At 34.0% G+C, this 72,089-nt stretch overlaps 2 pseudogenes; both read right to left on the bottom strand.

The window, feature by feature from the left end:
• Positions 1–44,597: 44,597 nt before the first annotated feature.
• Positions 44,598–53,191, bottom strand: LOC125861418 (AT-rich interactive domain-containing protein 6-like; annotated as a pseudogene).
• A 9,672-nt stretch (positions 53,192–62,863) lies between these two features.
• Positions 62,864–70,754, bottom strand: LOC125861417 (AT-rich interactive domain-containing protein 5-like; annotated as a pseudogene).
• Between the last annotated feature and the right edge of the window lie 1,335 nt (positions 70,755–72,089).

Here is a 72,089-nt window from a genome sequence, read left to right as displayed (position 1 = left end):
TCTGATAGAGTGTATCTCTATAAAAGTCTCTTTCTAACTCGTGCGTGCGCGTGTCTTTCAGATCATGCCTCCACGAAGAGCTATCTGAAGTGGTCGTCTAGAAGGAATGTTGAACCACAGGAACAGGGGGTACCAATTGCTCCTGAAGTTCAACCTCAAGAAGAGGTCACCAATACTGAATTTCGGGAAGCGATCCAAATGTTAAGTCAAGATGTGACCAACCATGTTGGGCAACAAAGAGGGGCTCGACAGGAAAAGGCTGATACTTCGAGGATCCACGATTTCTTGAGGACGAATCCTTCAAGCTTCAATGGTTCAAGCACTACTGAGGATCCGGAAAGCTTTGTTGAGGAACTACAAAAGGTATTCAAGGTTATGCATGTTGTCAATGTTGAGAAAGTGGAACTAGCGGCATATCAACTGAAGAGTGTTTCTAGGACTTGGTTTGACCAGTGGAAGAAAAAGTAGGGCTGAGGATGCACCGGCTGTGAATTGGGCTTGTTTTGAAGAGGCCTTCTTGGGGCATTTCTTTCCCCGAGAACTGACAGAAGCCAAGGTATGAGAATTTCTTACCCTTTAGCAGGATTCATTAAGTGTTCATGAGTATAACTTCAAGTTCACCCAACTTTCCTGATATGCTCCGGAGATGGTTACGGATATGAGCAGTATGATGAGTCTGTTTGTTGCTGGTTCATCTCGTTTATCGAGCAAGGAAGGTAAGGATGCAATACTAATAGGTGATATGGACATAACGAGGCTGATGATTTATGTCTAGCAGGTTAAGGAGGATAAGCTGAGAGATTGGGAGGAGTTCCGGTATTCATTCAAACAAAAGCAAAAGGGACCTACTCCATCATCTACTAGTGCACCTCCACCAAGGAACAAAGGTGAGTACAATAGTCAGAATTCCCAGCATTTTAGAGCTAGACCTGCACAGTCTCAAGGTAGTGTGCCACAAAGGGGTAACTGGGCTCCTGCATGTGCTAAGTGTGGTAGGAACCACGCGGGTAAGTGTCGTGATGCCTCCACGGGTTGTTTTAAGTATGGTCAAGGGGGTCATTTTATGAAAGATCGCCCTAAGAATCAAAAAGGTAATACGAATCAGGGCACTAGAGCCCAATCTTCTTCAGTTGCTCCATCGGACAGGGCTGCACCTAGAGGAGCTACTTCAGGTACTGGGGAGGAGCAAACCACCTATATGCTATCACTAGTCGCCAAGAACAAGAGGATTCGCCAGATGTTTTCACTGGTATAATCCAAGTCTTTAACTTTGTTGTTTATGCTTTGCTAGACCCAGGAGCAAGGTTATCTTTTGTGACTCCTTATGTTGCAATGAAATTTGATGTTCATCTTGAGAAACTTTGTGAACCCTTTTTGTGTTTCTACACCTGTTGGGGGGTCTATTCTAGCTGAGATAGTCTATCATGATTGTACCATTTCTGTTAATCACAAGAGCACCAAGGCTACTTTAGTTGAGTTGAACATGGTTGATTTTGATGTCATCCTGAGTATGGACTGGCTTCATGTCTGTTATGCATCCATTAATTGTAGAACTCGAGTTGTCAAGTTCCAGTTTCCTAATGAGCCAGTTATAGAGTGGAGTAGTAGTTCAACAGTGCTTAAGGGTCATTTTAATTTGTACCTTAAGGCGAGAAAGTTAGTTTCCAAGGGTTATGTCTACTACTTATTCCGAGTTATTGACTCTAATGTGGAGATACCTCCTACTAAGTCAGTTCAAGTTGTGAGTGAGTTTCTAGAAGTCTTTCTTGATGATCAACCTGGAGTCCCTCCTAAGAGAAATAGACTTCGGTATAGGCAATCTTCCTGATACTCATCCTATATCTATTCTGCAATATAGAATAGTGCCAGCATAGTTAAAAGAGTTGAAGGACCAGCTGAAAGATCTCCTAGATAAAGGTTTCATTCGACCAAGTGTCTCACCTTGGGGAACTCCGGTCTTATTTGTGAGGAAGAAGGATGGTTCCCTTAGGATGTGTATAGATTACCATCAGTTGAGCATGGTTACCATCAAGAATAAGTATCCTCTTCCAAGAATTGATAATCTTTTCGATCAGCTTCAGGGTGCTACTTGTTTCTCTAATATAGACCTCAGATTAGGCTATCATCAGCTAAGAGTAAGGGATTGTGATATTCCAAAGACAACATTTAGGACCCGTTATGGTCATTATGAGTTTCTAGTTATGTCCTTTGGTTTAACCAATGCACATGTAGCATTCATGGACCTTATGAATAGAGTATTCAAGCCTTATTTAGATATGTTTGTTAGCGTAGTCATTGATGACATATTAATCTATTCAAGGAATGAGGAAGATCATGCTAGCCATCTCAAAATAGTTTTGCAAACCCTAAAGGATAAGGAGTTATATGCTAAGTTCTCTTAATGTGAATTTTTGCTTAAGTCGGTGGCATTTTTAGGTCATATAGTTTCTGGTGATGAGATTAGAGTTGACACCCAGAAAATAGAGGCAGTGCAGAATTGGCCTAGACCCATATCTCCAATTGATATTAGGAGTTTCTTGGGGTTAGCTGGGTAGTATAGAAGGTTCGTGGATGGGTTCTTATCTATTTCATCCCCTTTGACCAAGTTGACTCAGAAAATAGTGAAGTTTCAATGGTCTGATGCTTGCGATAAAAGCTTTCAAGAATTGAAAAAAGAGGTTGACTACTGCCCCAATGTTGACCTTACCAGAAGGTACGCAAGGCTTTGTGGTCTATTGTGATGCGTCTATAGTTGGTTTGGGTTGTGTGTTAATGCAAAATGGCAAAGCTATAGCTTATGCCTCCAAACAACTTAAGATTCACGAGAGGAACTACCCAACCCATGACATAGAGTTGACTGTCGTAGTATTTTCTTTGAAGATATGACGTCATTATTTGTATGGTGTTCATGTGGATGTGTTCACTGATCATAAGAGTCGTCAGTATGTGTTTAGTCAAAAGGAGCTTAATCTCAAACAGCGAAGATGGTTAGAGTTACTCAAGGATTATGACATGAGTATTATTTATCACCCAGGTAAGGCTAATGTTGTTTCTGATGCCTTGAGTAGAATGTCTATGGGTAGTACCACCCATTTTTGATGAAGATAAGAAAGAGTTAGCAAAAGATGTGCATAGACATGCACGATTAGAAGTTCGACTAATGGATTCCACAAAAGGAGGAGTAGTGGTGATGAATGGGGTTAAATCATCATTAGTGTCAGAATTAAAAGAGAAACAAGACCAAGATTCTATTTTGCTTGAATTGAAGTGAAATGTTCATAAGCAAAAAGTAATGATTTTTGAACAAGGGGGAGATGGTGTATTGAGGTATAAAGGTAGATTGTGTGTACCAAGGGTGGATAAACTCCAAGAGAGGATCATGGAGGAAGCTCATAGCTCCAGATATTCTAGCCATCCGGGTTCCAAAAAGATGTATCATGATTTGAGAGAAGTTTATTAATGGAGTAGTATGAAAAAGGTCATTGCAGAGTTTGTTGCTAAGTGTCAGAATTGCCAACAGTTTAAGTAGAGCACCAAAGGCCCGGTGGTATGGCTCAGACTATAGAACTTCCAGAATGGAAGTGGGAGATGATCAATATGGATTTCATCACAGGTCTACCAAGGTCTCGCAGACAGCATGATTCTCTTTGGGTGATCATTGACAGAATGATGAAATCAGCCCACTTTTTGCCTGTAAAAACTACCCATTCACCAGAGGATTAATTCAAGAGGTATTAAGTCTTCATGGACTTCCAGTTTCCATTATTTCTTATAGAGATGCCCAATTTGTTGCATAGTTTTGAAAATCTTTTCAGAAATGTTTGGGTTCAAAGTTGAACTTGAGTACTCCTTTTCATCCTCAGACAGATGGTTAAGCGGAGCTCACTATTCAGACTTTAGAAGCTATGTTGAGGGCCTGTGTGATTGACTTCAAGGGTAATTGGAATGGTCACCTTTCTCTCATTAAGTTTGCTCCCAACAATAATTACCACTCTAGCATTCAAATGGCTCCTTATAAAGCTCATTATGAGAGAAGGTGCAAATTTCCTATTAGATAGTTTGAAATTAGTGAAGCTGGGTTGATAGGACAAGACTTAGTTCATCACGCTATGGAGAAGATGAAGGTTATTCAAGAGAGATTGAGAACAACCTAGAGTTGTTAGAAATCCTACATTGATGTTAGGAGAAGAGAGTTAGAGTTTGAAGTAGATGATTGGGTATACTTGAAAGTTTCACCCATGAAGGGTGTAATGAGATTTGGTAAGAAGGGGAGGCTAATTCCTCGGTACATTGTCCCCTATCGGATATCCAAAAGGATTGGTAATGTAGCTTATGAGTTGGAGCTACCATAAGAGTTAGCAGCGGTCCATCCGGTGTTTCATATTTCCATGTTGAAGAAGTGTATGGGAGATCCCTCACTTATCATACTAATTGAAGATATTGGTATCAAGGATAGCTTGTCTTATGAGGAAATCCTTGTTCAGATTCTAGACTGTCAGGTTCGCAAGTTGAGGACCAAGGAAGTAGAATCAGTAAAAGTTCTTTGGAGAAATCAATTTTTTGAGGAACCTACTTGGGAAGATGAGGAAGATATAAAGAAGAGACATCTCTTTGAGCCCAGAGAAATTCCAGAGCAATGTACTAATTTTCTTCTTAGTACTCTTTAATTGATATACTTGATGTGTTAGATTTGATTGTTGGGTGTTTGAACTAAATGTTTGATGTTACACCCTTAGCTTACTAAGTATAATCTTATTCGAGGATGAATGTTACCAAGGGAGAAATATTGTCACACCTTGCTATTTGAAAGAACTAGAAAGATCTAGAATTAGAAAGAGTCATTTTTGGAAAAAATGAAAAATCTGGAATATTGGTTAAGTTATGTTAAGTTTGAGTTTTGGGTCAAATTCAAGAAAACATAACTACTAGCTAAAAATGATTTAGGTGTGTTTCCAGATACCGTAGGAAAGATCTTTGAATTATCTTTACAACGCCGCCAAGTTTGCTCAATTCCGAGTTCATATGAGTGAGATATGCCCATTTAAAGTTGGCATGTTTGGAGAAGGAAAGTCGAATCCAAATTTTGGAAGGGTAGTTTGGTATTTTTCTTACCGAACTATTTTATTTCGATTCTAGGATTTTAATTAGGTTCTAATCAGAATTAGATCAGTTTAGAAAATTGGAAATTCAAGCTAGGGCTTGGAGAAAAGAGAAAAGAGGAGAAAGGAGAAGAAAAGTTCAAGATTCGTCAAGATCGTGCGATTTTGGTTGTGGATTTTGCCAAGGATTTAATCCTACAAGCTATGTGAAATCACATAGCGTTGAGTAAGTTCACCCATGCACCAATCCTAATTCAATTCAGCGTAATTGTGTTCTTTTGAAAGAAAAGATTATGAGTTCTTGATGAAATTCGTTTAAGTTCTTGTGGGTTCTTGTTGTTGATATTTCTTGAGTTTAATTCATGAGATTAGGTGTGATTTCGAGTAGAATCTTACATATATTGAGGATATAGTCGATTCTAAGTTTTTGGGGAAAGAATCAAGTGAAATTAGAGAGTTTAGAGTTGAAAAACGAAGAAGAAAAAATGGGATTTTCTGGGGAGGGGGCTGGGGCGCCGCGCCTCTCAGAGCCCCCGAAAAGGGATTCTAAATTTTGAGCTTTGGGGGGCCACGCCAGCCAGAGCACCCCAACCTAGGTTCTGAAAATTACACTCTAGCGCCCCACACCTCTCAGAGCGCCAGAGTTAAGTTCATTTCTTCGAAAGTTGTACGGGAACTAAGTATTCCCAAGAGTTAAATATTTTCACATTTAAACAAGAGAGGAAACATGAATTTCCAAGAGAGCTTTTAAGCTAAGTATTGAGTAATTATCTCAAATCAAAGAAAGAGTTTTGTTTTAAAGCATATGAGCTAAGTATATTTTGGGAGTAGTATTGAGCACAGATATGGGGACGGGTTCATAATAACTCAATGTTTCCATAAACCATGTAGCCATAGTGGGTAGAAAGGATCATCCTTTTTAGATGATTCCTTAGTGCTTTTTAGCATAGATTAGTGGATCTACTTAGCTGAGGCGTTCTATATCATGACAGGTATAGGACAGTTCTAACAGCATGGGCGAGACATTGTATCATCACTTTAGCTCACAGTGATGGTTGTCGGTTAGAGAAACTCCCACAATATTATATTATTATATATTTTAGCTGAGTTGTTATTGTATTTTTCAATACATTGATTTGTCATTTACTGCTTTAAATGCTTTGTATAAATTGCACCTTTATTGTTGTTTGATTTTGCATTTGAGTTGAGTAAAGCCAAGGTAAGTGTTCCTTCCAGATTCATTTCAAGCTTATATCATGTTTAGTTTTCCCCTAACAAGCTCGTACATTCAATGTACTGATGCCAGTTGGCCTGCATCTTATTATGATGTAGATACAGGTAACCAGGGTCAGCATTCAGTGCCTCGTTGATCCAGTTAAGCATCTCTGAGTCAGTTGGTGAGCCCCCTTGCTTTCCAGAGTATTCCCTATTTTTTGCTTCAGTAGTTTTTCAGATGTTAGGATGATCGGGTGTTTTGTCTCGATATCCCTCCTCATTTAAAGGCTTCATAGACAGTTAGTCGTTCAATTTGTCTTTTCATCGTTATTTCATATGTTAAGACTTGAGTTGCCATTTTGGCTAAGTTTAAAGTTTAACCTTAAACGTTCTAAGTTTATCTTGAGACAATTGTTTAAAGTTGCATTGAATCTTTGTATTTTTATGCTTTAATTCTTCCGCTGAGTAGTTATCCAAGCCAAGGGTTCACTTGGGTCAGCAATAGTTCTCGAGTGCCAGCCACGTCCGGGGTGTAGGCTCCGGGCGTGACAAACACCCCAATTCAAAGTAATACAAGAAATACACATTCTCTCAAAAAAATGACAAACCATACACCCGTATTTATTAAGGCTGATGATTTTCACTTAACTTATACTAAATTAGTATCATATATTGTATTGGTATCATTAAGGCAGATAATTTCACTTAACTAATATTAAATCAGTATATATACACTGTATTAGCAGCATTAAAGTTTCTTGTTCAGAAATTACTAAGTAGTTAATGATACTACAAAAGTATATGTATATTATTGTGGTATCATTAAGGTTTCTTATTCAGAAATTACTAATTAGTCAATGATACTATAAGAGTATATGTATATTGTTGTGGTATCATTAAGGTTTCTTGTTCAGAAATTACTTCCTTGTCAATGATATTATACGATTATAAATGTATATGTTGTGATATCATTAAAATAGTTTCTGGTTCAGAAATTATTCACATTTCAAGTAAATACACCTAGACACATATTTTTTGCTACGAGATATACTAACTAGGGAAAGAGACGAGTAAAAACATAAAGGAGGCGAGTGAGATTTGTCTTATATCTCAAATACATGTGATCACACTAGATACATGTATTTGGTGTGATTCGCATATATCTAGGATATCGATACATGAGTGAGTTAGAAAATGACGAGTGAGATGTGAGATAGGCGAGGGAGGTGAATGAGATTTGTCTATAAATACTAGATACATGCAAATCCTAAATACATTATATCTAGAACAAATTACACCTAAATTTGATTTCATATATCATGATATACATGTTTCTAGACGTATCTTGTCACACCAAAATCTAGCAGGATTCATAATATTGCAAACGAATATGCATCAAAGTAATTAGCTTCTAAACTAGTAGAATTTTTGTATGTTTCCCAATGAAAATTTGTTAAATTTAATTGTGGACCCCTCGTGGCTAACAAAATCCACCATTACTATCTTCTTTATTATTTTCAAGGAAATAACTTCATGAAATATAACATCATTGTCTCTACTTTCTCTAACAAAATTTATTATTTTATATTGCCTAAAAAAGAAATGGGTATTATTTATTAGGCCATTAGAAATATTTTAGAAAAGTAAACATAGTAAATTTTGTTGGAGAAAGCAGAGAACATGGTGTTCTTTCTTTTGAGCTAACAAATAAGACAACAATGGGGAACTTTGTTAGCCACGTAAGGTCCACAATTAAATTTAACATTATTAATTTTTTTAATAAATCTATTAGGTTAGTATACATCTGATTTTTGGAAATAATGATCACAATAATTGCATAAATAAATTATGTGAATGAAGAAAAATGTTCTTGAAATTGTCCATCATTCATTCAATAATAGAAGATTAGACCTTTATTTTACATTAGTATTTATCATCCTAGATTTAGTTTGGGATACATTATGATCTAGTTCTAATGTTTTTGTTTTCTTTTTGTGGATAACTAGATGAATTATGTATTGTCAACTTCAAATGTTTAAAAATCAAATTTTGTCCAATTGTGGCACAATTTTGTATTAATTGGACCACCAACATGAACTATTTGACTATTTTTGAGTTTTGCCTCTCTAATTAGCAAGCCCAATAATTAAAAAAATAACTTTATTTTGCAAATGAATATAAATAGTGTGAAATATATTATTTACTTCCTCTCTTTTTGAATTTTTGTTCTTTTTTTACTTATACAAAGTTTAAGAAAGTAAATAATATTTTTTTTATTTAAACATGACATGAACAAAGTTGAAATTAAAGAGTTGTCAAAAATAAAAATAAAAAGATTCTTTTTGAAACGGTCTAAAAATAAAAGTAACACAATAACAATTGTTTGGTTAATTCACTAATTTTGCTTCATTTCTCATACTAATCAGCTGGCATGACTTGTGTAGTCATTTGGTATCATGTATAATTTGTTACTTTGGTGACGATTAAAATCTAGAAATGATCCTTTTCTTGTCAAAAGTTTAGGGATTAGTTGTTTATGGTGTTAATATATAGTGGTTAGGAAAAAGGTTCAAATATGTCATCAAATTTTGAGAAAAATATTTATCTATGTCATCTATTAAAAATTTGGCTCATTGATGTCATTTCTGTTTGAGAAAAGACCCATCTATGCCATTATGTGTTAACTCAAATGACATAGATGAGTCAAATTCTTAACGGATAACATAAAATGAGTCTTTTCTCAAAGTTTGATGGCATATTTGATTCCTTTTCCTTTGAAAAATGTTAATGACGTGTCCGGATGATTATTGACCACGTGTAGAAATGATTTTACAAAATCAGAACCTTTTTTCGTTAACAAATAATGACATGTATGATCCTTTTCTCAAACAGAAATGACACAGATGAGCCAAACTTTTAACAAATGGTATAGACGACCCTTTTATCAAAGTTTGATGAAATATTTGAGTTTTTTCTTTATTTGATACTCCCGTTGTCCCTATTTTCTTGTCGATTTTTAACTTGACACACCTCTTAAGAAAATAATAATTGCCATAGTGAGTTTACCATTTTACCCCTATTAATTTACTCATTAAAAGAGGTTCTACTTTATTCAAAAACAATAACACTCTATATAAATTGAAGATATAATACGCAAATTTTTATTATTATTTTCTCTTGCTTAAAACAAAAATGGGTATTACTTATTTGGCCAGTGGACTAACAAAGTTCACCATTGTTGGAGAAAGTAGAGAAAATGGTGGTAGATTTTATGGTGTTCTTTCTTTTGAGCTAACAAAGAAGACAGTGATGGTGAACTTTGTTAGCTACATAGGGTCCACAATTAAATTTAACATTATTTTATTTGATAAATCTATTAGGTTAGTATACATCTTATTTTTGGAAATAATGATCACATTAGTTGCATAAATTAATTATGTGAATGAAGAACAAAATTCTTGAAATTGTCCATCATTCATTCAATAATAGAAGATTAAACCTTTATTTTACTTTAGTATTTATCATCCTATATTTAGTTTGGTATATATTATGTTATAGTTCTAATGTTTTTTTTTCTTTTTGTGGATAGCTAGATGAAGTATGTGTTGTCAATTGTCAGCTTCAATTGTTGAAAAATCAATTTGTGTCCAATTGTGGCACAATGCTTTTGTATTAATTGGACCACTTACATGAACTATTTGACTAGTTTTGAGTTTTGTCTCTCTCATTAAAAAGACCAATAATGAAATTTTATACTTTTATTGTAACGACCTGTTCCCGTCATTATGGAAAAGCTAATAGGGAAAGAATTTTGGCCAGAAAACTTTTGGGTAAATTTCTAGGCGAGACTTGGACGAAAAATGAGTCAGGGGAGGTCTAGGGAAATCTGGTAATGAACAGGTGATTTAATTATGAATTTGATCACATGAGTGGATAGCTAAGATGTTTAGGAGCCCGTACGATTTTACGGAATTGAATTCGGGTAAGTAGAACTTTCAAAACTAATCTTAGCGTGAAGGGGTAGATTTAAAACGTCAAGGTTTGATGGTGTGTTGCGAAATGGGTGCTTGGAACTCAAATTCCGACTTTCTATCTCCGTACAATAAGTTGGGGCGGGGTTAGTTCCTCCAGGGCGGGGCCGCTATGGCGGGACAGTCGCAACTTAAATCGGGAAGAAATCCCAAAAATATTATTTTCTGCAAAACTTCGTTCTTAAGAGCTAAGGGACAACCCAGGGCAGTTTCTTGACAGTTTTCAACGATTTCTATCGCTAAAGGTAAGATTATTACTCCCCTAATCCATTTTTGGATCCGTAGAACTTAGAATCTTGGGTGATTATTGTTGGGGGAGGGTTTTCGCCTAAATTTAATGGTGGGAAAAGCCCTAATTGAACATTAGGATCTTAGGTTTGGCGATGGATTGATAGTTTGATTATTATCCGGGTAAATTAGCCCTTGTTTATTGATCCTTGTGTTAATGACTTGTTTTTAGACCAAGAACAAGTTGAAAGATTCCGGAGAGGGAAGGCTCAAGTGTCTTAGGAGCAAGCTTGGTTTCGAGGTAGGTGATGGTTTGATTTCCTGTTTGTGTGATATATGTCGGTTAATTGCTTCATTGTATGCATGCATGTACGTGAATAGGGAAATGTGAATTAAATCCAATGAAAATGAGTATGTGTGAACCATTGCATGACATGAACTTAGTACTTGATTGCATGACTATGAGTACTGTTCAATATGGGTGTGATTGTTGTTGGAAACTATATGCACAGCGGAAGCATACCAAAATCTTACTACTTACATGAAATAATAGAAAACCAATACCGTTCATGCTAGAAAACATAATCATGCTAGAACACATAAACATGCTAAAATTTAATTCGATAAATACCTTTTGAAGCATGAGTAGATACCTTCAAGCGAATCCTCAAGTTAGACAAACCTTCAAGCAAATCCACAAGATAGACAACAACTATATATGGTCTTCAACAGTGATCCCAAGTTCACATCCGAACTCTCTCAATACTTTGGTGGGCAAGTATGGTATAGAAAACTGATTCATCTTTTTCTAGGTTAGGAGAATTCCTACTTATAGAGATTTCTTCCCAATCCAAAGAGGAGAAGAAAACATATTCTGTTTTTTTTCAAAGAACACGTCTATTTTCTTTTTAAAAGAAAAAACACGCCTGACTCCCTATTTCCCCTTAGAAATAGGATTCTGAGTTCTAGTTAAATATGGGCATTGTAGGAACCACATAATTAATTGCGGAGGATTCCTATTATCGAAATAATTCTTACCATAAAATATTACAAATCATTCCACTAGAAATTCGTAATTGCACTCCTCTATTTATATTTTGAAATTCCCCATTAAACACATTTGTAATTCCCCATGTTAAGATTACAGATACTAATCATTAAATTAAATTACTGACGAATTTAATTCAATTATTAATTTCCTTTAGAACACTACTTAACTTATTTCATGTGTCGGATTCATAAATCCACTCGCAAGGTTTGACACGATGAAAACTTATAAGTTTCTCAAAAAGGCATATCAATCAATCTCTATAACGATACATGGATTTCATCAACTAACTTATTAGTTCACCAATATATATTATTATCATCCAATCTACCGGGCATATTGACCCATCTCAGAATCTCACCTTTTCTTAAATCAAAACGATAATTAATATATACAGATCATAATAGTTATATCAGGATTAAGTATATAAGTACATTTAATAGTCGGTAAAGGGTCAAATATACCCCTGTACTATAGGAAATAGTTTATAAATGCCCTTCGTTATACTTTTGGGCCAAATATACCCCTCCCGTTATACTTTGGGCCAAATATACCCCTGATTTTAACGGAAGGACACTTATCAACATAGGAATCAAATAACTCACCCCCAATTTTAAATACCAATTCCCTTTAGAAACCCACCCATTTAACCTATTCCCAACCCGTTTTCATAGTCATCTTCTCCACTTGATATTTTCATTAAAATCAACACTTAATCAGTACGGAAAATTCAAGACCACAATGTGGCAGGTCATTTTTTTCACCAAAAATATTTCTTGCAGAACATCCTGCCTTTGAAGTTATTCCATCTCTTAAAAGATTAAAATAGTTGATAATTGTTGCAAGTTAGAATCCAAAATTTTAAGTTTGATTTAGCATGTACTTAATACCATTCAAGCAGTGGGTCAATATTGATTAACATATTGGGCAGCATGAGAAACTGAACTTAAATGTGTTATGATGTTTAATTGGAATTGTTGTTTGTTTTCATCAATGTTCAACGGACCAACAATTTAGTAGCATTAAAAAATTAGGGCAACAAAGATTAAGGCATGCTTGTGGATGGATTTTATCATCACAACGAGCAAGAAATATGTAAGTGGCAAACCTGTGTGCTGGACCTTTCGTAGTTGAGTATTGATTTTAATGGAAGCTTTAGCAAGAGAAGATGATTATGAAATGGGTTTGGTTCAAATTGGGTATTTAAATGGGTGGGTTTCTAAAGGGAATTGGGTATTTAAAATTGGAGGTGGGTTATTTGATTCCTATGTTGACAAGTGTCCTTCCATTAAAATTAGGGGTATATTTGGCCCAAAGTATAACGGGAGGGGTATACTTGGACCAAAAGTATAATGAAGGGCATATATAAACTATCTCCTATAGTACATGGATATATTTGACCCTTTTCCGTTTAATAGTTTAGAGAATATTTTTTTGTCAGCCAGTCTAAAACAACTATCTCTACTCAGTCCCATTCAATACATACAAAACGCACTAGCACAAGAAGTTGGAACTATACCGTTCCCATAATCAAGATAAATTACATATAATCTTGTGCTACAATCGTACCGATGGCATGTCCAATTTCCATCCTAGACTGTGAACAAAAACTTTATACTTATAAGAACCGATGACTTAATCCTCTGTATATAAGCTAAAACTCTACACACAAAATCATCTACTATATAAGTAAACAGACACCATAAATGAATATATGATCTATTAAAAATAAGCAAATATTTATTCTATAATAAATATTAAATCTTAACATATGCTTAATAGTATATATCTCAACAATCTCCCACTTAGACTTTTACCCATCACAATTGTTATAATGTACTATATCTAAATGCATGATTAATAGTATATACCCTTACAATATCCCATTTAGATATTTAATCTTGAAAATTGTTAGATTACTATGTCTAAACACATGATTAATCATATACACCATTACAACCTCCCACTTAGACTCTTAACTATGCATTTACAACTTTCACAAGCATTCCTTTATTTCTTATCAAAAGAAATTTACCAAGTTATTTTCTCATGCAATTTTGTCTAGTAGTGCTTCCTCGTAACAAATCGATTTTGTACTAGATCTTCAGAGAGCTTCTCATGAAACCTTCCAAGAGTGTACTTCTTTTTAGGAAATCTATCATAAAAGTTCTTTCAAACATACAAAACAAATAAATCTTCGCTACTATTCTCCCAATACGACTAAGCACTACTATATTATCACACTTTCATGATCTTGAGTCATAATAATTTCTTCAAAATGTTTTAATATTAAAATATTAACAACTTTTCATGTAGTGTTCTTTAATTTGCTCAACATCACTTTCACTACTTGAGGTAGTAGTTTTCTTATGTCTAGTTGTCACGCCTCGAGCCTACACCCGGGGAGGGACTAGCACTCGAGAACCATTGTTGGCCCAAAGAGAACCCTTGGCCTAGCTTACTTACTTAGCGAAATACTTAATTCAACAAAGACATGTCTATGTAATAAACTGGAATGTTATAATGGAACATTCAACTTGGCCATTAAGGCAAAATCAAGTCTTAACATAAGATAATGACAATGAAAAAACTAAACTAACATCTGACTGTCTATGAAGCCTCTAAAACAACTGAGATGAATGTCGGGACAAACCCCACGACATTCTAATGAACTAATAAAATAACTTAAAGCAATAGAAAGGAGTCCTCCAGAATGCAAGGAGGCTCACCACCTGACACTGGAGTGCTCGTTGGATCAACGATGTGCCGAATGCCTATCCTAATTACCTGTGTCTGCATCATAATAAGATGCAGGCCAACTGGCATCAGTTATTGAATGTACGAGTATATGAGTTGGAATGCTAAACACAACATAGGCTTGAAACGAATCTGAAGAACTTACCTGGCTCAACTCAACATAACTGAACTCATTTCAATATAAAGCAGTTTAAAACAAGTGCAATATAATATAAAGAAAAGTTGTTTAAAACATGATGTCAACTCTGTGTGTATGCAAAGATACATATAACTCTGAGATGTATATAAAAATACAAATAAACTGTGTATTTAAGAATACAATTACTTCTGTGGGAGTTTCTCTAACCAACAACCATCACGTAAGGGCTACTGTGATGATACAACGTTTTGTCTGACGCTGCCAGGGTCGTCCTATACCTTGCCGAGGGTATAGAACCTGAACTACTAAGTGGATCCACTAGTATATGTTAAAAAGCACTAAAGGATTCATCTAAAAAATATGACCCTTTTCTACCCATGATGGGGCTACATGGTTTATGGGAGCTATGAGTTATCTGAACTCTCCCCCATATTGGTGCGCAATACTACTTTCAAAAATATAATATTAGCTCTTATTTTTAAAAACATACTTCTTTCTGTGATTTGAGATTAGTGCTTAAAAAATTAGCTCAAAGGCTATCTTGGAAATCAAAGTTTCCTCTCTTGCTTCATTTAGAAAGTGATTACTCTTTTCTGAAAACTAGCTCGAAGGCTTTTTGGAAATTGAGGTTTCCTTTCTAATTTACATGTGAAAACATTTAAAACCCTTTGGAAAAGACTTTTGGAAAACTCTAAGAACTTCTCTTGAGTTTGATCTTAACTTTCCTTGAATTGGATTATGGATTCAAGGTTCATGATCTCATATTTATGGACGATTTCATGATGTTTATATGTACCTAAGAGTGTTGGAATCAACTAAAAAGCATAGGTACATTGCTAAGGAACTAGTACGTAAAGACAGGGGACGAATGGGAAGAACTAGCGTCCCTGGTGCTCTGAGAGGCGCGGGGAGCAAGCCTTGAAACTTCAGAGAGCTGGGTAGGGCACTCTGGCTGGTGCAGCCCCCCAAGACCCAAACTTCAGAGACTGTTTTGGGGCGCGCTGAGAAGCACGGCTCCCCAACCCCCTTACGTAGATTTTTACGAATTTCGTCCTTCATTTTTCAACTCTAAACTCGATTAGTTCATTCCCCAAACACTTAGAATCATCAATACCCTTAATATACATCAGATTCTACTTGAAAAACACAACAAATAACATGAATCAATCTCAAGAAAACTCCAACAACGCAACCCACATGAATTCAAACAAATTTCATCAAGAACTCAAGGATTTACTTTCAAATCTAATAACTTCGCTGAAATTGAATCATGATTGGCGCGTGGGTGAACTAACCCAATGCAATGTGATCTCACATACCTTGTAGGGACCAACCCGATGAAATCCACAAGCTAAATTCGACGATCTTGACGAATCTTGCTTCTCTTCTCCTTTTCCCTCTTCTTTTCTCTTTTCTCCAAGTCCTAGCGTATTTTGGTAAAAGTTTAAACTGATCTAATTTTGATTAGACCCTAACTTAATTACCAAAAAGGAAATAAAATAATTGGTCAAGGAAAAGACCAAACTACCATTTCAAAATCCGGATTGGACTTTCCTTATTCCAATATCCCAACTTCCAAAGGGCATAACTCCCTCATACCAACTTGGAATCGCGCAAACTCAGCGGCGTTGGAAAGATCATTCCAAGAGTTTCCTATCATATCTGGAAGTACCTCTAACTCATTCTGAGCTAAAAGTTATGGTTGTTTAATGTTCGCCAAAACTCAACTTATTCTGACTAAACAAAATTTCCAGATTTTCATTCTTTCCAAAAATGACTATTTCCAATTCTTAGCTTCTTCCTAGTTATTTCAAATTGCGAGATGTTACACTAGTAACCTTTCTCCCACTACTTAAATGCAATGGAACATCATTTCTGACATATCGATTAGATTTTTTTGAGCGTCTGAATTTACAATTGACTTATTTGTTATTTCTTTGTTCAATTCTTGTAAAACTAGTTTACTTTTAGGAACATGGTTCACTAAATGATCCTTTCTAGAAATCAGACAGTTGTGTTAACAACTGTCTTATTTTCTTTAGGACACTATAATAAACCTTCTTTCATTCTTTAGAATATCCAATTAACACACGCATCCCACTCTTAATTCCAATTTTCTTATTCTCCCACTCAGCACATGTGTTGAACAATCCTATATCTGAACATGTCACAGATTAGACTTACGTCAAATCCAACTAGTTCTATAGTTGTTCAAGGTACTGATTTCAAAGAAATTGAATTCAAAATGTGATTTGTAGTTATTAGAACCTATCCCAAAAGAAACAAAATAATAATAATAAGTCAATAATTAATCTTACCATCTTCATAAGAGTCTACTTCTTTTCTCTTCTACACCAATCTATTATAGAGTGTCTGGTGTAGACAATTGAAATCCAATTATTCTATAAGATAAGTGACTCATGAGCTCTACAGAGAGGTTTATGTCACTATGATCAAATTGTAGTGACTATATATATATATATTATTATTTTTTTCATGATGCTATTTTTCATGTGTCTTAATAAATTTGAGTTTATCAAGACATTTAGACTTACAAAACATCAAAAAATATATTTATATCATGAGTAACCTTCTTGAAAACTAAGAATACTCAAATTCACCTCTTGCCCAAATGCTCATTTATTACACAAATCATAATAGATTAATTATAACTGATCACTACCTCTTTTTCCTTTTTAAGAGGAAAGGTCTTTTAGTCATTTTTCCTTCTAAAAAAGACTCACATGTTGGTAGTGACTTCACTTTCAATGAACTATTATGTCCATCTATTAACCAACCTCGAAATTCTATTAAGAATAAATGACTTATATACTAATGTACAGATAAGTTTCATTCAATTTAAAAGATAATTTTTCCTTATGAGACAAATTAATATAATGCAATTCATGAGAGATAATACTAATAAAAGAATCATGAATCAATATACCACAAGAAATAAAATATTCATCAAATTCAATCATACAAGAGTTACAAACAAATATATTAAATACTCATCTCTTGTCTAGTTAGAAACAGAAAATAATTCCTTCTAACATAAGGGACATGTACAATGCATTCTTTGAATTAATATCTTATATCTACCAAAAGAAAAGCTTAGGTAGTACTAAGTGGGTGCGTAAAGTCTATTGAGAATATGAGATATAATACATTAAATAGATCATAATATTTCGAATAATCCTAAATAACAAAATTCAGGGCTCATTTATACATATATATCCATGCATCTCGAATAGCCAATCGATGGGATTGGAGAACTACTCATGCAATACACATGAACAATGACCGATTATTCACTCCATAAACTTATAGAGAACTAACTCAGATGGAGGGTCTATTGTTAGTTTAAGTCAAGTGAAAATCATCTAGTTACATTGATCCAATCTTATATTACTCAGATAGGGAGAGTCAATACAGATTATCAAAACTAGAGATCAGATTAAATCTCTAGTGACTCATATTAATTTTATCCGATATGGGGAAAGGTCTAAAGCCAACACATGAACTTAATACTTCACTAAAATTTAGTCATGAAGACCATAGGGAACAATGTCTATTACCACTATATCATACTCAAGTAATTTTTCCTTAAAACTAATTTTTAAAATATAAAGAAATATCTAAAATCATTATCTAAACGACCTCAAATTGTCAAATCACTTCATAACAATGAGTATTTTAAATTTTATCATTTCTGATGAAACTACCAAATTTCAGATCAATCAGAGTTCAAAAATGATATTTATCTCCAAAGTTATGATCAAATTCAGATTCAAACGATTTGAGAAAAAAATAATCAGATCTACATCCTTATCATATATCAATTTATGTTAACTCATCACGTGTAATCATGTACCCCATATAACATAAATAAAACTGATATAAAGGATGTCTTTCATACTAAATCACATTTTAATTCCAAAGAACAACATTAAAATCATTTTAATGACCTCAAAAAAATATAACCACATAGCAATGAGTACTTTTCTTACTAGGTTTTTACCAATGAACTTACCGAATTTCAAGTCAATTGGAGTCTAAAAAAAATCTCTATTTCCAAAGCTATAACCAAATTCAAATTCAAGTGATTTAAGCATCTTTTGGAATTAAAACAATATGACCTACATTCTTGTCACATATCAATTCATTTTAAATAATCATGTGCAATCATGTTCCAAACTTAACATAAACATATCTGACATAAAGAGTGATCTTATCATTCTCAAATCAAATTTTAATCCGACAAACTATCTAAAACCCATCGAAATGATCTTCGACGGAATCATCAAATTTCAAGTCAATCAGAAATCAAACTTCATGACCACCTAATATGACCATATTTGAAAAAAATAATCCATTTAGGCATAGCTAAATATTAAAATAACTTGATTCAGATTTTCATTATCTTTTTATAATTATCCCTTGAGCACAAAGGCATACGATGTGTCCTTCCTTTTACTAAGACATACAACACCTTATTATATCAATTTGTCCTATCTATTAATACATCTGAGAATTCAAATATTACGTTTCTCCCTTTTAAATCGGTGAAAACCTTTAATATATCTTCTCATTAATTAATTAAGTGTTACTAGTATCTAAAGGTAAAATCTCCATTCAAGTAAATAAACCTTTATTAGTATACATTTATGCAGGGCAATTTGTACATAATACATTAATTATAACCCAATGACTAAAATAGACCATCTGTATAGATTCTATTTATTAATCATAACTAGGTAATTTGCCCAGGCTTCTCGCGGTCATAAATAATAATTGCATTGAACTTCAAAATAATTATTTAATAAAATCCATACATTAAAAATGATGGAAAAGTAGGTTCTTAATAAAATATTAGCAATATTCCAACATGAATTTCATTATTTGTCATTATTACATAACTCATGAACCTCTAATGAATGAATTATTCAGGAAATAATAAATCATTGGTTCTTTAATCAACATTAAAAGGAAAATAAAGAAGAAAAATAAGAATATATATACAAAGGAATTTCGTAAGAAAAGAACACAGATTAAAAAAAGAAATTACACTTGAACATGAAAGCAATTATAACTTTTGAACTTGCTTACTAAATTTCTTCAATTGATAAGTGAGAGACTTCATATCTATGTTAAAATAGATAATATGTAAGCTTATATATAGTAGTTTTAAGTCATAGAATTTTATATAGAATATCAAAACATGTATTCTTGGAACTTAGTACAATAATTATTTTCTGCATAATCAATATACCTACTATATCTGTATATGTTCAATATAACTGGAGACAATAACTTTGCAGAAACATAAACAACATAATTTAAAACATCTACTCAACAAGAACAATTAACATCATAAGCATAAATTAATGACTGTAAAAAAATACCAGGATAGGTAAATTAGAATGAAATAGAAAGGAAAAAATTGAGTCCACTGAATGCATAGTGTCCCCTTAAAAGAATTATTCTCCTCTAATACCTGAGATTTAAATAATTAAATCCTCTTAGGATGGAATGATTTTATTCACCAAGGTATTGAACAAAAACAATGGTGTCAATAAGTCACTCAACAGGAGCAAAGTGCTTGAATATTTCATTGTGTAGAAGAAGAAAAAGAAGAAGTTCAGAATTTTAATTGTTTTAAAATGAGAGGAAATCCCACTATTTTTATAGGCAACATAGGGTAGTGTGAACAAATATGCTTATTGTGCCTTATCGGAAAGGTCACAACTCTTTGGAAATGTCACAATCCTTCGGAAAGGTCACAACCTTTCATAAATGTCACAACCTTTCATAAAAGTCCCAACTCTTCATAAAAGTCTCAACTTTTCTTAAAAGTCACAATTCTTCGTAAAAGTCGTAACTTTTCATAAAAGTCACAACTTTTCATAAAAGCCACAACTTTTCAGTGAAGGCTAGTTTTGGAAATAAATAAATTAAAAGGAAATTCAGGTCTGTAGTGGCACCACGTAGGCGGACTTAAGGTTCTCTTATATATATATATATGATTCTCAATCCATGTATTATAATCTCATATGTATAAATTGTTAAGAACTTAAAATAATTTCAAATAAATAAACCACTTCAATAGTAATTATTTATTAATTATATAATTCTTCAATTTCAAACTGTGAGCGTGAAAAAAGAAGACCAATGCCCATATAATTATAATCATCTTATTCAAATATTTGATAAAGAGAATCTTGAACCATTGCAGTTTTACCGTGATGACCACGACCTCAACTCCAAAATTTACATGTATTTTCTGCCAAAGTAAACCAAGAAGGAATATTTAACTTTGATAATACAGAAGCCAACCTCCAAAAAAAGAAAAAAAAAACAAGAAGATTTTCTAATTGAAAGGTTAGTGGTTGTTGTCAGCTTGTCACACCTTTGATCACGTGACTCCAACTCTCAAGCAAAATTATTTTGACAAAGCATATCAAGATAAGAAATCTACAAGAAAACAAAATTTATGCAAAAGAGACCTAGCCGCCACTATTAATAAGTTTTCAATCTTTCAATTTTATAAAAAATTGTCTAGTAGCCAAATTTCAACATAGCCAAGTTAATTTATTTTGGAATACAATACGTCTTTAACGACACCGTACATTCCAAACCAACGAATACCACGGCCAATTACACATTGTTCCTTGCTGCCAAGTTTTTTTTTACAAGCTATCAAAGACACTTTCGTCTACACAATTATTTTGTATAAAATTTGAACAATTTCCAGATTCAAGCGGACACACTTTAAAGGTAAAACAAATTAATAAACACAATCGAATAACCCATAATTATACGACCATTATATTTATCATCTGTGACAGTATATTCATGTGTATAATCGCACATATACATACATATACTCTCCAGGCAATCTATTTAGATATAAGCATGGCTCTTGATGCCAATTTTTAGAAAACTATATGCGCAACGGAAGCATACCAGAATCTTACTGCTTATATGAAATAATAGATAACCAATACCATTTATGCTAGAACACATAACTTGCTGGAATTTAATTCGATAAATACCTCTTGAAGCGTGAGCCAATACCTTCAAGCGAATCCCCTAGTTAGACAGACCTTCAAGAAAATCCACAAGATAGGCAGCAGCTGTGATCTTCTACAGTGATCCCAAGTTTACATCTGAACTCTCTCAATACTTGGGTGGGCAAGTATGGTATAGAAAACCAATTCATCTTTTTCTAGGTTAGGAAAATTCCTACTGATAGAGATTTTTTCCCAATACAAAGAGGAGGAGAAAATGTATTATGTTTTTCTTTTTCAAAAGAACACGTCTGTTTTCTTTTTAAAAATAAAAACACACACCTGACTCCCCTTTTCCCCTTAGAAATAAGATTCTGAGTTCTAGTTAAATATGGGCATTGCAGGGACCATAAAATTAATTACTGAGCCTTCCTATTATGGAAATCATTCCAAATAATTAATTTGAATTATTCTTACTATAATAAATTACAAATCATTCCACTAGAAATTCATAATTGCACTCCTCTATTTATATTTCGAAAATTTTCCATTAAACACTTATGTAATTCTCCATGTTAAAATTACAGATACTAATCAATAAATTAAATTACTAACGAATTTAATTCAATGATTATTTTCCTTTAGAGCACTACTTAACTTATTTCATGTGTCGGATTCATAAATCCACTTGCAAGGCTTGACATGATGAAAACTTATAAGTTTTTCAAAAAAGCATATCAATCAATCTCTATAACGAGGCATGGATTCCATCAACTAACTTATTATTTCACCAATATATATATTATTATCATCTAATCAACCAAGCATATTGAACCATCTCAGAATCTCACCTTTTAATAAATCAAAATGATAATTAATACATATAGATCATACAGTTATATCAGGATTAAGAATATAAATACATTTAATAGTTTAAAGAATATGTTTTTGTCAGCCAGTCTAAAACAACTATCTCTACTCGGTCTCGTTCAATACATACAAAATGCACTAGCACAAGAAGATGGAACTATACCGTTCCCATAATCAAGATAGATTACATATAATCTTGTGCTACAATTGTACCGATGGCATGTCCAATTTTCATCCTAGATTGTGAACAAAAAACTTTATACTTATAAGAACCGATGATTTAATTCACTATGTATAAGATAAAACTCTACACACTAAATAATCTACTATATAAGTAAACAGACACAATAAACGAATATGTGATCTATTAAAATTGAGAAAATATTTATTCTATAATAAATATTATATCTTAACATATGGTTAATAGTATATATCCCAACAATCTCCCACTTAGACTTTTACCCATCACAATTGTTATAATGTACTATATCTAAATGCATGGTTAATAGTATATACCCTAACAATCTCCCACTTAGATATTTAATCTTGAAATTTGTTACAATACTATGTCTAAACACATGATTAATAGTATATATTGATACGCTCAAATTACACCTCCTTTCAGAAGCATAAGCGATCGTTATCAAGTAAAGAACCCAACTTGTAGATTGAGATCGATCCCACGAGGAAAATAGTTTAGACTTTACTTTTAACCAACAATTATATTCGATTAGTCAAATTATTTCCAGAAACAGGTAATAAAAAGGGGGGTTGTGCTTGTGTAAAACAAATAGTAATACGTAATATTGTAATCAATAATTAAACTCAACTTTGGTTGTTATCAAGATAAGAGAAATAACTAGGGTATACGTGTTCCCCATAATCTCATAACGCAGTAATCCTAGTAATAGCAATCCTTTTCTAGTGTATTACATGCAAAGTGATAAGTTAGGTATCTCTAAATCCTTGGTCCGGCATCTAGAGAATTTCACCCCGCACCTTGGTCCGGCTACGTGTGTATAATTTACTAACCCTTACCTTTACCTCATATTAGACATCATAATCGATGTTTGGCTTAGTTATTACTTCGCACCAATCGACACTAGCCTATTAGATAGTATCACACTAAATCTATGTTGATAATTCTTTTCTTGTTAATTACCTCCTTGGTCCGGCAAGTAGTAACAAGGCGAGTTCTAACGTTGGCCACCGTTAAAAAGACTTCTAAACGAAAGAATTATCAATGCATGCAAAATACTAGTCAAGAATTGCTTATTTACTATTCATACTTTGTTAATTGATCATGGTTCCCACAACCCTAGTTGTGGATTTAGTTACTCATATTAGCAAGAACACAATTCATAATTGTAGATGGAGAAATCATGAACTTACGTAAAGAGAATAATAAACCCAGAAAATTAACTTGAATTGCAAAGCCAAAATCTTCAAAACGAACTTGGGAAATCAATAATTGCTAGGGTTGCAAATTAATCTCCAAAGTTACAAAGCAAAAATAGAATAATAGTGTCTAACCCCCAAAAACGAGGTTTACATGTCCTATTTATAGAAAACAAATCCTAAATAAAAAAGGAAACAAATTAAGGAAAGTTTTGTTCAGGTACGCGTCTTCGATCCACGAGACTGACTTACGGACCGTCGATTGATCTACGGTCCGTAAGTCCCTTCCGTCACTCGGGACTTAGAAAATATTTCAGCATCCAACAATCAGCTTCTCTGAAGCAAACGACGGACCAGCAGCACGGACCGTAGATCGACCTACGGTCCGTTAATCCCTTCCGTAGCTCCATACTTAGAATCTTCAAAAATCAGGTACTGGAACCCTCGTAGTCTCACTCTACGAATCAACAGTACGGTCCGTAGATCAATCTATGGACCGTCAATGGGCACCGTGGTTCCACACTTGGTCAGATTTCCCTGATTTGTCCTCAACACCATGCCTGCTGATCTACGGTCATCACCTACGGACCGTGAATGGATCTACGGTCCGTAGATGACCTCCGTGGATGCCTTTTTCTGCATTTCCTTCAGCTGTCTCTAAACTTCCGCGCCTGAACACCTTTCCTGCAAAACATGATAAAACACATAAAAACCAATATAAAAAGGCCCTAGACACACACAACTTGTAAGTGAAATGTATTAGAAATACCGTAAACTCACGGTATATCATATACCCTAACAATTGTGATTGTGCTGATTGGATCGGGTGTCACGTTTCGACACGTACATTGGATCGGGTGTCACGTTCTGACACCTATATTAGACTGAGTGTCAACGTCCGACACATACATTGAATTGGGTGTCACGTTCCGACACACTAATAGTTTGGTTGTGGGTTACATGAGAGAACCACTTGTGATGATTATGTTCCTGTCTCGTGTCATTGATATTGAGAAATTATTTGTTACTACTGAAATAATAATTGAACTATGCATTCGATATATGTGTGTTTACTAGGTTGTAATTGTTTGCGTGTATTTCGCTTACTGGAATAGCCGTGTGATCCTACCTGTACATTGTGGTTGTGTATTGATACTGCACTTGCTCGTTCTTTATTGAGTACAGGGCATCTTCAAGCGGCTATTGATAGACCTCAGCTATGGGATCTTTGATCTAGACCAGATTCAAGGGTGAACCAGTTCTTTTAGGCTGCCATGGATTCACTATTTGTTTAGTCCACTATTTTCGCACGCAGACTCTATAGTTAGATTTATTCGTATGTTTGATTTCGGGGTTACACCCCTTTTCTCTTAGACTTGTTGATTAGTAGAGTTTTGGTACAATGACTTGCAGGTTATATGGGTTGAATTTCAGCAATAATTATGTTAGTTGTTTTGTTAAACTTTTGGAGTTAAAGGGAACTCCATATTTCATTAGTCATTGAAACCTGCTTTTGTATCTTTAAATGCTTAGTATTTGTTTAGTTGCTTAGTTGGGTTATAGTAATGGTTCTCCCACCGGAGGGTTAGTATGGGTGCCAATCACGGCGGTCTGAGTCGTGAAAAAGTTGGTATTAGAAGCCTAGGTTCGTTGATCTCATTGTACTAAAATGAGTCTAGTAGAGTCTTGTGGAACGGTACGGAGACGTCTGTACTTTTCTACGAGAGGCTATAGAACTTTAGGAAATCTCTATGTCTTTTTCTCCTTTCGTGCTATGACTGGATTCCAATTGGTATCTAGCAATCCAAATTGGTATCTGATCTCTTTCACTCTTCTTTCCGTGTATGGTTAACACGCGATACAATGGCGTTAGGCCCGTAGTCCCCATCAATGAGCCAGCGGAGGAGTCCGCAGCAAGAGGCCAGGGTCAAGGCAGGGGTAGGGGAAGAAGAAGGGGTAAAGGCCGAGGAAGGGTAGCCCCCGCTAGGGGTGGAGCTCCAGTTGATAATGCTCCTAGAGAAGAGGCCCCCGCTGCACCCCACAAAGAGGTGGAATAGAATGTGGAGATCAAAGACGATGTGGATGTTGGACCAGATGATGATGAACAGGATGAGACTACATGTATTCCTCCCTTAGACCCAATGTTAGCACAGCAGATCATGAATTTTCTGAAGGGATTGGTCGGCCCTAGAGTCCTTCCCACAGTGCAAGCGGCTCAACCTCCCATCAATCCCCCGATTGATGTTAGCGTTCCCAAGGTGTGTGGAGCATTAGACACTGATGACTTTTTATGTCCCCTATTGGGTCATGTGATGATTGGAGTTGTTAGAGAGGGTATTCTTAATTTATTTTTAAGAAATCAGCAATGAAGCTTCGTACTCCATAGTATAATTTAAAAAATCCAAGCATTGGTTGTGCAGTTTCTTCTGTTACTAGGTTGATTAATTAATGATGCAATATGATATGAGTCTTTGAGATGAATTTTATGTTATTCCCAGATAGTTTTGACTATTAAGCTACTTTATCTCTGTAGGTAACTGGATACAAGTTGTGGCGGCAAGTGGGAGACTCCTTTAATCACCCCAAGTGAAAATTTAGTTGGGCTTGGTTATTTCTAATTTTCTGGCAACTTGATATGAATATTTCTCCTTTACTCGCCAAACATCAACTTCCCCAATATATACTATGTAAGGGAGATGTTGTCTGTCATTGTTTTACTGATGATGAGCCAAGATTTTAAAGTTTATTTATGTTGTTTTGGATGTGAAATGTTATGATATATTTTGGGTACATGAGGAATAAGTTGCTTGGTTGCTAGAACAGTATATCAGAAGGTGGTAGAAGAACAACTGTTCATGAACTGTTTAAAACCTTAATAACTACTCCCGTTGTTTCAAATGTTTGTCTGGTTTTGACTTGACATAGACTTTAAGAAAGTAAATAATTTTTTTGAATCTTGTATCCTTGGATCAAAATAGCACTTGGTCCATTATTTTACTTATTATAACATTTTTTTCGAAATACAAAATTATATGAAGTAGGGAGTAACTCCATGAAAGGAAAATTAATGCATTAGCATCGCTTCCTAAGAGCAGCGTGTCTACCAATTTCACCATAGCGGCTTGTCTTAAACTCATAATAGCATATGAATAAGAAATTATCAAGATTGAGTAAGCTATTTTTGTTAAGTAATGACTGAAATAGATGAATAACAATAAAATGTTGTTCAAAAATAATTTTAGGTTGAAGGTTCATTTTAGATTTGAGTTTAGATAAACCAAAGATGCGTAGAATGTACCAAAATGTCCTTTAATCTTGTGTTCTGGAACATGTCATGTGAGTTGTGACACGTTGAAATTAAGAATTGCTAAACAAGGGAAGAGGCATTCTTTTCTCTAAACTTGGTAACTTTGGAAGGAGGCATTTTTTTTTTATAGTGGAGAGAGTATTAAAACTACTAAAATTGAAAATACGAAGAAAACATGAAGGGCTTTCGAAAAAAGAACGACATAGATTCCAACATCAAGCTATAAGCTTAGTTGCTCGGACTCTACTTGTGACACGTTGAAATTAAGAATTGCCAAAAAGGGAAAGAGGCATTCTTTTATTTGAACTTGGTAACTTTGGAAAGAGGCATTCTTTTTATAGCGGAGAGAGTATTAAAACTACTAAAATTGAAAATACAAAGAAAAAATGAAGTGCTTTTGCAAAAATAACAACATAGATTCCAACATCAAGCTATAAGCTAAGTTGCTCGGACTCTTCACTTTTGGTGCCACATCCGTGTCCACACGACATGGGTGTGGCATCTGTGTCCAATTTGTTCAACTGATTTTGGGTGCTTTGACCAAAATTGATGGGGTAAGTGTGGACAGTTTTAGTGATTGTCTGTAATCAATATAAAAGCTAAGGTGAAATTGAAGAAAACGAAATACCTTTTATTTATAAATTTCTATGTCACTCATTTTCCGTAAATCTCCTTCCATATTCTCCTCAAGTTCTCCCGTAATATCTCATAATTTAGGTTTTTTAACTCTTCTTTTAGATACTTTAATTATTTTGGGCGAATCCTAACACCCATATCCCTTCATGGATCCACATCCTCGAATATTAAAATTAGATCATGAAGGATCCAACATCTAGATCTGCACCTGTATCGAACACCTGCACCGAGTCCGGGCAACTTATGCTATAATTGCTAAGAAACATACACCGCATTAACAACAAACAACAACATACCCAAGGAATGTTACATCTTTTTTTCTGTTAGGTCTTGGTCAAATATAGAGGACAGGGGATCTTATACACGTATCGGAGTGGTGGCAATTTGTTCTGGAGTTAAGAACGCAGGGACTTGAAGCCTAAAATATTTACATATGCTTCTGAATAGGGAGCCTAAACTTTATGAGATACTGACGGGATGCTTCCTTATACTAGTTTTGCTCAATGTGAAATGAGTGTCGATGTCTAATATCTCCAATTAGATGAGTAACTTAGAATATAGACTGGGGTTGTAATGTGCAACATATCTTTTGTTGCTCAAATAAGATAAGAATTTTCTGGAATGATAATCAACTGAATATATAAGACAATACCAATGCTTTCTATCTACTATTATACGACTTTCTCTAAATGCATTTTTTGGGGCTTTGATAATCTTCTTTTTCATGACTTGTACTACTCTTTCTTGGACATTGCGCAGCTTCTATGAGAAGGTAATAACATGAAGTTCTCTTCCCTTGATAGTTATTAGCATATTTTGACTATTGTCCACCATGCTGCTAATATTTGGTATAAGGTGAGTTTCTGGGACCTGAATTATGTTGCCTTGTTAGTGGATAGGTGGTTTGCAATGTTATCTTTCATGTGGGTTGTATGGAAGGAGAGGGAGAGAGTGTTTGGTGCACCTATGAGGTCCCTGCTTGTATAGATGATTGAATGTGTTTTGTAGAGGATTATATTTTTGTATAGGTTCTCTATTTCTTGGTATACGGCTTATATACGGGATTTTCCTCAATCATTAACAAATTATTTAACCTTATAAAAAAAATTGGTGGGTGCTTTGTGAAGTATCAACTTAGAAAACTTTTACTAACATCCCATCTTTTGTGGCCTGTCAATAGACTCATGGCATCCATGCACTGAGTCATCAAATGAAGCACGTAGAGAAGACCCAAGCCTACTTGCACTGGCCCATCCCACAAAGTCCTACAAATGAAGACTTGGGTTGGACATTCTGGTTCAATTTAGCTTATTGGAGAGAGTATATTCTCCACTTCTCCTCAGCTTTCCACATTTTGAAATGCCAAACTTAGATGTTTAAGTCGAATAAAGAACATCATCTCCATGCATCTACGCTTATATGGTGATTTTGAATAGAATTTGCTCTAAAAAGTTATATGTCTCTTACTTTTTGTTTATGTACATTCTATTATCTCATGATTTCTCAGTATGTTAGATAATTCTCCAATACGAACGGCATAGGACACAAAACAGAGAGCTTCAACTTCCTATTGCTCCTCCTCCTGGTTTTTCGGGTGTTGACAATCAGGTAACGCTATGTTTACATTGTTGTTATGTGATATATGGGGAAGCCTATTACCCTAAGTAGTTAGAATCATCGACGTATTTTGACTTTGGTCAAGTTCTCAAAGTTGATCATGGAGATCCTTCTTTAGTTGACTTCGACGAAAATCAGTATAGCTTTACTTTGGCATAAGGGCTACTAGGTAAAGACTTTGTTTAAGTAAGGAGTAACTTGATTTAAGATTAGCCATATATGGTAGTGCCCATGTGTAGCTTAAGTTTCTATTTGTTATTGTACGCAATGTATAACTATTTTTTTTTAAAGAAAAAAAAAACTAACTCCAACATGCATATGCATATGATCGACTATTTTGAAGGAAAGGAACAACAGTTGCTTTGAAAACATAGCTAACTCAATTCAGATTGCATACTTTTGCTTTCTTTTGGTTTAAACTATAAAGAGGCATTTGTAAATGAAGCATAATCAATACTTAGTTTCATACAATACGTATAAGAATTGGATAGGTATTTTTTTTCTCACTTGTAATTACTACAACACTTACTTAGTACTAGCTTTGTAAGACATTACCTTTCTCTAAAAAGGACGTGTAGCTAATAACAAAAAGTGAATTCATTGTTCAACCGGAGTCCATAGGCAGATCTAGGTTTTGTAATTTATGGGTTCCTACAATGATCAAGTTGATGTAAAAATAGTTGGGTTCAGAATCAACTTTTTAAAAATACTTGGTGCATTTCTTAACCAACACAGGCTATGAAAAAAACACGGGTCCCGTGAACCCATATCTCAAGGGCTAGAATCCCCCTTCCAGAGTCATCCATCAAGATAGTCCACCTATCTATCTAAAACATTATCAACTACATGAATGATAAAAATCCAACCTAGCTTGGTAGCACCAGCTTGCCATATGGTGATGGGACAGTGATATATTAAAGTCCTTAACAGAAGTGGGGTTGGATTAGAAATGATACTGGTATGTTGTATCAGTATAATACTGGTATGTCCCTCGTGACTATCACTTTGGAGTTCAATGCTCCCATTGGCCACATTGTTGTCAAAGACCTCAATCTCCCAGTTTTAGCCTCTAGAGAAGTGTCTGAAGGGTTGTCAGATTGGACCATCATATTTAAATCTACAATAAAAAATTGAATGAAACAAAACCAAATTTTATCTAAAAGAAAGCTTTTCATGAACTTTATTGTTCTGATTTGATTGTTTGTTGTAGTCGGGCATTTATTTATTTTTGGTAAACTTACCATTTATTGATACCAAAAGGTGAACATTACAGTACCAAACAAATGCTGACCAATTACTTCTCAAAATTGAACCAACCAAAAAAAGACAACTTACAAAAGGATCTACAAAGTAGCAACTATATTTAATCTAGGGATGCATACACAAAATAAAAGTATCGTTCCATCTTCAAAGCAGTCTATCCAGTGCTTGTAGTGTATTCTTGCACTTGGCCAGGTCCCTTTCTCTCACATGTATATACAACACAATTTCTTTATAGAATTTGTCACTTTGATAGAGGTTGGAATGAAATCGAATAGCATTTCGTTCACTCCATACCATATACAAAAGCATGGCAAATACACAACTAATATTGCACCCTTCCCTATTTTCTTCCTTGCCAAGATAGTAACCTAGTCTAGTTCATCTTGCCAGCTTCGAATGGTTCTGTTGATGCCTAGCCACACCAATAACTTGTGCCATAAAGCTCTAATGACTCTAACATTCGAAGTAAAGATGTTCAAAGGATTCAAAGTTGTACAACAAAAAGCACAATCTGGAGGCACATGAATACCAAATTTCTGAAGTCTCTCTACAGTTGCTAATCTTCTCTAGGTAGGTAGCCACAATATGAACTTATGTCTAGGATGGATGTTTTGTTGTAGTGCAATACTCTTCCAGGAAACTTTTGGGTGGGTAGGCATGAGCTTAAGATACATCTTTCTGATACAAAATGTGCATTCTTCAACCACTTCATTCAGCTTAACATCAAGATATCCTTGGGAAGAACAGGTTCCTAAGTACTTTCTTGACTCCAAAATTTTCCTTACAACCCAATTAAGTAGCACAAGCTAGAATAGTGCAGTTCTCTACAGATTCATCTTTAATATAGTGTGAAGACCCGATCCTACACCCCGGATGCAACACGACGTACAAGACTCCAAAGAGCCTCATACAAGCCTCATAGCATTCATAACATCAGACATAAGAAATGATGCGGAATTTAAAAACTCTTATCCATACAATCGAAGTCTTTATAAAAGCAAGCGAAGCCTAACTTGGTCTCATTTAGCCATCTAATACAAATTTGAATCAATAATAGGGTCACAGTCCTTCAACATTGTCTGAAACTTAAAAGGACATGAAAGAAACTACTAAAGACTCATATGTCCTCGAATCTTGAGGACTCACCACAAGCTAGGAGAATAGTCGATCCAAGCTTGAATCCAAGAAGAACACCTCAAACACCGGGACCTACATTTTGGAGAAAAATGTAGAAGAAATATGGGTTAGCACAAATATGTACGAAGTATGATAGCCATGCAAAAATCACGCTAAAAAGGTCATTTTGGTTGAAAACCATGCATTTAACCAGTTTGAGGATCATCATGCACTTTTAGTATAAACACATAAGACATAAGCATATTCATCATATAAGTCATTATATCACATAATAGAACCATTTCTAGGTAACCCTAAGTTATACTTGTGGAATGTATGAATAGCATCCCATAATACCACACATTTTAAGTACCACTTTGAGGCCACGATAATCATACTTACCATTCTTCATTCTCATCTTTAGTTAATACACATAGACAAGGAACATTCATATTTAATAAGTCATAACAAGGAAAGCATCTCATAATAACAATCCAAGTTAAGCATTCATTATTACATTAAGCCTTTATGTCAACATTCTCATTAGCATCATTATGAGCACATTCATTTCATTAGACATTATGACATTTGACAAACACACCATAGCCACTCTCAAAGCCTACTAGTGCAATGCATGGATGGCATACCATACTACCACCCACATTTCATAGTACCTCATGAGCAACCACAGCACATAACTCACATGATGGGAATAAGCCCTAACCAACATAGACCATGTGAGCAAATCTTGGAATCCAGTGTCATGTCCCACACCGAAAAGAGTTAGTGTACTTGCCTAAGGTTGAACCGGTAATTTAGCTTAGGTGGATCCACTAGCTATAACCTATTTGGGCACATTGTTATGGGATAAGGAAGTTGTTACTAGAAACCCAGCCTAACATGGGGAGAGCTTCCACCTCACAATATCCAATTGGTGCTAAGTATTAAATTCCCATAGAGTAGTTCTTTCTCTTTTTAACATTATTACACATGAGAGGGATGCCATTGGCTTACCGACCCAAGGTACATTTTTACACACATGAAAGGGTGCCATTAGCCTACCGATTCAAGGTACATTATTAGGAAAGCTGATTGAATCCTCTTGAAATGGCTACCCTTAGGTCTACAGATTCAAGGTTCATAATGGTAGTAGTTCATAGACTCATCATGAAAGGGCTACCATTGTTCTACCGATTCAAGACAAAGCCTAGGGTACTCCATTAGTCATTTATGAATGGGATGCCACTTGGCCTACTGATTCAAAGTTCATTAAGTCAAGATAGTTTTAGTTACACAAGAAGAGGATGCCCTAAGCCTACCAATTCAAGGTTTATCATTACAGTGAAGAAACCTTTCATGACATGTCATCATCATTCACAAGTGTATAATTGAGAATAACCTTTCAACAATATCACAATTGTATTATAGTCATGATCACATTACTTTCATTGAATTGATAAAGCATGTACACAAGAAACATGATTATACAACAATCTTCATAATTTACCCTTCAAGGATCATAAATCACATTTAACCCAACATCTAGAATTTCTACATTTTATATGGGTAATAATATAATTCATTCAATTCAATTAATCTAAACAAGACCCATTTACATGCTTCTAAAATCAATCACCCACATTAAGATCACAATTTTGCAATATAGGAAATCCATACATTCTTGGGGGATTTTCACCATAATTCAATCAAAAATCATCAATTTAATGATAACCCAACATAATTGAACCATTAAAAACAATTTTGCAAGAGAACCCATGCTATTCGAATAAAACCCTACTTTTGGGGGATAATTGTAAGATTTGAAATCAAACTTTGAAGGGGCTCCATGGGTGGAATATACCCATGGATGAAAACTACCATACCTTGATGATGAATCTTGAAAGAATTTGATGAAAATCCTTGATTTCTTCCAGCCCAAGCTTCAATTTTACTCTTCTTCTCCTTGAGATTTTAGAGAGAGAAATATTGTGAGGAAGATGAACTTTTGATTTTTATTTTGTTCTTTGTGAAATTGATTTAGTTTGGGTTTTAATGACTTAAAATACCTTATATACTTATTTTAAAATAATATAAAATATACACATTTTAATTGGACTAAAAATTCAAATTTACAAAATTACCCCTTTTTGCCCCCCACGTGGACTGCCTAAAAACTAAGGCAAGTACCACGAGAGGCTTCAATGAGCCGTGAACAAGTCCAGACCCGTGGTCCCCTCTGTGGAGTTGAGGCGTAAAATTTTATTTTCTAAGTAACATTGCCTTAGAAATTTTTTCACAAGGTTTGGGTTCAAGGATGAGTTCACCGGCCGTAGACTCTTCTACCATCCTTGAACCCTTCCTTAGAACCTTGCCTTAGAATATTTTTCACAAGGCTTGGATTCAAGGATGGGTTCACCAGCCGTGGACTCTTCCACAGTCCTTGAACCCTTCCTTGAACTTATACTTAGCCAAATTTTTGGGGGCTTATTTAAGGTCCTCCTCAAGGACCCTTGGTTGGTCCTTAGGGGGGGGGGAGGTTCGTACCTTCACGTTTAACCCCTAAAAACATTTACTCTATGTATGAGGAGTTATTTTACAACTCTAAATCACACATAAAATTCTAAAACTCTTACTAAGGCTCTAGTTTCACCTATTAATTTTTCGGATGTTACATTATCTCCCCCTTGGGAACATTCGTCCTCGAATGGCGATCTAGACAGCTACGGAATTAAAGACTCAAGACTAGCAGCCCATCATTCATGAATTATCAAAATCATGAATCACTTAAAGGAGGAAACTTTAACTCCATCTCAACATGATCAATGCAACAAAAGGAAGTAGGAACTACATATATCAACCCAATATGCATGAAATTCAAAATTTCACATGTTTATAAGAGGAACTACCGTCTCCAACAAAAGCATTCTCAGCACAACATTATGGAGCCAATATGCCATCTCATAAAACATATAAAGCATGTTCATCAACTCACCTCATGAAGTCAAATATGCAAATTCATACTCAAATGCACAACAACATGAAGAACACATAAATCATGTAAACTCATTTTGTTACTAAACATAAATTTTCTCAAGAACATGCATAATCATAAGGAATCATGGAAACTAATAAATCACACATTACTCCAACATATAAAACAAGCCACAAGGAACTCTTTGTCTCAAGATTGAATAGAAATAGAAGAAAGGGATAAGGATATCGGAACTCTCAACAATCTTGCTTTCTAAGTATACCATATCCCCCTTGGGAGTAAACCCATACTAAGGCTAACATGAAAGTCTAACAAATAGCATAGGACCTTAAATAAACATTTTCATCTATAAGAAATTAACAACATACCGGTGCGTTCATCCGGAAAGGTTCATTTGTCCTGTCTAGCCCGGAGTGGATAGAAGCAACTATACTTTGGAGCATTGGGATCCGGACCACTAAGAGAAGTTTGTTTGGCATCTCTTCCTTTTGCCTAGAGTGTAGGGCAATATTTCACTTGTTATCACTCTTTCCATAACCATAACACCCATTTGTACCGGCTAGGCACTTCCCATGGTGCTTCTTTCCACAATTGGTGCAAGTAGGTTTAGGAAATGGAGATGCACTACCTTTCTCTTGGTTAACCCTAGGAGTGTTGAATAATCTTGGTTGGAAGATCTCTTTTTAAACCATGGTTGACCTTGTTCATCAGACCTAGCTATTTGTATCTCTCTATTATTTCTCTTAAGTTTGGACTCCTCCATTTGTTGGGCAAACACCACAATCCTAGAGATATTCATGTTATCATTAAGCATTGCCATACAACATTCTTCCTCAACTAAGTTGGACACACCCGTCACAAATCTACTCATCTCTCGGCTTTGCCACCATAGATGGAGCATACTTGGATAATTGGGTAAATTTCAAGGCATACTCTTGAACACGTATGCTACCTTGCCTAAGGTTAATGAATTCCTCTGTTGTAGCCTCCCTCATCTCATAGGGAAAGAATCTATCAATGAATGCTTTCTTAAACACCTCTCAATATATGGGACCCTCTCCTACTGGCCTATTCCTCTTCCATTGAGTAAACCAAACTTGGGCAACATCCTTCAATTGATAAGCGTCTAGTTCCACCTTTTCTACCGAAGTCACCCCCATAACATCAACTACCTTATAAACCTCATCCATAAACTCTTGAAAATCCTCTCCCACCATGGAACCGAGAAACACCGGAGGATTTATCCTAACAAAATCCCTCAATATAGAAGCGGTGGAGTTCACATTAGGGTTCACATGAGCTCCAACATCCTTATTGGCTTGAGCCAATGTTAGAAAAGCCGACCTAATCTCCACATTTGTCATATCCAGAGGATCAACCGGAGCTTAGTCATCTTGAGGAGAATGACTAGCTCGAGGAACTCCTTGATTCACAATCTACTCTTCCACCCTTCTTGCGTTAGCCCTTCGTGTATACATTTCCTGAAGACACAAGAGGATGATTAGAAGGAAGAACTTATAGAGTTAAACTCTATGGCAAGACTTAAGAATAATGAAAGAAGTGAGATTTCCTAAACATCTTATAGCCTTTCATTCATAAATGTGGCGCGCTTCATACTCATGAACAAGACTCTACTAGACGTGGCTTATGAGACATCATCCTAAAACCATCCCAACATCTTGTGAACTGATACCATATTTGTCACGACCTGAGCCTACACCCTGGACGTAACACGACGTTCAAGACTCCGAAGCACCTCATACAAGCCTCATAGCATTTATAACATAAGACATAAGAAATGATGCGGAATTTAAAAAATTTTATCCATATAATCGAAGTCTTTATAAAAGCAGGAGAAAGTCTAACTTTGTCTTAGTTAGCCATCTAGTACAACTTTGAATCAATAATAGGGTCACAGTCCTTCAACATAGTCTGAAACTTAAAATGACATGAAAGAAACTACTAAAGACTCATATGTCCTCGAATCTTGAGGACTCACCACAAGCTAGGAGAATAGTCGATCCAAGCTTATATCCAAGAAGAACACCTAAAACACCGAGATGTACACTTTGTAGAAAAATGTAGAAGACATAGGGTTAGCACAAATATGTACTAAGTATGATAGCCATGCAAAACTCATGCTAAAAAGGAAATTTTGGTTGAAAACCATGCATTTAACAAGTGTGAGGATCATCATGCACTTTTAGTATAAACACATAAAACATAAGCATATTAATCATATAAGTCATTATAACACATAATAGAACCATTTCTAGGTAACCCTAAGTTAATTATGCTTGGGCAATGTATGAATAGCATCCCATAATACCACACATACTAAGTACCACTTTCAGGCCACCATAATCATACTTACCATTCTTCATTCTCATCTTTAGTTAATACATATAGACAAGGAACCTTCATATTTAATAAGTCATGACAAGGAAAGCATCTCATAATTACAATCCAAGTTAAACATTCATTATTACATTAAGCCTTTAAGTCAACATTCTCATTAGTATCATTATGAGTACATTCATTTCATTAGACATTATGACATTTGAGAAACACACAGCATAGTCACTCTCAAAGCCTACTCGTGCAATGCATGGATGACATACCATACTACCACCCACACTTTATAGAACCTCAGGAGTAACAATAGCACATAACTCACATGATGGGGATAATCCCTAACTGGCATAGACCATGTGAAAAAATCAAGGAATCCGGTGTCATGTCCTACACCGAAAAGAGTTGGTCTACTTGCCTAAGGTAGAACTGATAATTTATCTTAGGTGGATCCACTAGCTATAACCTATGTGTTATGGGATAAGGAAGTTGTTACTAGAAACCCAGCCTAACATGGGGAGAGCTTCAACCTCACAATATCCACTTGGTGCTAAGAATTAAATTCCCATAGAGTAGTTCATTCTCTTTTTAACATTATTACACATGAGAGGGATGTCATTGGCCTGCCGACCCAAGGTACATTTTTACACACATGAAAGGGTGTCATTAGCCTACCGATTCAAGGTACATTATTAGGAAAGCTCATTGAATCCTCATGAAAGGGCTACCCTTAGGTCTACCGATTCAAGGTTCATCATTTTAGTAGTTCATAGACTCATTATGAAAGGGCTACCATTGGTCTACCGATTCAAGACAAAGCCTAGGATACTCTATTAGCCATTTATGAAAGGGATGCCACTTGGCCTACCGATTCAAAGTTCATTAAGTCAAGATAGTTTTAGTTACACAAGAAGCGGATGCCCTATGCCTACCAATTCAAGGTGCTTCAATACATTGAAGAAACTTTTCATGACATGTCATCATCATTCACAAGTGTATAATTAAGAATAAATTTTAAGCAATATCAAAATTGCATTATAGTCATGATTACATTACTTTCATTTAATTCATAAAGCATGTACACAAGCATCATGATTATACAACAATCTTCATAATTTACCCTTCAAGGATCATAAATCACACTCAACCCAACATCTAGACTTTCTACATTAGATATGGGTAATAATATAATTCAATCAATTCAATTAATCTAAACAAGACCTATTTACATACTTCTAAAATCAATCACCCACATTAAGATCATAATTTTGCAATATAGGGAATCCCTGGGTTCTTGGGGGATTTTCACCATAATTCAATGACAAATCATCAATTCAATCAGAACCCAACATAATTGAATCATTAAAAATATTTTTTAAGAGAACCCATGCTATTCAAATAAAACCTTTCTTTCTGAGGAAAATTGTAAGATTTGAAACCAAGTTTTGAAGAGGATCCATGGGTGGAATATACCCATGGATGAAAACTACTATACCTTGATGATGAATTTTGAAAGAATTTGATGAAAACCCATTGATTTCTTCCAGTCGAAGCTTCAATTTTACTCTTCTTCTTCTTCTTGGGTTTTTAGAGAGAGAAATATTGTGAGTAATTTGAAATTTTTATTTTGATTTGGGTCTTTGTGAAATTGATTTAGTTTGGGTGTTTAATGACTTAAAATAACTTATATACTTATTTAAAAATAATATAAAATATACTCATTTTAATTGGACTAAATATTAGAATTTACAAAATTGCCCTCCCCCCCTCCCCCCACGTTAACTGCCTAAAAAACTAAGGCAAGTACCACGAGAGGCTTCCACGAGCCGTGGTACCCTCCGTGGACTTGAGGCATAAAATTTTATTTTCTATGTTACATTGCCTTAGAAATTTTTTCACAAGGCTTGGGTTCATCGGCCGTTGACTCTTCCACCGTCTGTGAACCCTTCCTTAGAACCTTGCCTTAGAATATTTTTCACAAGGCTTGGGTTCAAGGATGGGTTCACCGGCTGTGGACTTTTCCACTATCCTTGAACTCTTCCTTAAAACCTTGCCTTAGAATATTTTTCACAAGGCTTGGGTTCAACGATGGGTTCACCGACCGTGGACTCTTCCACCGTTCTTAAACCCTTCCTTGAACTTATACTTAGCCAATTTTTTGGGGCTAATTTAGGGTCCTCCTCAAGGACCCTTGGTTGGTCCTTGGGGGAGGGGGGGGTTGTACCTTGACGTTTAGCCCTTAAAAACATTTATTCTAAGTACGGGGAGTTATTTTACAACTCTAAACCACACATAAAATTCTAAAACTCTTACGTAAGGCTCTAGTTTCACCTATTAATTTTCTGGATGTTACATATAGTAGATATGTACCCATCTTATCCACAAACAGTCCTTTTTTCATAAATAGCCCATAATAGTTTCAATATGGCAGCAGTGTTCCAGAAACTCAAACTTATAATATTCAGACCTCAGGTAGACTTTGGAAGGCAGAGTTTTTCCCACGAAACAAGAGCCTTCCTTGACCTTACTACTGAGCCTGTCCACAAATAAGTTCTGCACACTCCCTCTATCATCTTCAAGATTCTTTTGGGTAATACAAATATTTGTGCCGAGTAAGTCTGCATACCAAAGATGACTGGTTTAATTAGTTGAATTTGCCCAGCATATGAAAGCAATTAGGCAGGCCAACACCTAATTCTTTTTGTAATCTTCTCTACTAAGGGCAAACACTGACCAATGGTCAGTTTCTTGGATGACACAGGCACCCCCGAATATTTAAAAGGTACCTCCCCTTCTACATATGCCAAAGTTTCAAGGATAGTCTGCTTCAATTCTAGCTTCACTCCACTCAAGAATATAGAATTTTTTTCATTGTTGTCTTGTAAACCAGAAGCTTTAGAAAATCTCTGAAAAGCTCTTTGGAGCAAGACTTAAGGTCAGCTTTGCAGAACAACAACAAATCATCTACAAATCATATATGAACTACCCCAAGTTTCTTGCATCTTGGATGATATTTGAAGTCCTTGTTAAGTTTAATCTCTTCCAACTCTCTCTGAAGGTACTCCATGGCCAAAACAAAAAGGTAAGGGGACATTGGATATCCTTGTCTAATTCCATTTCTCCCTCGAAACAATTTTGTTAATCCCTATTGATAATCAAAGAGTAAGATACACTGGACACACATTCCATTATCCAAGTTATGAATTTAAAAGGGAAACCCAACTCAACAAGCACTTTCCTCAGGAATTCCCATTCAATGGAATCATAAGCTTTCCATAAATCAACTTTCATAGTGCATCTAGGGGACATGCCTTTGCTTGAGTACCACTTCAACACCTCATGGCTAAACAAAATATTATCTATAATGCTTCTCCCTTCAATGGAAGCAGATTGTGATGGAATAACAATCTTTCCTATGACAAGTTTAATTATATTGGTCAAGACCTTGGTGATAATATTATAGACAGTGGAACAACAAACTATAGGTCAATAGTCTTTCACTTAGGTGGGGTAGCAATCTTAGGCACACGTGTTATAGATGTACTATTGACAGCTTTCAATAACTTCCTAGTACTAAATAACTTTTTAACAACATTTATAACATCATCTTTAAGAGTAGACCAATGCTACAGGAAGAACTCCACTGGGAAACCATCAATGCCTGGGGTTTTATCCTTAGCCATCCCTTCTATTGTCTCAATTATCTCTTTGTCTGTGACTGGAACTATTAGAGCACATCTTTGTTGATAGGATAGACAATGACCCTTTCTTATGACCTCTACATTTGGACTTGGAAGGTCTTCAGTTGCTGTACCCGCAAGGCTAGAGAAGAAGGAGATGAATTCCTCCTCCACAAGAGTAGGTTCCTGCAATTTAACCCAATTAGCATTGTAAGTAGAATTAATAGCATTTCTACTAATCCTTCTCTTTATTTGGGCATGGAAATAATTGGTGTTTGCCTCTCTACCAACTATCCGATTTACTCTAGATTTCTGTTTGAGAACATGTTCCTCCACTTCACTCCATTTCCTAATTTCATTTAGTACCATTTGTTCCTGCTCAAGCAAGTCAGTGTTGAGAGGTTGTGCTGCAAGTTGACTCTGGATCACCTCTAGACTCTATCTAACATGTTGTATTTTTACGGTATAGGATGCCATATAGGCATTGAGATCTTTCAAACCTATTTTTAGAGCTTTAAGCGTGCTCCACAACTGAAACATTCTTGTACCAGCAACCTTCCCACTCAAAACGACTGATAATATTCTGGAGAAATCAGGATAATCCAAAATAGTTTTAAACAATCTAAAAGGTTTTGGTCTTGATGGAGGTCTTGTATTCACCTGAATGACAATTAGGGAGTGATCAGATACTCCTGGATTCAAGAACTTTGCTTCTATGTGTCCATAATCCATTATCCACTGAAATTTCCCAGAACCCAATCAATTTTGGAATAAACTCGATTAACATGATGTTGTTTATTACAGAAAGTGAAGTTCCATCCTATTTGCTTTAGTGTTGTAAGTTGCAGAGTATCAATACAATCTTTGAAAGGTTGTGTCTCTTCTGGCATAACAGGGGAGCCTAACCTGTCATCAGTAGTTAAAACATTGTCGAAATCTCCACTTAGCAACGAAGCCTATTAAATAGTGCCCCCAATCTCTCCATAGGTCCTCTCTTTGCTGACTTTCGTTCTTGGCATAAACAACAGTAAAGTAGGCTGAGAAGGGACTAGTTGTGTCTGAAATTTTACAGTGGGTGAATTGCTCAAGAAAAATCAATGTTTGTACTTGTATAAGATCTTTCCATAGTAACCGGACTCTACCATTATAATCCATAGGATAGTTTAGACAATGCTTCCAATTAGGCACCATCTCTACAAAATATTCCCAGCTCTGTGAACTTTTACTCTAGTTTCAACAACTCCCATAACATCTACCTCATTCTTCTTCAGAAAAAGTCTAAGCTCTGTCTTATTTAAGGTCTGGTTATGCCCTCTTATGTTCCATGTCGAGATGATCATTAAGGGTTGTAAGTGCCCTCAGGATCTCCAGCTTCCTCGAGAACGTTATAACTATTTGTGATTTGTACTCTTGCCAGCACTTGTATCGAATTAGGAGTAATACGTTGTCCTGAGCTTGCAGGATCAGAATTACCCCCTTTCCCTTCCTCCCTGTCTGGTTTGCTAGTAACTGCCCTCCTCTGTACAATTTCCCCCTTAGCCTTCCAGTCGTATCTTGGTTGTGGAGCTTTTTGTCTTTTGTTTCTGCGTTTCTTCTTCTTAACTTCTTGAAATTGAGGTTCTTCTTTCTTTTCCTCAGCTTGCTTTCCATCAACCTTAGTCCAACATGCTTCAGCACAATGCCCAAATTTCATACATTCAGCGCAAAACTTCAGACGCCAATCATATCCCACAGCCTACTGGGAAGGATCCTATTGGCGTCACGATTTCTATGGAATCCAACAGAGGTTGTGATACATATGTTACAACAAGAACTCTGGCGTACGAAATTCTAGCCATTGTAGCAGTAAAGCTATCAGTGTAGAGAGGTTTCCCTATTGCACTCCCAACCTCGCTCAAAACTTCACTAGACCAATACCCTACCAGTAGCCCTGGAAAAGTAATCCACAAGGGTATAATAGTGATACAATCAGGATTGAATTCAAAATCTATATCCTAGTTCTGCAGCACAAAGGGTTTGTTGAAATACGTATAAGGACGATCTTGCATTACGATGTCTCATTCTTCAACAGTGTCGAATCTGAAAAGAAAGTATCCCTCATCATGTAACAAGATCTGTTGTTTTTTCACGTACTTCTAATTGTGCACCACAAAATTTTCCATTGTTTTCATATATGGGGTATCATCGATAACATAGCCAATTAGGGTTGACTTCCAGTAATCTACTTGTTCTATTAAGTCTTCTTGTTCAATACTCACATAAATTTTTCCTTCCTTAGAGCTAGGTGGTACATAAGATAACACTTTACCTTGCTTCACCTCCATGTTGCCCTCATAAGCCAGCTTCTCCAGCAATGTTGGCTGACTTGAGGAGTCCTCTTCCGAACATTGTAGCCTTCGAGCTACTTGGAATGAACAAGTTTCATATGGCTCCAGTTGAACTGACCTAGAATCGGATTTATCTTCTTTTTCCTCTACATTAGTTTGAAATCGAGCTGGGAGGAAACTTCCAAATCTACTCTCTGGAATGACTAATTTTGTTTCCAACCTAAATTTCATACCAGAACTTGCCTGACTTTTCATCGTGAAATTGTTGATGGGCATTTTGTTTTGATAAGAATTAGGTTATGGAGTTGGTCTTTACTTCATCTAAATGTCGAATAAACTAATGTAGCCTTGTAGTATATGCATATATAAATATACAGAAATGAAGTTTTTAAAGTAATTATGCAGGGAAGTGGTTACCAAATTTTTGAATCAGGAAGGGCAGTAAGAGATTCAGCTGCTCGTTGTAGGCTAGGCTGGCAGGAGCAACACCTTCTTGGTTATGGTGAGTTTGTTGAGCCAATTGTAAAGGTCTACTGTTGAATCCTTGTAGAGGTCTTTGGACATTGATTTTCTTAAGTTTGATCCTGTCTATTCCCATGTACAAGTAATTGTCATGTTTTTCATCTTTTATAGAACAGGAATGCCAACAGTACGCCAAAGCGTGCAAAGAGCATAAAAAATACTGGTCAGATTATTTGTTAATTCTTTGCCAACTTGACTTCCTCATATATCCTTATCATTGAGTTGTTATCTCCTCATCATTTCCCAATATGAAGTCTAGCACTCTTCAAAACTTTGGCGCTGCTAGTTAACACTGTAACTATATCAGGATCATCATCCGAGAACTTTTGTTTTTGCTTCTACTCATACTCTTATCAAAAAGGAATAGTGACCGCAACAGTACTTCTTGTTGTATTCAAGTTCTCTTAAATCATCATATACTCTTATATATAATTATAATTAACAAAGAAATATACATTTAATATACATTTAATATATATATATATATATACACATATTGGAGGGCCAAAGACTTTCATCTTTTCAATTATAGAGAAGATTAATTAGTTTTATACAAGACATATTAAAAGGAAAAAAAGTTACAATATTTTTAGTGATATCATCAATTTTGAGTGAATAAAAGTTGAGAGCTTAACCCATTTGGATAATCCATATTTTACCCATATTTTATCCATATTTTTATGGGTTAAATATGGGCATCAACCCATATTTTAGCCATAAAAAAAATCACACACCCAACCCATTAAAATATGGACGGGTTGGGTGGGTCACCAAAATCTGGGCTCATTTTGTTGGCACTATTCATCAGATATCCATCTATCTTTGAAAAACAATCTAAGTTTCTACTGGGGGATGAAGCCGAAATACCTCATTTTCTATCTAGGCCAATTCAAAGTTTTTGACCCACAGTATCATCATCAACAACAACTAAATAGCTATGGCCAAGCATTCACAATGTTGGCCAACTTCCAATACTCCTGCATTGTCAACTCAGAGATTTTGCTGCGCAAAGGGCACATGAACATGAAGACACCCATGAAGGCTGACAACAACTTTGGTGTGAAGTTGCTCAATTCTAGCATGTAAGGTGACCACGTGAAAAAAAATTTATGTCAGGCCAACTTAAAAATGGAGAATCTTTTGATTGTTGTAGACTTCTTAGAGTGTTGTGATCAACAAATAGTAACGTAACAACGATATAGTTTTCAGATTCATTGAAGAAATATCAAGTTTTCTGCATGACAGTTTCTCTTTACAATTCCAAATATATGCAAGTAAGGCAAAGATTGAATTACTCTACCAAAGTCAAAATCAGTAAAATAAATAGCAAGGTTGTACCTTCTTGAAGCCAATAACACCCCAAAGATTTTCAAGTTGGTTTGGCTGACCGGTAATGACCAGGTGACCAGCTGGATCAGATTATACCCGTACCTATGTATACCAAGAAATAAGGGCATTAGAGCTTTGAGATGGTGTAAAAAGACAAAAACAAAAGGCAAAAGTAACACAAGTTGAAACAATTATGTTGTGGTATTATGATGCTAAATCATTATCTTTGCGGAAAAGTTTTATAGGAAAACTGAAATGACTCACTGAAATAGTAAAATACAAGTTTGTAAAAGCTAGCATATTATTTAAGTCGCTGTCATAAGTTACAACAGTGCAAACATAAAAAATAAAATATAAACACCAGATTTTTTGGAGATGCATATCTCTTTATAAAGGTTGAATAATGAACTTATACAAAAAAATATTAACACTATCTATTAGAAGGTTGTTTTGCCCTTTCAGTAAGATGAAGCTAACACTGAAACCTTAACCTTAACACAAACACCAATTGCAAAAAAGAGAAACTCAATTATTCCAAGCAATAATACAAACACATGATCATGTCCATGTTGATTATACTTTTGATAAAATAAATCATGAGAGTACACACAAGAAAACAAATTGAATGCACTTGATGGAAACAAGTAGCACGATTGGTATTATACCTCATCTAGTAAAAGCCCAGGCACCAGTGCATAGACCTCAAAGGAATCACTATGTTTGCATAAAATCATTACAAATCACATGAGAGAAATTGAATGCATAATCTAGAGGTTCTTAATTCTTTTACTTCTGAGAGGAACTTACTGTTTCACGAAATTTGATTTTCACCCAATCAGCAGAAGGTCCAACATCAACAACTTGGACATCCAACCTAGCGGATGGAAAGCAATTTATCTTTACATCCGAAATGGAGGAACCAAAAATAGAGAGAGATAGAGAAATACTACTCAAGTTCCTAGAACTTCTTTTTCTTTTTGGTGATAAAAATTGCTGGTGTACAATTTGAAGGTCCTGGTATTCAAATTTCTTACAATAGTAAGTGTTTTCTATCCTGTAGTAAGCCTATTCACTACGAAGTTGATCTTGAGAAGAATAATAAGCTAGAGAGATCAAAAGTTAGAGAATGCATGTGAGCGATGTCCTTAACCTGATGGTTCCTAATCGCATTGATTGTCGAATTCTATTTTAAGGAAGTTGATTTTGCCTGTAGAATGCAACCCAAAAGAGTAGATACACCGCTTGCTCCAAGATAACAAACTATAAATGGCATTGTATAAAAAAGTGGATAACCTACACAATAATTACTCTACAACACCCACAAGGGTGACTGAGTTAGTTGAGCAGGGGATCTCCTAAATGGGGGTCTCAGGTTCGAAACTTCCTGCGTACTTTCTCAGTTGAACTCGTCATGGGGCTTGCTAGTGCAGTTTACCTCTCATGATTGGTTTGCTGGCTATTACACTGGAGCGAGATTTACCCCGGCCCTTTGCAACGTCCAGAATCCAATATGATAAAGTTTTTAGTTTCTCTAGCACTAGAAATTCTCTATATTTTCTATTAACATGTAAGTCTAACAAGACAAACAGACTACTAGAGAGCGTCAGAGTGAAAGTAAACATACTAACATGAGTTGAAATTGAATGCAATTCAAAGACCAATCTGACAGGCGACAAAAAAACTTATTAAGATTAAACAAACAAATGCAATTTCAAATGCAGTTTCATTACCACTAGCATTTGTAATGAAACATTTTAGATTTCATCAAAATAACTTAAGATTGACTTGAGAGATAAAAATATTAGAAGAAAGGATCAAGATAAAGTACAACTTACTGCTTAGATGTTTCAGTTTATGTAGCTTTCATTGGGTGCTCCACTTCATTTTGTCCCTGGTGCTTAAGAGAACCTAAATACAACAAGAAGTTATGTTGCGGTCACTATTCATTTTTGATAGAGTATGAGTTAAAACAAAAACTAAAGTTCTCGGATGATGATCCTGATATAGTTATAGTATTAACTAACAACTACTAAAGGCCAAAGTTTTGGAGAGTGCCAGACATCATATTGGGAAATGGTGAGGAGAAAACAACTCAATGATACAGATATATGAACAAGTCCAGTTGGCAAAGAATTGACAAACAATCTTACCACTAGTATTTTAGATCTTAGCACGCTTTGGCGTATTGTAGGAACTCTTGTCCTATAAAAGATGAAAAACACCAAAATTACTTGTACATGCAATTGTCATGATCAAACTTATGAAAATCAATGCCCAAAGTTTTCTACAAGGATTCAATAACAAACCTTTACAATTGGCTCCCCAACCTCACCATAACCAAGAAGATGTTGCTCCTGCCAGCCTAGCCTACAACGAGCAGAATCTCTTACTGCCCTTCCTGATGCAGAAATTCGGTAACCACTTCCCTGCAGAATTACTTTAAATAGTTCATATTTGTATATATATATATATATATATATATATATATATATATACATGCATATACATATACATATACATATACTACAAGGCTACATTAGTTGATTCGACATTTAGATGAAGTAAAGACCAACTCCATAACTTAATTCTTATCAAAACAAAATGCCCAACTTCAGTAAATAATCAAATCATAATAGTAAAGTTCATCAAAATCTTTCTTCTAAATAAAATTTGGTTTTGTTTCATTCAACTTTTTTATTGTACATTTAAATATGATGGTCCAATCTGACAATCCTTCAAACACTTTACTAGAGGCTCAGACTGGGAGATTGAGGTCTTTGACAATAATGCGACCAGCGAGAGCATTGAACTGCAAAGAGACAGCCATGAGGTGTTCACCCACCAACTCCCTCTACAAGTAACCTCCTTTAGGAGGGACATACCAGCATATATTGATACAACATACCAGTATCATTTCTAGTCCAACCCCACTTCCATCAAGGACTTTAATATATGACTGTCCCATCACCATATGGCAAACTAGTGCTACCAAGCTAGGCTGTATTTTTATCATTCATGTAGTTGATAAAGTCTTTCCCTAGTAGCCCTTACCCCAAAGTAAGGCCATACTAATTCCTGTCGAAGTCAACTAAAGAAGGATCCATGATCAACTTTCAAAATCTGAGCGAAGTCGAAATACGTCGATGATTCTAACTACTTAGGGTATAGCCTTCCCCATATATCAATTAAAAGGTGTACAATATACAACATATGTGTATATACATCATATAACAACAATGTAAACACAACGTTACCTCATTGTCAACACTCGAAAAACCAGGAGGAGGAACAATAGGATGTTGAAGCTCTCTGTTTTGTGTCCTATGCCTTTCGTATTGGAGAAGTATCTAATAGACAGAGAAATCATGAGAAAATAGAATGTACAGATACAAAAAGTAAGAGACAGATAACTTTTTAGAACAAATTCTATTCAAAATCACCATATAAGTATAGATGCATGGAGATGAAGTTCTTTATTAGACTTAAACATCTAAGTTTGGCATTTCAAAATGTGGAAAGCTAAGGCATTAAACATCCAAGTTTGGCATTTCAGAATGACCTGCTGCCATCTCACAGTCATATAACCTACTTTAAAAAAAAAGAAAAGCAGAACCACGAAAATGAAAAGAAGCAACCACAAACCATTCAAGTGACTTTATAGGCGACAAAAGACGGGCTATTAGTAAAAGTTTTCTAAGTTAATACTTCACAAAGAACCCACCAATTTTTTTGATAAGGTTAAATAATTTGTTAATGATCGAGAAAAATCCTCTATACAAGGCGTATACCAAGAAATAGAGAATCTATACAAAAATATGGTCCTCTACAAAAGTCATTCAATCCTCCATACAAGCGAGGACCTCATAGGTGAACCAAATAAAAAACTAGAGATAAAACGTTAATCCTTACATTTACAAAATCAATTTCTATCCCTTCAAACACTCTCTCCCTCTCCTTCCATAAAACCCATATAAAAGATAACATCGCAAACCACCTACCCACTAACAAGGCGACATAATTTAGGTCCCATAAACTTACCTTATACCAAATATTAGCAGCATGGTAAACAATAGTCAAAATATGCTAATAACTATCAAGGGAAGAGGACTTCAGGTTATTACCTTCTCATAGAAGCTGCGGAATGTCCAAGAAACAGTAGTGCAAGTCCTGAGAAGAAGATTATCAAAGCCCCAAAAAAAGCATTCAAAGAAAGTCGTATAATAGTAGATAAAAGGCATTGGTTTTGTCTTATATATTCAGTCGATTATCATTCTAGTAAGTTCTTATCTTATTTGAGCATTAAAAGATATCTTGCTCAATACAACCCCATTCTTTATCTTGGAGACAGTAGACATCGACACTCATTTCACATTGAGCAAATCTAGCATAAGAAAGCATCTCATCAGTATCTCATAAAGTTTAGACTCCCTATTCAGAAACATCCGTAAAAATTTTAGGCTTCAGGTCCCTGCGTGCTTAACTCCAGAACCAATTTCCACCACTCAGATATGTGTATAAGATCCCTGGTCCTCTATATTTGATCAAGACCTAATAGAAAGAAAGATGCAACATTCCTTGGGTATTTTGTTGTTTGTTAATGTGGTGTATGTTTCTTAACACTTATAGCCTATGTTGCTCGAACTCGGTGCGGGTGTCTAATACGGGTGCAAATCTTGATGTTGGATCCTTCATGATCTAATTTTTAAGATTTGGGAATATGGATCCATGTAAGGATTTGGGTGCGGGGATTCGCCTAAAACTAATTAAAATATCTAAAAGAAGAGTTAGAAAACCTAAATTATGAGATATTATGGGAGAACTTGAGGAGAATCTGGAAGGAGATTAATGGAAAATGAGTGACATAGAAATTTCTAGATAAAATGTATTTCATTTTCTTCAATTTCACCTTAGCTTTTGTATTGATTACTGACAATCATTAAAACTGTCCACACTTACCCCATTGATTTTGGTCAAAGCACCCAAATTTTGATGACCAAATTGGACATGGATCCCACACCCATGTCGTGTCAACACGGGCGTCGAATCCAAAGTGAAGAGTCTGAGCAACTTAGCTTATAGCTTGATGTTCGAATCTATGTTGTTATTTTTGCAAAAAGAACTTCATGTTTTCTTCGTATTTTCAATTTTAGTAGTTTTAATACTCTCTCCACTATAAAAAGAATGCCTCTTTCAAAAGTTACCAAGTTCAAAGAAAAGAATGCCTCTTCCCTTTTTTGGTAATTCATAATTTCAACGTGTCACAAGTAGAGTCCGAGCAACTAAGCTTATAGCTTGATGTTGGAATCTATGTTGTTATTTTTTCAAAAGTACTTCATGATTTCTTCGTATTTTAATTCCCACATCGGAAGAGGAATGGGAAATTAGACTCCTTATATGGACTTGGACAAACCTCCCCTCATGAGCTAGCTTTTGAGGTTGAGGTAGACTCAAGTGTCCTATCTTTATATTGTATTAGAGTTAGACTCATCCAGTTTGTTGTTCACCGATTTTGGGTCCCCATTTATAACGGTTCACGCTCTAGTTGAGGTCTGGGCGTACGGGGGAATGTTAAGAAATCTCACATCGGAACAGAGATGAGAAATTGGACTCTTTATATGGAAATGGACAAACCACCGCTCATGAGATGGGGTTCAGTTGCATCCAGGTGCCATATCTTTACAGTAATTACCATTCATTTGATAACCTTTTTAGTAGATGAAATCATAAAACTATACGATTCATTAGAAAAAGGCAATTGTTGCTCTTTTCTATATAACAAGATTATGTTTCTCGTTAGATTTCTTCGGGACATTTCCCAGTAAGCGATTTATATGAATCATTATTTTTCCTTTCATGGAGTTTATCCCTAGTTTATATAAATCTATATTTCAAAAAAAATTGTTATAATTTAAAGTAAAATAACTGGACCAAGTGCTATTTTAATCCAAGGCAACAAGATTCAAAAAAATTATTTACTTTCTTAAAGTCTATGTCAAGTCAAAACCAGACAAACATTTGAAACAACGGGAGTAGTTATTAAAGTTGTATACAGTTCATGAACAATTGTTCTTCTACCACCTTCTAATATACTGTTATAGCAACCAAGCATCTTATTCCTCTCACATGCACCCAAAATATATCGTAACATTTCACATCCAAAACAATGACAGACAACATCTCCCTTACATAGTAAATATTAGGGAAGTTGATGCTTGACAAGTAAAGGAGAAATATTCATATAAAGTTGCCAGAAAAACATAAATAACCAGGCCCAACTAAATGCTCACTTGGAGGGATTAATGGAGTCTCCCACTTGCCACCACAACTTGTATCTAGTTACCTATAGAGATAAAGTAGCTTAATAGTAAACCATCAAAAGTATGTGGGAATAACATAAAATTCATCTCAAAGACTCATAGCATAGTGCATCATTAATTAATCAACCTAGTAACAGAAGAAAATACACAACCACCGCTTGTATTTTTTAATTATACTATAAACTACAAAGCTACATTGCTTATTTCTTAAAAATAAATTAAGAATACCCTCTCTAACAACTCGAGGTTCACACTGTGATATTTGGAAAGAGAAACATAACCCTCCAGGGATTCTTTACACACGGTTGTGTGAACAAGCAGCAAAAAGCCTTTAACAAAAATGACCACATAAAATCATGGTTAATCCAGACACAATTCCTCGACTTAGTGCAGTTGATTGTTGACCCACTGATTCTGATTAGCTGAGGACATTTTGGGTAAGTGGCTAATATCCTCTGTAGTTCTTGATTCAATTAATATAGTCAAACATCTCCGCAATTCATTTTAGAAGGATTCCTTCAAACTATAATTGGAATTGGATTAAATTAACTCAATCGAAAATCAGGCCTTGCCACCATACGTCAATCAGATTGTACTTTCAGCTAAATTAAATAAATTATATGGTATATTCAACTAGACTAAAGTAAATCTATTAATTGAGGAATATGCTTGCGAAAACTACTAAGAGACCATGAGAATTAAGCACTGAAATGATCAAAGGAACATGAGCGCAACAAAAAAGGAAGAGAAGATAGAATAAAGAATAGAAGAAAAGGATTGCACAACATGAACCAACATTAAGCGAAAAAGTCCTCAGGAAAAATTAAAAAGTAAATTCAGATCCAATTTTTTTTTTAAAAAAAAAAGTTAATTTGCAAAGCAGATGTGAAAAGGAAAATATAATAACCTATACCGAGTCCAAATAGTATAAATTCTCACTTTACAGTATAATCAAGACTTAGTCACATTGACTGTACAACAACCTGGTAAGATCTATAATGTTGTAGTATAAATTAGAACTGATTAAATACATGTGAAGAATAAAAGGCTTACCCGATCATAGCCATCTAATCTGATCACAGATCTCCATAACCTAGCACAAAGAACATGACAAGATTTAATATGTATCAGGAACAAGATGAAAATAAAAATGCTTAATGATAAAACCATGATACACTTACTTTAAGCAGTTAAGCTGATGACCATAAAACCTAGGTGGTTTAAATTTCATTGCCTTCTCCCGGTAAAACGTTCCTTATTTTCCTAAAAAGGTAGGTTGATCCTCAGGGGAGCCTTCATCATTCTAATAATCAGCCATCTAAAATTTGAAACGAATGATCATTCTGAAAAAGTAAATGATCATTTTTAATAGGGAAATTTGAAACGAATGATCATTTTGCAATGGTATATTAGAGTATGTACCATTGCAAAAATAATCTCACATGCCTCCCCACTATGATCTCCAGCATTTGCAGTTGAAGGATTGATCAGAAACATTGGACTAGCTGGTTCTGGCATTTTTCCAATTGAAGAATCAGTAACTTCGAGTTTCACTTTTGGAAACTTGCACGACCTAGCATCACCATCAGTGGTAACAGTTGTAGGGTTTGCTTCCATTTGAGGGTCCTCATAGATCATTTTCTTACTCTGGTGAACTTCATTCACTTCTCCTTCATCAATATTATGTACTTCATCATCAGTCAACTACAAATAGCCACTTACCATATCATCCGTTCCAGCATCAATAGTAGGTGTTTTGTTCTCTAGCACCACAATGTCGTGTGCCTCTGGCTGACTCTTAGAGTTGAGCTGGTTCTCAGCATTGCCTTTGCCAGTCTTACCGTTTTCGTACTTGATCGGTAACTCATTAGACACAAGGACATCACTAGCAAGGACATTCTTTTTAGCATCCAGTATCTCTACATCACCCTTATCCATTCTGACAACTAGTCACAGGGAACATATCATATGTACCAAATTTCGGCATTCTAATACTCAACTCCTTAAGAAAAAGCACTCAAAAGTAAAAGGAAAGGGAAGAAATAACTTCCAAAAAAACTTATATGCATCACTCATTCCACTAGTTATATGATTATCTACAAATTTCATACCTTTATTTCAAAATTCACGAATAAATTAACTTGAAAAACATAAAAAAGTGGTTTTCACCTTTTTCACTCCAAATCACTCGCAAAGACTCAAAAGTACCTTTTTTTGTCAAATCACTCCATTTTCATGGCCAAACTCCCTTATACATAAAATCTATTAGCAAAAGCATGCATTCCTCCACACAAAAAAACCCTAACCCTAGTTCATCAAAACAAAATTGAGGATACAAAAACAAACAAAAAAAATTGTTTTTCATTCCTGTTTGTTAACTTCAAAAAGAATTAAAACAAAAAAGGTCCTCCCACCGACCAATTCACCGGAAAAAAACATCAAAACTTCATCCACATCTCAAATGTGTTTATTTTTATCATTTTTTTCAAAATGAGAGCAACGTTCAACAAATAAACAAGTAATGCCGGTGAGTAAAAAAAACTTAGAGGAATCCATCAAATTTAGCAACAGGTAGGAATCTGCAAACGAAATCGGAGGTTGATGAAGCAAAGTAGCTTAACAAAGAAGGAAACGATTGTGAGCTTAACCCTCTAATGGCGGCTTTTGCTTCTTCAAATATTTTTGGCACTAAGTAACTGAAGAGTGTGAGTAGGATATGAGTTAATTCTTTTGTCTTTATGTGAGACTTTTTGAGAAAATGACTAAAATGGTACTTAATTTACTAGTAATGTTTTCTTTTGGTCTTTTTAATATATTTTAGGAATAGTTTCAATTATATATAATAAATTAGTAATTATTTTAATACAATATAGTCAAATAATTAAAAATCATTGAAAGTATACATTGACTATATGTATAATATGGTTTGTTAAAAGTCATATAAAGTATATAATGAGTACTGGCTATTTTATATAGAGTATCTATACATGACGATATACTCAAAAAGCTAAATATGGCTTAATTATATATGAAGTATGCATTGGCTATACAGGAAGTATACATTGATTATTCAATCTCGATTAGCTCGAAATCACCTTTAAATAGTATCAAAATTTAGATGTGAATTTTTCTCGATATTTTGAGTCTTTTGATATATAATTCACTTGAAGTGATTCACGTTTGTGGTACATCAAATTTTAAAGAAAAAAAAATAGAGAAGAAGAAGTAATGGATGGGGTGGGTTGAGCTTAACCCGCAATTTTTTTAATCCACCCCGCATAATAACTTTTTTCATTTTCAACCCGTTCCGCATAATTTTTCAAATATTTTCTTTTTTTCTAGTTAAGTTCGATACTAAAAATTAAATTCATAAAAATAAATTCATTTATCATTAAGTAGTATTAATTTAATAGGATAGTGACTTAAAATTCTATTTTTTAGAGGTCAACTAGGAAACATGTAAGAAATTGTATTATTTTTTATTGAACCATTTTCTTTTACTATCTTGAATATTTTAGTAGCTTTAATGAGATTATTTTAATAAATAATGCTCGATCACTCTTATAACATGTAAAAAGATAAAATTAAATTTAAACCCACATAAAATCACATTTACTCGCAACCCGCTCCACACCGTATTAATTCTTAAAAAATCCAAAACAACCTTCCCCACATCCCACCCGCCCCCGCTCACATAGGCTTAAACCCACCCCACTTGCATTTGCCCTGCCTCATTGTGATCCCTAAGGAGGAGGAAGAAATAAGGAAAAGAAGTAATTAATGGCAAAATAGGAAGAAAGAAAAAGAAGATTAGAATCCTTTATTGGTGAACTAGGAAGGCAGAAGAAGAAGTTTTGGATAATTTTAGTAATTTTTAAAACTTGACTAAAATTTTGGTAATGGAAATAGTTAAATTGTCATTTCTTATAATTTTTCATATATTTTACTTGATCGAAATCATTCTTAATAACAAAAGGTGTTCATTTCGGTTGTTTATCCTCAACCTTAAAAAATTATCAAATAAAAAGGGAGAGACTATCTAATTACACAACACTCCTACAATATTTATTAATGGAAAACCTACATAAATGGTCATAAAACTCAAAACAATTACATGTTCATACCCTCAATTCAAAGTAATTCAAGAAATAAACATTCTCTCAAAAAAAAAAATTACAACCCATACCCCCAATTCATTAAGGCTAATAATTTTCGCTTAACTGATACTAAATTAGTATCATATATTGTATTGATATGATTAAGGCGGATAATTTTGCTTAACTGATACTAAAATATATATATATATGTGTATATATATATTGTATTGGTACTAAATCATATATATGTATATTGTTGTGGTATCATTAAGGTTTCTTATTCAGAAATTACTCATTAGTCAATGGTACTATAAGAGTATATGTATATTGATGTGGTATCATCAAGGCTTCTTGTTTAGAAATTACTCATTAATCAATAATATTATAAGAGTAGATGTATATTGTTGTGATATCATTAAAGTTTCATGTTCAAAAACTATTCATTAGTTAATGATATTATAAGAATATAGATATATTGTTGTGGTATCATTAAGGTTTCTTGTTTAGTAATTACTCATGAGTCAATGATACTATAATAGTATCATTAACTAATGAGTAATTTTTGAACAAGAAACCTTAATGATACCAAGAAAGTATATATATATTGATTTAGTATCAATTAAGCGAAATTATCAGCGTTAATGATACCAATACAATATATGATACTGATTTAGGGTGTGTTTTGGTATGAAGGAAAATATTTTCCATGGAAAATGTTTTCTTGCAAATAAGTGGATTTTAACTTATTTTCTCATGTTTAGTTGGTGAATAGAAAATATTTTCTGGAAAATACTTTTTAATGTTTGGTTGGTGAATGAAAAGTATTTTTCAGAAAATATCTTTTATTTTTTGCTTGAGACTAAAAGATACTATTTAGGAAACTAATTTTTGATTCGAAAATCAACCCCGATAATTGATCTAGGACCCGATCCCGACACCCAAACTAGGACAAGACACTGATAACCATTCAAAAATCCGACCCTGAGATTTGACCTAGGACCTGACCAAACTTTTGACCCAGGAATTTTTTTTTCAAAATTCATTTTAAAAAATAATTGACGGGGTCGCGGAGGGGGGGGGGGGGGGCTGCTGGAGGGTAGCATAAAAATGAAATTTATTAAAATTTGAAATATTTTGCAAAAGCAATTTTAAAAAATAATAATAATTTGAGGGGGCTGCCTGGTGGGGGTTGCGCGGGGAGGGGGAAGGGGTGGGGGTTGAAATACTTCCCAAAAACATTTTTTTCTTTAAATTTGTTTTTGACAGAATGGCCTGGGTGGGGTGGGGGTAGGGGGTGGCGTTAAAATGGAAAAAAAATTAAATTTGAAATATTTTCCAAAAATAATAATTTGTTTTAAAAAAATTTGACGGGGATGTCCTAAGGGTTGTGGCGGCAAAGGGGTTAGGGGTGGCATTTATTTTAAATATTCTTCAAAAATAACTTTTTTTAAAAAAATAAAAATTGATGGGGGTGGGGGGTCGTAAAAAATAAAAAAAATTAAATTTGAAATATTTCCCAATTTTTTTTAAAAAAAAAAACAATTGACGGGGGTGGTGTAAAAAACAAATTGAAATATTTTTCAAAGATAATTTTAATTTTTTTTATATATTTGTTTTGAAGGGGGGGGGGGGGGTAGGCTGGTGGTAGGGATAAAAATATATTTGAAATTTTAAAAAATTAAAAAATTTAATTTTTTTAAATTTATTTTTGAATGGGTAGGTTTGGGTACGGGGTATGGATAAGGTAAGAAAAAAAAATTAAAGGATGAAGTAGAGTTTTGGAAAATGTTATCCTCAATTTTGGAAGGGAAGTCATTTTCCTTAATTTTAAGGAAAATGAGTTGATTTGGAAAAATATTTTCCAAACATTTAAGCCAACCAAGCATGGGAAAATTAAAACACATTTTCCAGAAAATGTTTTCCTCCATACCAAACACACTCTTAGTATCAGCTAAGAGAAATTAGTTTGGGGGGGGGGGGGGGGTATATAGTGTAATTATTTAGTGGGGTATATGTTTGTAATTATTTTATTTTTATGGGTATTTTCTTAGTTTCCCCTTTATCAATTGTCTCTATATTTTGTAATAATTATATTTTATCTCCCTAATTAATAATTTCATATCACATTTCAAGTAGATACACCTAGATACATATTTTTTGCTACAAGATATACTGAAATAGGGAGAGAGGCAAGCACGAACATGAAGGAGGCGATTCTATATATCTCAAATACATGTGAATCACACTAGATACATGTATTTGGTGTGATTCCCATATAATTAGGATACCGATACGTGAGCGAGATAGAGAATGACGAGTGAGCTGTGTGGGAGGCGAGAGAGTGAGCCAGATTTGTCTATGTATACTAGATACATGTGAATCCACTTTGATACATTATATCTAGACTAAATTACACCTAAATTTGAGTTCATATATCATGACATACATATTTCTAGACGTATCTTGTCGCACCAAAATCTAGTAGGATTCATAATATTGCAAACTAACAGGCATCTAAGTACTTAGTTTCTAAACTAATAGAATTTTTGTAAATTACCCAATAAAATGTGTTAATTTTAACTGTGGACCCCATGTGGCTAACCAAATCAACTATTATTATCTTTTTTTTTTTATTTTCAAAGAAAGAACTTCATGTAATATAACATCTTTGTCTCTACTTTCTCTAACAAAATTTATTATTTTCTAGTACTTAAAACAAAAATGGGCTTTACTTATAAGGCTAGTGGAATAATATTTTAGAAAAGTGAACATAGTAAATTTTGTTGGAGAAAGCAGAGAAAATAGTGTTAGATTTTATGGTGTTCTTTCTTTTGAGCTAACAAAGAACACAACAATGATGAACTTTGTTAGTCACATAGGGTCCCTAATTAAATTTAACATTATTTTATTTGATAAATCTATGAGGTTTGTATACATCTGATTTTTGGAAACAATGACCACATTAATTGCATAAATTAATTATCTGAATGAATAAAAAATTCTTGAAATCGTCCATCATTCATTCAATAATAGATGAGTCAAACTCTTAACGATAATATAGAATGAGTCTTTTCTCAAAGTTTGATGGCATATTTGATTCCTTTTCCTTTAAAATGATTTAATTTGATGGCGCGACTAAATGATAATTGACCACGTATAGAAATGGTTTTGCAAAATTGAAATTGTTTTTCCTTAACAAATAATGACATGTATGATCTTTCTCTCAAACAGAAATGACATAGATGAGCCAAACTTTTAACAGATGATATAGATAATCCTATTATCAAATTTGATAATAAATTTGAGTTTTTTTTCCTTATTTGATTCACCTGCTACCCATATTTACTTGTTCAATTTTGATTTGACACACCAATTAAGAAAAATAATAACCCACATAGTGAGTTTACCATTTTACCCCTATTAATTGATAGAATTTCAAATCAATTTACTCATTAAAAGATTTTCTACTTTTTCCAAAAACATTAACTATCTAAATAAATTGAGGGTAAATAGATTTAAAAATATGGTCTTTTTTTTTATTTGTAAAAAATAATAAATTAAAAGGAATAAATAAAAAGCCAATATTGGACAAATTAAAAAAGACAAAAGGAGAGTAATAAAAATAATTATCACATTAACTGCATAAATTAATTAAGTGAATGGAGGAATGAAACAAACTTTGAATTTTGCTATATTCTGATTTTAATATTAGCTTTTCTCATCTTTTAGTTTATACCCAAATAAAGTACGTACTGCAAACTTCAATAGTTAAAAAATAATTTTTATCCTATTATAGCACAATTTATTGTATTAATAAAATAATTGGACAATTGACATGAACATCAACATAAATGGTTTGATAGATTTTGTCTCTCTTATTAGCAAGCCCAAGAATGTGATTTTGCAAATGAATGTACATAGTGTGAAGTATATTATGTATGTATGGATGTGAATCGGACAATTCGATTTGATTTTGAAGTTTATTTGTTATTGATTTTGTAAATATGCTAAATAGTTATAGAATTATTAAGATATTAACTTATCGATTATTGACTGTTATCGGTTCGATTATCAATTTAATCATTAAGATTTGACACAAAAAAATAATAATTGAAAATCACTTAGAAACAAGTTGACAAAAATGAACCATGCTTATGACTTGACCGTTTTATCTTTGCTCAAAAGCAAACATTGACACATTTTAGAATAATCGAGAGTTTGAGACAGCCAGAAATAAAAGTATGAAACTAATCCCTAAGTCAAGAACTTTATATACCGAATGACATAAATATAGTGGGGGTGTGAATGTAAAAGAGTATATGTTTGTAATCGTTTTGCTTTTATGGGGTATTTTCTTAGTTCCCCCTTATCATCCTTAGCATTAGTTATTTCAATTTTTTTCCACGACTTAATATTAAACATCAATTAATCACTAGAGAGAATACATACAAAAAAACAACCTATATTTAGCAGCACAACTTATTTTAGCATTTAAAAAGGTATTTAAATGCCCGTATAAAAGTGTTAAAAGTAAGTCATGCTGCTAAATTTAGGATTTTTTATTATTATTATTTTCTCTAATAACTATTACTATGAACTTTCTACATGTGTGGCCATAGTTGAGCCATATTAATTCAAATTCCAACATGTGAATAAAAGTGCACGAAGGGAGTAATATAAACCATACAATAGTGTACTTTAGAATTAAATGCATACAATATGAAATTGGGCCAATGCAAAATTTCAGGGTAGGTGAAGAATACGAATATGGAAAATTTCAGGGTAGGTGAAGAATACTAATATGGAAAATTTCAGGGTAGGTAAATAATTATTATTTCGATCCGTCTAAATTTAATCTAATTAGTATCGCACAACGCTCACTAAAGTAAAATTTGGTGGAACCAATAACTTTTGCTAGATAATAACAATAATAAATATATCAAGTAGTGCAAATGTTGTCTGAAATATTTCTTTCATTTATTTTTACTTTTCTACTTTAGATTTTGTATGTTTCTTAAAAAATAATGATTATATATGTGTATTTTATCGTAATACTTATATTAATTAATTGATATATGTATCTTTAGATTTTAAGAAATAATTTGGAGAAAAATAATTAATATTAAGGATAAATATGAAAACAATAGTTTTTTCTTGACATGTAAAAAAAATATATATATATATATTTAATATAATAAATAAATAAAAATGAACGAATAATAAAAAATAAAATAAGAATTCACTAAATTTACAATAAATAATAAGTCTGGACTAATAATTTACAATAAGTTCAAGGTGATTGTTTTTTAAGATTAAACTCACCAACAATAACAAATAACAATAACATATCCCATGTAAGCAGACTACCCCTACCTCATATAAACAAAAAAAAAAGGTTATTATCAAAAAACCTTTGATTCTAATAATTTATCTTAACCCGTTCAATGATGCGATGACAAAGAGAGAAAGGGGGGATTTTCTTAGAATATATATATATATATATATATATATATATATATATATACTAGTAAAATTATCCGCGCGTCGCGTGGAAAGTTTATATAAAAAAATTCATAAAATAATACTTAAAACCTATCGGTCATTAATACTAAAACATTATATTATCTTACATACAAGATTACGTAGTAACAAACATTAATAATGTAAAGGGAAATGATAATTATATAAAATCTTATCATTTATCCTTCGATTAATCATCATTAATTTGATTTTATAACTTATTCTTTTGTTTCCAGGAAGTGTTACTAGTTGGGGTTTTTGGGGAATCAAATGAACATCAACTTGAGATATTCAGTTTTCTAATAGATAAATAATCGTTGGTGAAGGGATAAATAAATTTTAAGAGGTTGAAAAAAGTTCACAAATAATCTAATTCTAATGTGTAGAAAGTCCAGCCCTACCTTTTGCTTTACATACACAATTTTAAAGTTCCCCATTTAAATGTATCACAAGTAATTATTAAAATGGAACATTAAAGGGAGAATGTATCATATTTGACAACAATTCAACTTATTATATGTACTTGAATGGGAAAGATAATACACAAAATTATTCAGTTTTTTGGATTTTAAAAAAAATCAACATAACAGAGTGATGAAGTTCAATTTGAAACTACACTTATATTCCAATCTCAATGTTGAGAAACACATTTATTACTTCAAGAAAGTATTTCCAACTTGCAGTAAACTAGAGAATCTATCCATACTTCATATTGAATATGAGCAATTGATTTATTGTGTAATTATCTATGTTTTGGGATTAAAAGAGGCTCCAATCTAGTCATATTTCTCTATAGGTCATCCGGCACATCCTTGAACCATGTCAAAAGTTTATTAATTTTGTCTTCTTTTCCTGGTTCACTTCACAAATCAAGGTGCGATAAAGTTTTTAAGGTCTTTATGGCCTTACACATACCAAATTTGAATTTTTCTTCCAGAGATGGTAGTATAGATCTTTAAGGAATTTTTTATTGTACCTTCAACAATTTCAGTAGAGAAAACTTGTGAGAATACTCAATTAATGTGTGTTATTTAATTTTACTAACAAATACTTATAACAATTAACTTTGTAGAAACATAAACAACAAAGTTTAAAACATGTACTCAAAAACAACAATTAATATCATAAGCATAAATTAATGATTGTAAAAAACATACCAAGATCTATAACAATAGAATGAAACAAAAATGAATAAATCGAGCCCACTGAATGCACAATACTCCCTTAAGGAAATTATTCTCCTTTAGTATCTGAGGTTCAATGAAATAGATCCTCTCAGGAGGGAACAATTTATTCACCAGTGTATTGATACAAAAACAATGGTGTCAATGATCCACTCAACAGGAGCAAAGTATATAAATATTTAATTGTGTAGAAGAAGAAGAAGAAGTAGTTCAGAATTTTCATTATTTTAAAATGAGAGGAAACCCCTCTATGTATAGACAACACAGGGTAGTGGGAACAAATTTTTATTGTGTCCTTATTGAAAAGGTCATAACTCTTTGGAAAAGTCAGAACTATTTGAAAAGGTCACAACCTTTCATAAATGTTACAACCTTTCATAGAAGTCATAACTCTTCATAAAAGTTGCAATTTTTCATAAAAGTCACAACTTTTAATGAAGGGGAAGGCTAGTTTTGGAAATAAATAAATTAAAAGGGAATCCTAGTTTGTGTTGGCGCCACGTAGGAGAGCCTAGGGTTCTAAATGTTGAATTTAAGATAAAGTTACTGAATTCTATCTAACATAGAGATATATACCTATGCATATATGTTGTGCATTTATCATTCTTGGTTACCCAATCATCACATATCCATCTATCATTGAAAAGCAATCTATGTTTCTACTGGGCCGGCTGAAGCCGAAATACCTCCTTTGCTATCTGGGTCAATTCAAAGTTTTTGACCCACAATATCATCAACAACAACAACTAAACAACTATGGCCAAGCATTCACAATGTTGGCCAACTACCAATACTCCTGCATTGTCAACTCAGAGATTTTGCTGCGCAAAGGGCACATGAACATGAAGACACCCATGAAGACTGACAACAATGTTGGTCCGAAGTTGATCAATTCTAGCAGGTAAGGAGACCACCTGTAAAAGAAAATTAAGTCAGCCAACTTATAAATGGAGAACCTTTATCCATTGAAGAAATATCAAGTTTTCTGCATGACAGTTTCTCCTTACCAGTCCAAAAATATGCAAGTAAGGCAACTATTAAATTACTCTATCAAAGTCAAAATCAGTAAAATAAATAGCAAGGTGTGTACCTTCTTGAAGCCAGTAACACCCCAAAGATTGTCAAGTTGGTTTGGCTGACCGGTAATGACTAGACGACCAGCTGGATCAGATTGAACCCGTACCTATGTTTACCAAGAAATAAGGGCATTAGAGCTTTGAGATGGTGTAAAAAGACGAAAACAAAGGCAAACGAAACACAAGTTGAAACAATTGTTCCAATCTCGTGTGGTCTTATGATGCTAAATCATTACCTTTGTGGAAATTTTTTACAGTAAAACTGAAATGACTCACTAAAATAGTAAAATACAAGTTTATAAAAGCTAGTAGATTATTAAGTCGCCATCAAAAGTTATAACAGTGCAAAAATAAAAAATAAAATAAAAATACCAGATTTTTTGGAGATACATATCTTTTTTATAAAGGTTACATAATGAACTTATAAAAAATAAAATATTAACACCATCTATTAGAAGGTTGTTTTGTCCTTTCAATGAGATGAAGCTAACATTGAAAACTTAACCTTAACCCAAACACCAATTGCAAAAAAAAAAAAGAAACGCAATGATTACAAGCAATAATACAAACATAACAACAAGTCATGAGAGTACACACAAGAAAACAAATTGAACGCACTTCATGGAAACAAGTAGCACGATTGGTATTATACCTCATCTCGTAAAAGCCCAGGCACCAATGCATAGACCTCAAAGGAATCATTTTGTTTGCATAAAATCAATACAAATCACATGACAGAAATGGAATGCATAATCTAGAGGTTCTTAATTCTTTTATTTCTGAGAGGAACTTATTGTTTCACGAACATTGATTTTCACCCAATCAGCGAGGGGTCCAACATCAACAACTTGAGCATCCAACCTGGCAGATGGAAAGCAATTTATCTTTACATCAGAAATAGAGGAACCAAAAATAGAGAGATAGAGAAATACTATTGAAGTTCCTAGTACTCTTTTTCTTTTGGGTGATAAAAACTACTGGTGTACAAGATATCTATTCAAATTTCTCACAATAGTAACCTTTTTCTATCCTGTAGTAAGCCTATTCACTGTGAAGTTGGACTTGAGAAGATAATAATAAGCTAGAGAGATCAAAAGTTAGAGAATGCACGTGAGCGATGTCCTCAGCCCGACGGTTCCTAATCCCAATGATTGTCGGATTCCATTTTAAGGAAGTTGATTTTCATTACCTGTAGCATGAAACCTAAAAGAATTGATACACCACTTGCTCCAAGAATACAAACTATAAGTGGCATTGTCTACAAAAGTGAATAATCTACACAATAATTTCTCTACAACACCCACAAGGGTGACCGAGCTAGTTGAGCAGGTGATCTCCCAAATGGGGGTCCCAGGTTCGAAACTCCCTGCATACTTTCTTAGTCGAGCTCATCATGGGGTTTGCGAGTGTGGTTTACCTTTCATGAGTGGTTTGCTGGCTATTACACTGGAGAGAGATTTACCCCGACACTTTGCAACGTCCAGAATCCAATATTATAAAGTTTCTAGTTTCTCTAGCACTAGAAATTCTCTACATTCTCTATTAACATGTATGTCTAACAAGACTAATAGACTACTAGAGAGCATCAGAGCTAAAGTAAGCATACTAACATGAGTAAAACTTAATCCCAACTAATTAGTATAGCCTTCCATTGTTCCCTATGGTGAGTTGGAATTTAATGCAATTTAAAATGATGGAGTTCATAATATATGAAGTAACACTAGCATTTGTAATGAAACATTCTAGATTTCATCAAAATAACTTAAGAGATAAAAACATTAGAAGAAAGGATCAAGATAAAGTACGACTTACTGCTTGGATGTTTCAGTTTCTGCAGTTTTCATTGGGTGCTCCACTTCATTTTGTCCCTGGTGCTTAAGAGAACCTGAATACAACAAGAAGTTTTGCTATGGTCACTATTCCTTTTTGATAGAGTATGAGTCAAAACAAACACTAAAGTTCTCGGATGATGATCCTGATATAGTTACAGTGTTAACTAACAGCCATTAAAGGCCAAAGTTTTGTCGAGTGCCAAACTTCATATTGGGAAATGGTGAGGAGAAAACAGCTCAATGATAGAGATATATGAACAAGTCAAGTTGGCAAAGAATTAACGAACAATCTTATCGGTATTTTTGAGGCTCTTTACATGTTTTGGCGTATTGTTGGCATTCTTGTCCTATAAAAGATGAAAACACCAAAATTACTTGTACACGGCAATAGACAGGATCAAACTTATGAAAATCAATGCCCAAAGACCTCTACAAGGATTCAACAACAGTCTTTTACAATTGGCTCAGCAACCTCACCATAACCAAGAAGATGTTGCTCCTGCCAGCCTAGCCTACAACGAGCATCTAAATCTCTTATTGCCCTTCCTGATTCAAAAATTTGGTAACCACTTCCCTAGATAATTACTTTAAATAGTTCATAATTGTATATATATATATACATATACTACAAGGCTACATTAGTTGATTCGACATTTAGATGAAGTAAAGACCAACTCCATCACTTAATTCTTATCAACACAAAATGCCCAACCTCAGAAAATAATCAAATAAGAACAATAAAGTTCATCAAAAGCTTTCTTCTAAATCAAATTTGGTTTTGTTTCATTCAATTTTTTATTGTACATTTAAATATGATGGTCCAATCTGACAACCCTTCAGACACTTCACTAGAGGCTCAAACTGGGAAATTGAGGTCTTTGACAACAATGCGACCAACAGGAGCATTGAACTGCAATGAGACAGCCATGAGGTTTGCACCCACCAACTCCCTCTACATGTAACCTCCTTTAGGAAGGATATACCAGTATCATTTCTAGTATGTCTTACAAAGCTAGTATTAAGTAAGTGTTGTATTAATTACAAGTGAGAAAAGAAAATCCCCTATCCAATTCTTATAGGTATTGGAAGAGACTGAGTATTGATTAGTCTTCATTTACAAATTCCTCCTTACAGTTTACACCAAAAGAAAGCAAAAGTATGCAATCTGAACTTAAGCAAAGTCAAAATACGTCGATGATTCTAATTACTTAGGGTAATATGCTTCCCCATATATCAATTAAAAGGTGTACAACATCCGGCAGATGTGAAGATACATCACATAACAATGATGTAAACACAACGTTACCTCACTGTCAACACCCGAAGAACTAGGAGGAGGAGCAATAGGAAGTTGAAGCTCTCCATTTTGTGTCCTATGCCTTTCATATTGTAGAAGCAACTAACATAGAGAGATAATAGAATATACATAAACAAAAAGTAAGAGATAAATAAATTTTTAGAACAAATTCTATTCAAAATCACCATATAAGCATAGATGCATGGAGATGATGATCTGTATTTGACTTAAATATCGAAGTTTGGCATTTCAAATTATGGAAAGTTAAGGAGAAGTAGAGAATGGAGAGTTGTTGAGATAACCAAATGCAAAATCAAAGATGTAATAAAACATACTTTAAAAAGAAGAAAAGCAGAACCACACAAATAAAAAAAACCAAACATAAACTATTCAAGTGACTTTATACGCCACAAAAGACAGGCTGTTAGTAAAAGTTTTCTAAGTTAATACTTCACAAAGCACCCACCAATTTTTTTGATAAGGTCAAATAATTTGTTAACGATTGAGGAAAATCCCGTATACAAGCCGTATACCAAGAAATAGAGAACCTATATAAAAATATGGTCCTCTACAAAAGATATTCAATCATCTATAGAAGCAGGGACCTCTATCCATTCAAACCCTCTCTCCTCTCCTTCCATACAACCCACATAAAAGATAACATCTCAAACCACCTACCCACTAACAAGGTGACATAATTCAGGTTCCATAAACTCACATTATACCAAATATTAGCAGCATGGTGGACAATAGTCAAAATATGTTAATAACTATCAAGGGAAGAGAACTTCAGGTTATTACCTTCTCATAGAAGCTGCGAAATGTCCAAGAAAAAGTAGTTCAAGTGCTGAGAAAAGAAGATTATCCGAGCCCCAAAAAAAGCACTTAGAGAAAGTCGTATAATAGTAGATAGAAGGCATTGGTATTGTCTTTTATATTCAGTTGATTGTTATTCCAATAAATTCTTATCTTATTTGAGCATCAAAATATATCTTGCTCATTATAGCCCCATTCTTTATTATAAGTTACTCATATAATTGGAGACATCAGACATCGACACTCATTTCATATTGAGCAAATCTAGCATAAGGAAGCATCCTGTCAGTATCTCATAAAGTCTAGACTCCCTATTCAGAAGCATCTATAAATATTTTAGGCTACAAGTCCCTGCGTGCTTAGCTACAGAACCAATTGCCACCACTCAGATACGTGTATAAGATCCATGTTCTTCTATATTTGACCAAGACCTAGCAGAAAGAAAGATGCAACATTCCTTGGGTATGTTGTTGTTTGTTGTTAATGCGGTGTATGTTTCTTAACACTTATAGCTTAAGTTAATCGGACTTGGTGTGCGTGTCCGATACGGGTGCAAATCTAGATGTTGGATCCTTCATCATCTAATTTTTAAAATTTGGGGATACAGATCCATGTAGGGATACGGGTGCCGGGATTCGCCTAAAAATATTTAAAATATCTAAAAGGTGTTAGAAAACCTAAATTATGAGATATTACGAGAGAACATGAGGAGAATCTAGAAGGAGATTAACAGAAAAGGAGTGACATAGAAATTTCCAGATAAAAGGTATTTCATTTTCTTCAATTTCACCTTAGCTTTTGTATTGATTACGAACAATCATTAAAACTGTCCACACTTAACCCATCGATTTTGGTCAAAGCACCCAAAATCGGTTGACCAAATTGGACACGGATCTCACATCCATGTTGTATCGACACGGGTGTGGCATCAAAAGTGAAGAGTCCGAGCAACTTAGCTTATAGCTTGATGTTGGAATCTATGTTGTTACTTTTGCAAAAGCACTTCATGTTTTCTTTGTATTTTCAATTTTAGTAGTTTTAAAACTCTCTCCGCTATAAAAAGAATGACTCTTTCCAAAGTTACCATGTTCAAAGAAAAGAAAGCATCTTCCCTTTTTTGGCAATTTTTAATTTCAATGTGTCACAAGTAGAGTCCGAGCAACTAAGCTTATAGCTTGATGTTGGAATCTATGTTGTTAATTTTGCAAAAGCACTTCATGTTTTCTTCATATTTTCAATTTTTGTAGTTTTAATACTCTCTCCGCTATAAAAAGAATACCTCCTTCCAAAGTTACCAAGTTCAAAGAAAAGAATGCCTCTTCCCTTCTTTGGGAATTCTTAATTTCAACGTGTCACAACTCACATGACATTTTCAAGACCACAAGATTAAGGACATTTTGGTACATTCTATGCATCTTTGGTTTATCTAAACTCAAATCTAAAATGAACCTTCAACTTAAAATTCTTATTTGAACAACTTTTTATTAACATTAATCTATCTGAGTCATTACTAAACTAAAATAGCTTACTCAATCCCAACAATTGCTTATCATATGCTATTATGAGTTCAAGACAGGCCTCTATGGTGAAATTGGTGGACATACTGCTCTTAGGAAGCAGTGCTAATGCATCTCGGCTCGAGTCCGGGTGGCAGCATATATCCTCTAAAAAGGATAAATAGATCTTATAATGAACTCAATTCCCGATTTCCATTTAAAATTATGTAATTAAGGGAATCTTCTTTTTAAAGTCTTTTTATGATTTTTTTAACCTTGAGCATACATTAACTCACATTTCCTTTTCGATCACTTCAATTGTAATTGTTAAAAAGTCCCATATCGGAAGATGAATGGGAAATTGGACTCCTTATATGGACTTGGACAAACCTCCCCTCATGAGCTAGCATTTGAGGTTGAGGTAGACTCAGGTTTCATATATTTATATGGTATTAGAGTTAGACTCATCCTAGTGTGTTGTTCATCGATGTTGGGTCCCTATTTAAAACGGTTCACGCTCTAGTTGAGGTATGGGCGTACATGGGAATATTAAGAAATCCCACATATGGAAATGGACAAACCACCGCTCATGAGCTGGGTTTGAATTGCCTCCAGGTGCCATATCTTTACAGTAATTACCATTCATTTGCTAACCTTTTTAGTCGATGAAATCGTAAAACTATACGATTGATCAGATAAAGGCAATAGTCGCTCCTTTCTATATAACAAAATTATGTTACTCGTTTGATTTCTTCGGGACATTTCCCACTAAGAGATTTATATGAATCATTAATTTTCCTTTCATGGAGTTTCTCCCTAATTCATATAATTCTGTATTTCGAAATAATTGTTATAATTTTAAGTAAAATAACTGGACCAAGTGCTATTTTGATCCAAGGCTACAAGATTCAAAAAAATATTTACTTTTTTAAAGTCTATGTCAAGTCACTACTAAAAACATAGTGAATACCGACCTAAAAATTTCCGACCTCAAATGGAGGTCGGTAGTTACAAGTAGTCAGTTTTTATGCAAAATAAAGCAGGAAAACAAAATTCCGACCTCTGGAGGTCGGAATTTTTCTCGGAAAAAATGAATTACAGTAAAAAGTTAGAATTCGTGGAATAAATAAAAAAATATCTATAATCCATTTTTAGAGTATGAAACTACGTTGATATGAATTAAGAGATAATTATACTTATATTTCTAGAGTAATGTACAAATTCTATCAGTCTGTCGTCTAATCATGAACTTAATATCTCATGTCATGATGTAGAGGTGAAGAGCTAACATATAATCCATTCGAATATGAAATGTGAGATAGTATTATTATATACGTTCGATCTAATTGAATGGATGTTAAGTGTAGTGATCACCTCCTAATTATGATGACATGTAAACCATACCTTATTGGAGTATGAAAAACGTTCATTAATTATATACTCCTCGAGTAGTTTAACAAATCAAGTCTTATATACTAGTGGTTTAGATATGAAATACTTTATCAATTAAAGAAATACCGAGGATCAATTCAAGGAGATTTATATATTAAATTTGATATTGATAAACTTTTGTTGATCAATAAAATTAAATTTATATAATTAGGAGTTATATAATTTAAATTTATAAAATTAACTTGATCGATAAATTAAATTTATTAAATTAAACTTCTGTTGATTATATATATATATGTTTAATTAATAAAATCAACCTCATGAGCTAAGTTTATATTAAAATAAGTTAATAAATACCGACCTAAAGAGGTCGGTATATTTAAATTATTATTTTATTTAAATAATATCGACTTCATGATGTTGGTATTTATTAAATATTTTTAACTATAGATAATTATTTTAAAAAATACCGATATTTCATGGTCGGTAAATTAAACGATTCTCTTAATAAAAGAAGGATAATATCAAGTCTAACTCCTAACTCCTAACTCCTAAGGTAAATTAAACTAGTCTCAAAACCTCACTCAGTCCTCACCCCCACCCCACCCCTGACCCACCCCCATCGGCGCCCATCCCCACCCTCCCCGACCAGCGCCACGCCACTATCCCCGACCAGCACCACGCCACGCCACCATCGCAGCAGCAGAGGAAGCTCGTGCAACTGCAGAGGAGAGGAAGGTCGCACGCAGTTGCTGGTCGCGCCCAGCAACAGGAGGTCGCACCGCCTCCATCCCGATCGGCACCGCCTACATGTCACTTTTCTCAGTTCGCGCCACCATCCCCGACCTTCTTACTCAAGGTGAATTTTTAGAATCTCCATAAAAGATTACTTTTGCTTCTATTTAGTTGAAGTATCTCAAAATTAGAGTACTAATATAATTAGTTTTATTGATTGTTAGTTTGATTGTGTTATGAATTTAACTCGAAATTCAATAGAAAAGTAACTAAACTAGAACACAGTCAATGTTTGTGTCCATCTAGTATTAATACTTAGCTTTAATTCTAGTTATTATAATTGATTGTTTGTTAGTATATTATTGTTTTTGTTTGTTGGTTATGTTATTCAATTGTTAATTTGATTTGATTATCCTTAGTTAGGTATAGATAATTGAAGATTTTTAGGTAAATGTTTTTTTAAAAAGAAATTAGGTATTTTTAAATTGGGCATTGTTAGTTAGTGAAGAATTAGCATTTTTATATTTTAGAACTAGTTTAAACTCGAGAATATGTAATTTGAGGTTGAATTGAGATTTTTTTGGATTTGATTTTAGGACTAGTTAGTAAAGTGTTAATTTGAAGTTAGAAATTAGTAATTGAAGTGTTATGAGTAGAAGATGAATGTTTGAATGTCATGAACTTAATTAGAATTTGAAGTTGAACTTAGAATTTGAACGTGAACTTACAACTTGAACTTGAAATTAGAACTTGAACTTGAGCTTAGAATTTGAAGTTAAACTTAGAACTTGAAGTTAAGCTTAGAACTTGAACTTGAACTTAGAATTTGAACTTGAACTTAGAACTTGAACTTGAAATTAGAACTTGAACTTAGAACTTGAACTTGAACTTAGAATTTGAACTTGAACTTGAAAGTTGAACTTTAACATAGAACTTGAACTTGAAATTAGAACTTGAACTTGAACTTAGAACTTGAACTTGAACTTGAACTTGAACTTAGAACTTGAAATTAGAACTTGAAATTAGAACTTGAACATGAATTTAGAACTTGAACTTGAACTTAGAATTTGAAGTTAAACTTAGAATTTGAACTTGAAATTAGAATTTGAACTTAGAACTTGAACTTGAAATTAGAATTTGAACTTGAACTTAGAACTTGAACGTGAACTTGGAACTTGAACTTGAAATTAGCACTTGAATTTGAACTTAGAACTTGAACTTGAACTTAGAATTTGAAGTTAAACTTAGAACTTGAACTTGAAATTAGAACATGGACTTAGAACTTGAACTTGAACTTAGAATTTGAACTTGAACTTAGAACTTGAACTTAAAATTAGAACTTGAACATGAATTTAGAACTTGAACTTGANAACATGGACTTAGAATTTGAA

This window comes from Solanum stenotomum, chromosome 4, assembly GCF_019186545.1.
Source record: "Solanum stenotomum isolate F172 chromosome 4, ASM1918654v1, whole genome shotgun sequence".
NCBI classification, from domain to species: domain Eukaryota; kingdom Viridiplantae; phylum Streptophyta; class Magnoliopsida; order Solanales; family Solanaceae; genus Solanum; species Solanum stenotomum.
This window is presented reverse-complemented; position numbering and strand designations above follow the sequence as displayed.